Source organism: Ixodes scapularis, unplaced genomic scaffold (assembly GCF_016920785.2).
Source record: "Ixodes scapularis isolate PalLabHiFi unplaced genomic scaffold, ASM1692078v2 PGA_scaffold1__304_contigs__length_218370807, whole genome shotgun sequence".
NCBI classification, from domain to species: domain Eukaryota; kingdom Metazoa; phylum Arthropoda; class Arachnida; order Ixodida; family Ixodidae; genus Ixodes; species Ixodes scapularis.
The window spans coordinates 127,141,794-127,213,882 of record NW_024609846.1 but is presented as its reverse complement, the minus strand read 5'-3'; the positions used below and the strand labels follow the sequence as shown (position 1 = coordinate 127,213,882).

Below are 72,089 nucleotides of genomic sequence, written 5' to 3'. Positions count from 1 at the left end.
TAATAGCACTGGAACCCACTTGAGCGGAACACGTCTAACCGAATCATGGAGGTAGCACAATTTGACAGGAAACACTCAAACAAAACCTCCCGGGAATCGTCAAATGGCAGCTAACATTTTACTATGGAATAAATAATAAGGAGAAAAACGTAGGCAGCCATTTTTAGTACAAAAAGACATGTATTGTACAAAGTTTGCCTATAGCTGTAATTTCCATCTTTCTTGCCCTCTTCGTATGATTTGCTACACTATCCATGCCCACTGTATTCGTTTACTTTTTTTTTACTGGGTACTGATGCGTACTTAGAGCTTTTCATTCTAAGCTGTACGCATACATCCAACATTTACTAAAGTACGTTACTCACCAGAAAGTCTTGCAAGAAGCGTTTTACTTCACCAGAATAGTAACACTTTACTATCCTAGTCCCTATTAGGAATAGAGTAGCTGGAGACCGCACTCAAGCTAGAATACCGAATCACCCCTGCCCAAACAAGCGATGTTGACTTTGATTGTCTTGATGTTTGTGAGTGCCAATCTATGAATAGTAGAGTGCAGTTAAGGAATTCGCTGTAACACGCGACTTTAGTAATTAGCTTTGTGCACGACTTTAATTGCTTGCCCGTTTTACGTTTCTTGCTCACAGTGAAAGTGCAGACCAATCGAGGGGAGTGCACAATCGATGTTGTGCGCGTTCCTAAAAAACTACAACAACAACAACAACAAATACCGTTACTAGTTATTCGAGCCCAAAGTTGCAAGAATATTCTACTCTTTTCTAGTTGTAAGAAAAAGATACAATGTTGTTACTTTTTTACCGGTAAAGTAACGAGTTAGTAAAGTAACGAAATCACTAGCAAAGCGTTACTTAAAAGACTGGTTTCCGTGAAACAGATTCGATACAAAAGTTATCTTTCGCCCAACAGTACGCTACACAATTTTTGAGGCGCAAAGTTTGATGAGATAGCAGGTACAAGTGGCCGCTATTTTGATATCTAATCTCAGGACGAGTAGGAGACCAGTCAAGCCAAGTAGTACTAACTTAGGTGGCTGAACACGGAGAGTCGCCGGTACGATGAGAACGGCAGGGATGTCCTTGAGTGGTCCCGTCTCCAGCATGATCCTCCTGCCTTCGACCATGCTTCGGCGTCTCGTGAGCCTCGAGTGCGCAGGCGCGGCCGAAGTATGACGGAAGGCAACGATCTGTGCGCGTGCTGATGGCCGGGTTTCGGAAAGAGGGGCCCCACTGTTCTCAACCTCTCAGTGACTAAAGTAGCGTTGCCATTCTTAGAAATATTAAATTAGTTTCTTCTTAAAGAAGAAAAAAATGATTATAAAAACTTGCAGGACGCTCAAGCTTCGCCTTTAAGAGTGGAACCCGATAGCGAAACATGTAGACGTTTTCTGTTTCCTGTCGTTCTCAGTCACGTGGGTTCCGTGTCTGGTATGCCGGTCGAAAAATGATAAAACATTTCAACTTGGAATATGCGAGAAAAGATAGGTGAGGCAAAACGAGAATGTGTGACAATCACGCATTTTTCGTCAACAACTTCCAGCGGCGTGGAGAAATCAAAACGATGCATTACTCCATGCCAGAAGTGACGACATTCAAGATAGCTGCGCCCTTCTGGAAAAGGTGTATAAACATATCAACTACCGCCCGTGATGAAGCCGTGCAAGCTTGCCTTGCGTGGACTAGTCAGTAGTGTGTCTGGCTAAAGAGTCGTGGGTTCGAATACCGCCTTAAATTTTTAGAAGCGTTTCTTTAAGGCAGATGAATTGTTGTATAGAGCCATTTGGGACGCACGGCGACCTTTAATTCGCATTACATCTCATGTTTTAGAGCGCAGCTCTTAGACGCACGTTTCCGGCTTGAGCGGCGTCACCGTCGCCGTCGGCGTAACCGCGCGTTGCCTTATGGGACGTTTCCCATAATTATGTCACGTGTGACATCACGAGGGTCAGGAATGACATCATGAGGGTCACGAGGGAGGAAGAGGAGGAAGAGGAGGACATTTTTTCCACTAAATTTAGAGGAAAAAATTTCTACTAAATTTAGCGTGAAAATTTCCCCGCTAAATTTAACGAAAATATTCCCCGCTAAAATTAGCGGGAAAATTTTACCGCTACTTTTAGCCGGAAATTATTCCCGCTAAGTTTAGCGGAAAATCTTTCCCGCTAAATTTAGCGGACAAATGTCCCCGCTATTTTTATCCAAAAAATTTCCCCGTTAAATTTAGCAGAAAAAAATTCCCAGCTAAATTTAGCGAAAAAATTTTCCCACTAATTTATGCGGGAAAGTTTGTCCGCTAAATTTAGCGGAAAAATTACCCCCTAAACTTAAAGGGAAAATTTCCCCACTATATTTTGCCAAAATACTTCCCTGCTAAATTTAGCGTGAAACTTTTTCGCTAAATTTAGCGGACAAAATGTTTTACTAAATTTAGCGGAAAATTTTACCGATAAATGTAGCGAAAAAAAACCCGCTAAATTTAGCGAAACATTTTCCGCTAAATTGAACGGGAGATCTTTTCCGCTGAATTTAGCGGGATATGAAGTGAAAATTTCCCGCTAAATGGGAGGAGGGCAGGAGAGGAGGAGGGGAGGGGAGGAGAGGTGGAGGGGCGTACCCTCCCCTCCGTATTTTTCCCTCTTCCTCCTCAAGAGCTGCGCCCTAATTTCGCATTACAGAGAGTTGCAAGCGTCGTTCATTTTTTAATCACCTTCATTCCACGCGTGATGTCACTTTTCACGTGAGCTTTGTGGGTTGTTTGAAATTCCCGCGCGAGGTCATATGGCCGTGAAGTCATGACCCTATCGACCAATCAGGATTTTCGCGGCACGCTACCGACGCCGGCTTTTATTGTCACGTCACTGAGGCCGGTGCGATACGACCATAGAGTTATTACAATAAACGCTAAAGGCTCAGGTGGCGCTAGTGTATACGGGACTTCCGGTTGCAAATTGAAGCAGACAGCAACCAGTCTACTTTTTCAGTCTTCCTGTGCATTCCTACGGGAAAACGTACGTGATATTTTTCTCTTCGCCAGGGAATAAAAAAAAATCAGCGTAGTTTTTCATTCGTAATGGGTAGTATATATAGCTTTATTCACATTATAAAAGTGAAATTTTAGTTAAGATTTTTTTTTATTACTGAGCGATGTTTAAGTCAGCGAAAATTGAGTTCCAGGTCTAGGTTGTATAGCATATGCCAATACAAGCTATAAATTCAAGCAGAAAGAACAACAATCGTATTTATTTTAGGGCAATAACACTCGGTTACTGCTTCATTTTGATTAATAATGCACAGTTTGTTACAAATCAAGTGCGTGTTCATCGTTTCATAACTCCATGCTTCGTTCTTGTTGTCTGTTTTGATCGTTTGATTTTGGCATATATTGGTATCCTTTTGGTGTTTTGTCAAGCTGATTCACTCTGTGTGCTTCAAATCACTGACTATATTCGTAAATACGTGCCCTGTAATAGGGAGTATTCACTGGCGGCCATAGCTGTGTGCGCGAATGCTGAGCGCGTGCTGACGGCGAGCTTCCACAGTTCTTTTGCAACGTGCATTCCGCACCATCAAGAGCGTCGGTCTTAGCAGCCTATTGATGTGAGCTCGTTCTGAGCATGCGCTCTAGACAGCACCCACAAATACGGCGTCCAGTGAATACTCCCTATAGCAGTCTGCTACGTCAACACAATATATACATGTATATTGGGCTATTTTAGCACAGTGTTCAACGCTATAAATTCTAAAGAAAAACGCTCTAACTGACACGTACTTTTGTACATCTGATTATAAAACGTTCCAAACTTTTTATACTGTCACAGCACTGAGCAATATCTGCTTTTATAATCGAGAACGATGAGAAAACACATTTGCGTTTTCCCATATGAATGCATTACCGGAGGTAAAATTTAGACTGGTTGCTGTTTGCTTCAAAATGCAACAACACACTAGCGCCACCTCAACCTCTACCGTTTATTGTTAATATCGTTAACATTATGCCTTAAAGCCGGGATCACACTACTCATAAATCATACAAAAGACAGTCCGCAAACACGAGTTGCCGTAATAACCGTGGTTCGAGTGCCGCGTGCCAAGTTTTCTCCTTGAACTCATTGCCCTGTGGCATTCGAAGTTCAGATCTCGCGGTGACTCGCGTTTGAATCTTTATACAGAATGTCTCTTGTATGATGCATCAGCAGTGTGATACCGGCTTAACGCTATCGCGTAAAAAATGCCGGAAAACGCAAACTGAACGCAAACAATTAGAAGAGTCGAGTCCATTTGTCGACCTGTACGTGTTTAGACCGTGTTGCGAAACGGCCATTATCGGCATTGCGAAATGCGCAAGGTCGCAGTCGCAGAAAAAAAGAAAAGCGCAATGGCAAAACCGTTTTTGTAAGGTCCCGAGAGCCTTTCATTTTGATTTGTAAGTAGCGTGATGCTTCGTAAAGTGGGCGTCATATTTCCACGCCTTCCCGCGCTCTCTGGCAGAAGCGTTGTCTCATGGCGTTCCCTGTTCTGAGAAAGCGTGAGCTCGCATGAGCGCGCGGCCTAAAGGGATAACAAATGATAGACCAGCTTGGTCTTCTGTCTCTTTCTCTCTCTCTCTCTCTCTCTCTCTTTTTTTTTAGCCGCTGGTGTTCCAGCTAGAATTTTTGGATCTTGTTTCGTCTTAGATGTCTTGGACCGCTCGGCTTCTGCGAATAAACAGATAGGTCACCGAGAGCTCAAGAAACCCAGCGCGTGAACTATTAGGTCTGTTCGATTCGCCTGAACTGGCTGAACTAGTTCAGCAGTGCAGGAACTGATGCATTCGATTCAACCGGAAGTTGCACGGCCGCTGCACTGGCGCGTTCGATTCATCCCAGTTCTGAACGAGTTCAGACCCAGTTCCTCAAAATCTTGCACCGCCTCCAGAGTCAGTTCAGCGTCCGTGCAGAAGCAGACGAAAAGAGCGGAGGGCGATTGCAGACGACACTCCTCGTCCGTCTCTGCTCGCGGTGCCATTTTTCGCAGCTCTTGCTCAAATGTCTGCGATGTTTAACAATAACGCCGATACGGACGTTGCATTTCATCTCATTTATGATAATAACGTACCCGCGGTGGACGCGGAATTGATATCATAACTGGGGCTAGGAATTTGATTGATTATGATATTCTGAAAGCGTTTTAGGCACCTGCTCGTGTAGGTTTGGCTCCCTGTGGTAAGTGTTGAAATACTGGCTCACGTAAATTGTTTATTTTTGATGCTATGTGGGGATCCACAGTGTTGATATTCTTCCTTAGCAACACCGGAAAGGTAGTGCAGTCTTGATAGGCCCCGCCTTCAGTTGCTCTTGGATGCATTCTAACAAATCCGATACACTGCAGAGGTCTGGAATTTAGTATATTGGCCCTCGCATGCAGCTGAGCATAATACCGCATGCTTTGTCCGCTGATATCTGGAAGCCCACTAACGGGTCTGGGAAAAACGGCTTCGAGAATCGGCATTGGCTTGGTAGTTCCATGCAGGTCTTTCTTGAGAATCAGCATAAACGCTTCAGCTTGACGCCAAAGTTACGGTTGATAACTGTATTGGCCAAAATGCTATCGTGAAGCCTTCGTCTTCGAGGTGACCGCTATCGACCGCGCGCTGCCGCCAGTGACTCCCGACGCAAAATCATCCTGATGCCGCGAACCTATCGTCGAAATGCGGAACTTGGGAGACTTGGAATGAATCTACTGTAGCTAAATGAATGTGAAGGACACGAGCGCTTATGAAAACGAGATGAACTGAACAGCCGTTAAAAATGCAGACAGTAACACATTTCGTGCAGAAAACGTTTTTAGTAGCCGCGAATAAAAAAATATTCACAGGGAAGATTCCGTTACTATACTTTAAGACTAAGGAAACACGAATGGTTTCATCAAACCGCGACTCAATAAAGGTCGCATCTAACGTGGCGAGGAGAAACAAGAGCCAACAGATGCAGACGACACCCATGCAGCGCTTCCGCTCGGAAAGCCGATCACAGCGCCAGTCCTAGCGCGGCGGCTGCACTGGTTCTGTGCCGCCGCTGCACGACTCCTGCACTCCTCTGAACTCGGACAGAACTAGTTCAGAACTTCTTGGCCAAATTGAACAGACCTATTATGTTCATTCTTCTTGATTCGTGATTTGTTCTACGGCATTTCCATCTGCCAATTCTCGAACCTCATTGGTTGCGGATCGATAATAATCTGTTCGGGACTTTTCTCGCCCCGCGTTTTTTAGAGGGGTGGCGCGCAGATTTTTGTACTTCGCGCAAATACCCCTTAGAATAAATCCCTTATGTTTGTAACCTACGAACCATACCTTAGTATTTCTACCCATGCAATAATAACCGCAGAAAGAATAAAAAAAAAAAAAAAGAAGTTATCAGCGTTCATTCTCGCTGACAAAGCATACGGTCGCGGGATCTGGAGCATGTTTGTCATGACCTCGCGCTGGGGTTCGCAAAGCACATGACCGGTGCTGAGTTCCAGACATTGTTAAGGCCGGTTCACACATGCAGCGAAGCGCTAATGTAGCGCTTCCCACGTGTCGTCTGCTACTTATTAGAGAGTTTTAGTAGACTGTTTTCGGTTTCCCGCTCCGCTCTATGGAAAGCGGAGTCGCCATCGCGCATGCGCGACCCGCTCTGGGATTTGAGCGTGGAGCGTCAGCTCCGCTATCGTCGCCATTTTAAGAAGTACTAGAATGGAAAGTTGGGCGAGTTGGTATGAATTCATTTTGACAAACAGCGCGAATACCACACGGACAAGAAGGGGGAACACACAGGACGAGGCGCTGACTATCAACTGTCTATAGAGTGCCTTCATACACGCGCGCGCTTTTGCTTGAGTGGTGACATCTCAGCCATTTTTCCACCCAATCGTTCTTTTATGCATTTTGGAGCGCGCGCAATCTGCTGTCACTCAGCTCGAGCGCGTAGCTTTGGCTAATGCCTAGACGCCATTTTACCGCCCAAGTCACGCACCGAGTGCGCGAGAGAGTCACGCGCTGGCAGATTCAGGGCAACAATGGATGTCTTCACCGTGAGACAGACAGGCATGTAGGCACCCTAACTGTCTATTCAGAAAACATACGTAGAAATTCACGCGAGGTCGGCTTCTTCTTTTTCCTCTTCCAGTGATTCACCATTAAGCACGCAACATTGTAAATCATATCAAATTAAAACACACGAGTACATTAAAACACACCAGCACAGGTAGAAGTCATCGTGTCTTCCTCTTTTCTTCTTTCTTAGATCTTCAATCTCGACCTTCAATTCTCAGGTCAACCCACGTCCAAAAAAATTACCTCACTGTCCACTAGGCTAATGGATGGTTGGCTCACGCACCCGGGTTTTCGTTTCGCTATGTGATAAGCTTCTACTAGCTCCCTCGATAGCTGATCTTTATGTTTAAACTGTTTAAAGAGATCGTCAGCGCCTCGTCCTGTGTGTTCCTCCTTCTTGTCCGTGTGGTATTCGCGCTGTTTTTCAAAATTAAGAAGTACATTCCACTCTCAGTAAAGGTTCATTAGATGGTGCTTTTCTGGAAAGGCGGGTGCTCGCTATTTGAAATCATGTTTGGGAGCGCGCTTGACCCTTATGAACCTCGCTGCACTAAGAAGCTGCGCAGACTTTGTTTGAAAAGGCGTCCTCCAGGAAACGTTTCACGGTGGTTAAGAACCTCTGGCTGCTTCGAGAAATCGCTGGCCGCAATCCTTTCACGGCCCCTGAACGGTGGGAACAGGTGCTGCCTTGTCTAAGCCAGCGGGCTCGATTTTTCTATGCGAGATGACGACGACGACGTTGAGAGGATGACACACCGGGCGACGGCGGTGTCTCAATCTGAGCCCTGGGCCTCGGTTCCTCGGAGGCGGCAGCTTCTACTTTGACTGGACTACCTCCTTGGAGCATGATTCTTTGACACCAGTGGACCCCAGTGAGCAATAGCGCCATTATGTTCCTGGATCGCTAGGTTGGACATTTGAGAAAAGGTACATGGAAGTGACGTAATGCAAAGGAGGAGCGTATCCTAGCAACACTCACGTGGCGGCTCTGCCCACTTTGACGCCGTTACGTCATCGCAAACTTGACACCCGTCACCCGTTTCAGCGACGTCCGGAGCCAACCACCGACGAGCGGAAATAGCTACGCATTCCCTGAGGCGTCCCTACGCGCGGGATACGGGGTAGGATTTACTACGACGCGGGGAGCAGTTCCTGCGTTTAGCGAAGGAACGGCAACCAATCCTGTGCGTCGCTGGCCGTCGCATCTGTTCTAGTACAGGTAAAAGTATCGCAAAACAATCAAAACCTTTCGGGCGTTGTTAAAACAAACCGCTTTTTTGTGTCCTTTTGCAATACATTTAAGAATTAATTGGAGAGAAAGTTGTTCCAATATTATGCGGGATGTGCGCTACGCGCCTTCTTCAAACCAAAATGTCGAACCACGAGGAGCCGGGTGTGCCGGGGGCAGCGGAGGGGTCGGCGGAGCGCGCGAGTGACGGCTGCTTTAGTCAGAAACAATTCTTTTATCTTTCGAGAACTTGCTATTGCTGTGCTCAAATAAGAATGTTTGGCGCAACATCTGTGATAATTCTTTCAAAGTGCTCCAGTGTTTATATGGTAATATGCTAGTCAGAGAATATATACAGGGTGTCACAAAAGAAAATTTACACGGTCTTTTTTACCGCAAAAATAAACTAGGCATCGCCGAACGCTCATTCTCCGCCCAAAGGTAGAGCTAGAGGTCACAACCAGATGCCAAAGTTTCAGCCCGATCCGATAACTTAATCAAAAGTTATAAGCGATTTTGTGAAAATTTCAATGGGAAAATGGCGGCCGACGGAGTTTTCAAACACATGGGGTTGTATGGCACCAGAAACCGAAAACTGGCAAAAATGGGCTCCATTTTCCCATTGAACTTTTCAGAAAATCACTTATAACTTTTGATTAAGTTATCGGATCGGGCTGAAACTTTGGCATATGGTTGTGACCTCTAGCTCTACCTTTGGGCGGAGAATGAGCGTTCGGCGATGCCTAGTTTATTTTTACGGTAAAAAAGACCGTGTAAATTTTCTTTTGTGACACCCTGTATATTTCTTTTTTCCTTTCGAAATTTAACTATTGTGCTCAAATAAGACCAGAGTGTTCAAAAAGATATCTGTGATATATACTTAAGATTGCCCAATTGCTTACATGGTTCCAGTCGATGCTCAGTTTTACTTCCAAGAATGAAATATTACATTCCATGTTATCACACTTTTATTCATGAAGTCACAGGTTTTTCTTTAAGAAATAAAGCAATTTTCAAAACAAACTACATGTGCACTGTCTTGAGATAACACAATCACCTAACTTTGATGAAGTACCATAAAAGAGATAATAAAATGGAGCAGAAGGCAAGACGCTTTGAAGCATTTGTAAAATGAAACAATGTCCATGACAACAATATCCCTGTTTCAATCAGCAACTAAGAAAGCAATCTCTGCAAAAGCAAGCATTTCTTTCTAGAGGTAGTCTAAATTAATTCTGAGTTCTTCGCAGGGGCAATCCAGATGACCTGTTGGTCTGGCAACTAAACCTCCGAACCTTTTCTGTCACTGTCGACTGCGTCTCGTGCCTTCTGCTCATAAAAATAAAAAAAAGGCTGTATCGATTTCACCGCGATGCACTCGACACGTATGCGGAGGCAGCACGCTGGCTGTGCGACGAACTTCACAAGGTGAAGGAGCTGAAGAGAGTATGTAGCTTGTGGACGGCCATGACTGTGGAGCAGGAAGCGAAGTGTGCACCTTACGGCTTCCACGGGGAGGGCTTCACTGAGGGCAAGGATGTGACGGGGTCCTTGGTGGTCAGGACCTCAGTCGTGGTGGCGAGATGTTCCCTGTCGCTGGCGGCGTCCGTGCTGGGCACCACCGCAGCAAGGGCGCTGAGGGGCTTCCCGACGGTGTCCCTGGTGGTCGGGACTACCGTCGTGGCGGCGGACCCCTTGCGTGTGGCGCTCCGCACGGGCACGTCTGCGGCGGGTTCCGAACCGGGCGACAAGGCGCTGCCTCAGAGCCTTCCCCCTGTCCGAGAGGCCGACCGGAAGGCCAACCGGAGGGCCGGCAGGAACCAGCCTCTCGAGAGCCGACGCTGACCTCTCCGAGCTCGGCTCAGAACCGTCCGAGCTCGGCTCAGACTCCAGCTCTGACTCTTCAGGGTCGGAGTCTGACTCCGGTTCTGGCTCGCTCAATGCAAGGCAGGTGTTGTGGAGCACTGCACATGCCGAAATAATGGCGGTGGCTGTTGAAGGGTGGTAATACAGAGCCCGGTGCCTTTGCAGACACCGGAATCTGTTTTTCAACAGCCCGATGCAGCGCTCCACAACAGACCTGATCGAGGAATGCGCCTTATTAAACCGGCCGCAAGCGGTGGAGGTCGCGTGGTTCCCGACGACACAGGTGATGAGCCAAGGCTCCAAGGGGTAGCCGCTGTCACCTGCACATGTAGAGGATGGAACATATTACATTCTTTACTTTTTAAAATAAAAGGCAAGAAAACAGCTGTGTGCAACTATGTAAATTATAATGTAACTTAAGTGTGACTTAAAAGTGTGTTAATATTTCTGCACTACAGTATCAGTTTACATTATGATTAATTAGCACCAGCTTGCCTGCAAACTCCCTGTTATTTCATGTAACTATGTGTTTTCCTGGTGGGTTGTATGGGATGTGTGCACGATTCCTTAGGGGTGCTGTGTTGTATGCAAGTGCATTATTAGGCCCTTGCATCCGACAGATAAAAGCTCTGTTGCTTTTGGGAGTGTGGCCATGACCTTAGGCACGGGCAGAGCAGAACACGCTGGCCTTGTCTTTGGCAAGCAAGAGGATAAGGCGCCAGTTCGACGAACCTCTTTCCTAATCCTCGGTGGAGTTGGAGATGGGGAAAAGAGAGGGGGTGGTTAGATTGGAAAGGAGTCAGGTCCTGTTGGGACACGGAGGGTCTAATAGGAGGGGCTATATAGGCAGACCGAAGAAGAACGGTCGGGGAAAGGAATCCAGTGTGTGGGACAGAGACGACCCGAGGACAGATTTGGTGAGCCCCAAGTGGCCAAGGAGGAATTAATCCCATTCCGTACAAACTGACGACCGTCAATGCGACCAGGCGAGCCCCCAGGTATCAGTGAAAGAGCTCCAACTTCATGCAAAAACCAACCACCAAGAGGGTACAGGCAGACAGTAACAGTGAGTGGGCCGAACCGGACAGCGACTCGCACTGCGGTCGCATGCCTTGCATAGTCTATCACTGTCGTGAGATTGGTGTAGTGTGGCTTTCGTAGCCTGCAGAGTGTGAGAGTTATGTGGACATAAATAGAGATTAATGGCCAAACTTTGGGTGTTGTCTCACTTGAAGGAGTTCCAGCAACTGTGTCTGTGTGCCTCACAACAAGCACAGTACGTGTGGTACTGTGGCTTTCAAGCAGTGGGAGCCACCGTGTGCGTAAGGAATGAATTTAGTATCCTCACCAAGCAGGAACCGGCCGTCGCGTGGCAGCTGCCCTTGCTCGAGTTGGTTTCGGAGCCAGGAAAATTGCCACACCAAGGAGTCGTGCACCGACCCGGGATACCGTGGGTCGATGCACATTATCCGGCAGTCGGCGTCACACGCCTGAAAGTGAGAGAGATATTGACATGTAATTACCTGAATCCACAAGTAGTAGATTGTACTTATGGTTCACAAAGCAGTCGCAATTTCAGAACCTTTTAAGCTATTTTGTCGGACACATGCATGTCAACACACCTTCCTGGATGCAAGGTACAACTAACGACCTTAAAACAAAAATATTGTTGTTTTTTTTTGTTTTTTTTTTACGGAAGCTTGCACGTTTTAACAGACAAGTATTATTTTTGGGAGAAGAGTCTCACGGCTCACATGCTACGTAGAGCACACGCTCGCGCAGTCGTGAGACCCCACAGCCCGCAGTCATAAAACGGCATACTTAAACCATATCGGCAATACTTTTTTTTTTCTACAGATTTGGGGCGCGTTTCGACAACGTAACATGAGTGTACTTACCACCATCACGTTGAGGGCGTAGAAGTACTTGCGGCACCAGTACGCCGCCTTCGTGACGGTGGGGTCGTTCTTGGACGGGCCGACGATGGAGACCATGGTCCCGTCCACGCAACCGATGACGCCGGGTATCCTGCCGAGCAGCCTGAAGCCCTTCTCCGCGTCGAACCTCTCGCTCGGCGTCTCGGGGAAGTGGATCCAGCCACGCTGGACCCCGAGACGACGCACGATAGCGACGGACACGGCGCGGACCGCAACGCTGACTGTCTTTTGGTCCCGCGCTACGTGTTCGTCGCTCGCCACCATGCCTTGGAAGCTCCCCGTGCCGTAGAAGCGCAGTGCACACAAGACTTGAAGCTCCACAGTCATGACCGTCCACGAGGTACGCACTCTCCTCACCTCCGGTTCCTCGCGAAGTTCGTCGCACAACCACCGCACCACGATCTTGGGCAGGCGGTATTGCTTCCGAAAAATCTCCTCCGGGAGCTCGAATGCATCGCGGTGTTCCCGATACAGCCTTTCGGGCGAAAAAAAAAGCTCTATTAAAGAAAAAGTCGAATTGACGAGACGACGACGCCTCGCCGCCGAAAACATGCTGCCAATGACACCTAGTTCCGAGCAAGTACCTTTTGAAACGTACTCGGTACAAAACGAAACGTCATTTTGTTGTCACGTCCGGTAGCCGACTCCGCCCAGTTTTGCCGACTCCGCCCACATTTTTCTAAGGAAATTACGTCACTTTTGTTTCCAACCAATCAGACGTGATGACGTCACTTCCGTGTACTAAAAAAAGGTACATGTACAATGTCGAACCTAGCTATCCTGGTGCTCCTTCATGCACTGATCGAACGGCGTGCAAGATCCTCATAGCTCGCTGCTCACCCGCCCAAGCCGCCTCCACTTCTGCGAATCGGACTGCCACCCTCCCCAATACCAACAACCCATGTCGTCGTCATCTTGCACGTATATACTCATCACATTACCATGTTCCCTAGACGCGGCACCGCGGGCCTCGGTGGTACGGGCTGCTGCTTTCCGCGGTGCCGCGGCTCTCCAGAGCCAAAAATTAAAGGTTAAAGACCAAAGACTGAAGCAGTCGGCAAACGGACAGATATTTTGTTTGGTTACTTCAGGCAGCAAGACAATGAAAATTAGCGAAAGTGAGTGCTCTATTTATATCTCTACTTTTTTTTCCCTATAAAATTAGTCTTTTCTTCTTCTTATGCTTCGGTTTGTGATATGGTGCCTTGGTGTTTATGTACACTGCGCGACACTGTTAGCGGGAGCATTCAATATCCTGTTTTCATTTTTCACTGTAAATTCGAGCGGCTGACATTTGCCTATTGGTGTGGAATAAAGCGCTCGTTTGGGGCACTAATCTGAGCGACAAATTTTCAGCTTTTTCAATAGCTGTCAAAGAAATAAACTGCAAATAAAAGCGATTTTTTTCGTGATCGTATTAACAGTGGAGCGCAGTGTATGTATCTGCCTTGAGGGGGGGGGGGGGGGGGTGACATGAAACCATTTTGCTTGACTATACACTTTTTTTTTTATTTCTTTTGTGTGTTTATGAAAGTGCGTTTTTCAGCTTAAGCTCCTGCCCAGTTTCTGCCTCACTTGTGCTACGGTCTTTTCTTGCAATAGAAGGCCACGCAACATAGTCTACTCTTACAATGCTGAATTCAACAGTAACAATGTAATTTGGTTAGATGCAATATTCACACGCACATCTGAGAAGTAAAATGGGAGTCGTTAGTAAACGTTTTTTATTAAAATATTTCTAGATGCCTTTCAGCCCAGTTGGACAGGTATTTCGCTCAGTACAAAAGCTTGAACATGATTTACTGTGATAAGTTTATGCATTCTAATATTAAACAAACAAAAAAATGCCCATGGTCTTTGTAAGTTTCGTCCAGCCGTCATATTATGCCGTCTGCGCACATCACTGCCTGGTGCTTCACGACGAGCACCCTCTTGTGGTCTTCTTCTAATTTTTTTGATGGACGGCATATGGGTATGCTGTGCGGTCAACAAAACCCCAACAGTTGTTCAGGGGTGTTCCCTTGTCCTTGACGGCCTAATAAAAAAGACAAAGAAAAACACTCTTACAACACGGCAGTATTTAAACACTACCAAAACATGTGATATGGGACTTGTTACTCCTCTAAGATAAAGCGTATTTCCATTGTAGGGTTGTAAAAAACTGGGTATCGTAAATTATTATACATATATATATATATATATATATATATATATATATATATATATATATATATATATATATATATATATATATATATATATATATATAGTTCTTCCTTAATTCTGCTAAGGTTTGAGGCCGTCAAACTGTGCATGCGAGGCCCGCTACGCCGGACATGCACACTTTTTGATAAAATAGAATCTAAAAATGTTCACGTCGAATAGCTTCCCAGGAGACTTCTCGGGTCCGGATGCACTGTTACTCCACAACAAGCAGGCTCTGTTGGGATGACAAGAAAAAACCCAGCGCCCTGAACGCTGTTCGAACCAGCACTCGGGAGAGTTGAAAAGCCTGTCAAGCGCTCGCTATCGGGACAGGCCGCTTACTTACGGTGGCTTCATACCTGTCTGCTCGATGCATCATCCAGTCACCCATAGTAGAGATCAGTGGACGGACGTCACTTTTACTCCTGTGATGCAGGTCCCTGCAGGTTCCCATAGGTTGCAAGCTGCTAGCCCAACTAAGTCAGGCCTGCAGCCCTGCGGGGAATGTCAATTACACTTTTTTAGATGTAGACACCCACCTTTTGCGTGTACCTGAAAGAAGCTCTAACACAGAGCAAACGAAATGATTGGCCTTTTTTTAATGCCTCCTTTTCTTTTGCTGAGAAGACACATACAAGTCATACGCTATTACACATTCAGTGGTGCGGCTTAACTTATTATAAGCACTTTTTTATATAACTTCGAGCTTTTAGAGAAAAGGTTCAATATAATGGGTCGGACATAAATGGTTGCTATGAACTATCCTATATATTTACACATTATATGATATCATAAAAGCACTAGAGCAGGGTAGGGCTGTACTGCATCAATTATAAATTTGTAAACAATTAAAAGTTGGAATTTATTTAATTTATTAGTATTGGCTATTATTCTTTGACAAAGAATAGCTGGGCGAGTTGGTACGTTGGTAGTCTTTCAACTCCACCAAATATTCAGGTCCTTTTAATATTTTTTCATGCTTTTGCTTTTTCTAACTGCTCTGCCTTTTGTAGCGGCTTTCGCCGCCACTAAAAAACGTGACATCCAAACTCACTTTATTCACAACACACAATCGCAAACTTGGAAAGCGTGCCGCTTCGGCATACGCAAGGAGATCGTCCGTGTCTACGGCACAGGCATCAGCACGGGCAAGAAATCATGCTGCTTGCTCTTGGATCGTTTTTCTTGCTCCCACCTTATGAAACAGATCGTTGGCGAGCGACTGTTGGGACCACACGTCAGAACTAGCATGACCTGTGATTGCTTGAACTGCCGTCAGACTGTACTTGAACGCTCCGCAAAAGCGTCGTCGGGCGACCGTCGTAGGTAGGGCGCCCAGGACAGGCCCTCGACATCCTCGGCTGGCCCTCGGTTCCTCCGCACGCGAATCTTTCTCACTTTGCGGAGAGAGCCATAAATTTTGAAGATACGCTCATTTCAAATAACGAAATAAAACCGGGTAGAGCATAGTGAGAGTCAAGCATAGCTTAGCAAGCACACGGTACAAGGCAAAGTTTGAAACAGCGGCGCACTTCGCAGAAACAAAAGGAACTTCCTCACCTTCGCTTGCACCAGTCGGCCATGACTGTCCGCCACTTGCGACGCTGCGTCTCACAGCTCTCAGTAATCGCTTGCTATTATTGAACACGGTATTCGTAAGTAAGCTATCTAAAATATCCGCTAAAACGGCTAAAACGAAAAAAGGAAGCGATGCTCGAACCCTCCGGAACTCCAACGGCGGCCGAATGGAAGCTGATTGCAATAGCGATGGTCTTCCGCAGTTTTCAAAAGTCTCTTCTTTTTGTTCTTTTTTTTAAGACAAAACTAAGCAAATCAATATATTAATAATAATAATGTCACTTTATTATATTCGTAAGCAATTAACAAAACGTTTAGTCTGTCTTAGGTTTTATCTAAACTTTCGGTTTTCTTTTTCAGTGTAAAACCGAAACTATCTCAAGCAATTTCTCCCTTGTCGCCAAGGCTATTTTGATTCATCAGCGCATGCTTGCACGCTGGGATTTCGGCGTTTCTGGAAGGATCGGCTCTCGCGGCGCATAAATAATGAGGGCAATATCGTGTTTTGAAACAATGAGCGTGACCGTCTTTTTTGACGAGGGAAGACACGTTAAATTTACGTCGATTTTTTACAGTGTGGAACTCTCGATTGACGGTGTTGTTCGTTGCAGCAATTGTCAATCTATTTTCACGTGAATTGAGATGTCTTAGAGTTTTGCAAGATAAATCTACACCATGAAACACTTTCGGTGAAAGCTTGAGGCTGTTACATGAAGGCGGCGATTTCTCCAGCCAATTTCAGAGCGAGCTTCCATTCATAACACCACTCCACTTACGCGGTTCAGAAGTTGATTTGCGCTGCATGCGACTATGCAAGGTAGAGCATCTTCCGTCCCCATTATTAGCCGTGGTTTCCTTTGCCTCCTGTCCTTTTGCTTGCTGTGGATGCAGATATCTGAAACAGCGTATAGTGCGCTGAAACCTGCATTGCAAAAACACTGGATAATCCTGCAAACGTAATTTGTCTACTAGCCTATGAGGCAGCACGCAAGTGGCGGTGCACTTTGAAAACAAAGCCATGTGCAGGATCTTGCATTAGCAGCATCAAACACTTGGTGTAATTGCGATCGTCTATAGCTTCCGAATAATGCTAACAGTTTTAGAGCGCAGCTCTTAGGGGCCCGTTTCCAGCCTGAGCGGCGTCGCCGTCGGCGTCGGCGTAACCGGGGGGGGGGGGGGTCACGTGACCCCCGAGGTCACGTGACTCCCCCCCCGAGGTCACGGGACCCCCCCCCCCCCCCCCCCCCCGAGGTCACGCGACCCCCCTCCCCCGAGATCACGTGACCCCCCGGGGTCACGTGACTACCCGCATGTGACGTGACCCCCCTCAGTACCCTTCCCTACTCCTCCTCAAGAGCTGCGCTCCAATTCGGCGTTACAGGGATTTGTAAACGGCTTTTTTTACAGTAAACTTTTATTCTTCAATAAAGGTAACAAATACAGTTCAGGGAAAATAAAAGCTATTTTTGCACTAAAAGTAGACTTTTCAATTGATAAATATAGTAGAGATGACTAGCTAAAATAATTATTGACAAGTTAGGTAACGCTACTTTCCGTGGCGTACAATGTAGCTAATTTTTCTATTTGTGTTTTTTTAAGGCGTATAGTTCATGTTGCATTTGCGACGTAAGTATGCTCTGACAGTGCCGGTCGTTCCCCCGGGAAACTTTTGGACCACGTGGTCTGCACTGAAATGAGAAATGAAGCATCCCTTTGTCACATTATGTCAGCTATACCCGGCGATATTTTTTAATCACCAGATTTTTTGAAAAAGGGGGCTCACTGCCACGTTGATTCAGTCTTCACTGTGTCGTGCTACTCGGCCAACATTACATGGGTGAATAACCGTGGCAACATTTTTATTAATTAACTAAAATCCGTAATTTACCTTTTTCACTATTGCTGTGTTAGAGGCAGTCATTATTAAAGCCTAACCCAATCAAAACTGTTCACGAAAGAGCAAGGTGCTTTGAGATACTTATTTATCAAATTTTGCACTTTCTTCCCCCGATTCAAGAACCACGCGCGGCATAGGCGGGGAAAGTGGAGAGTGACTTAGCAGTTTTGACATGGCATGTCGGTGAGGGCATGTTTGTTTGTGTTAGCGAGAACTTCTCATATTGGAGTTCCATGCATTATTTAATTTCCTAGTGAAGTTACAAACCTCATAAAGTGCTGTCGCATTGAGCATGAACAAACTTGCACACTTTTGACAGCGTGCCTTTGGTGGATGCTCCAGCATCACACCTCCAACGGTGCGTCCGAAGCGACTTCGTAAGCATAACATCCTGCACTCTGTCCAGTGCGCTGTTTTTAATCAGGCGACGAAAGGCAGAGTTTTAGCTATGAATAACCCAAAACTCGTTGCCTTTTGGCAAATTGTTTCAGATGGGCTTGAGTTTATTCATAGCCCCTTCAAAATTGAATGTTCAACATGGTCAATTACACTGTAAATTAAAAAAAAGTTAATTAGACAACGTACTGTGACGTTTATTTACTCATCTAATGTTCGCCGAGCCCCGCAAATATTCTGGGTAAACGGCATCGGCCTATCTATCGCGTTTTCAATGTGTAGATGTTAACAATCGCACTGTATATATATATATATATATATATATATATATATATATATATACATATACCCGTTACTATTATTTGAGTACGCCGACTGCAAGCACTGAAAGTAGGCTTTTAGTACACTTGAGTGTACTTCTTGTATACTGATTTTGAACTACTTTTTACCATGGGCACTACGATTCTACTACATCTACTAGTTTTGTACGGACGAGTATACTTTCAGTCCACCGCCATTTCTACTGGAAGTATACTTCAAGTACACTTAAAATATACAATCAGTAAAAAGACCGCTCTGAAAGCATACTTTTAGTATACTTCAGTACACTTCGAGTGTGCTGATTTTGAACGACTTTTCGCTTAGGGGCAGGCTGCGCAGTAGCACACTGCAACAGGTGGCATCGCCGGCATCACCCTCATGTTTGTATCGAAAGAGTGCGTTTCTCAGGCACGGAAGCACTCGACCGTTTTTTAGCCTCGACTTCTCTCGTGTCGTCATCGTAATAAGGCGCGTTCTCGAATCACCCATAAATATCCACTGAGCTAGCAGCCGGCACCTCTAGTGACGAATCAGTCATGCGCCCACTGACTGACGAGATCCAGTAAGAAGGGCAGGTCAGGACCATATGTCACCGCCGCGCTTTGCGCGCTTTCGATTGATATAAGGACACCATACCAAACAAAAATACCATAGTGTGGCGCCGCGAAGTCATAGCGTGACGAAACGCTGCGGCCTCGGCCGGTACTACAAGGTGCGCGCTGGCAGTCTTCCGTAGCCATGTTTTCTTCCCCATCTTAACGCCGTGGAAAATGCGCCTCTGTATTCACCACAATTTTTAAGACTTTATTTACTTATGATATTTATTTTATGATATTACTACAGTGGGAAAATTCTTACCTAACTTTGCTAATCTCACGCACCCACTTCGTCTTCTCACCAAAAATAATGCAAAGTGGGAATGGGGCCCAACAAAGCAAGCTGCCTTGGAGGTCCTGAAAGAAAACATATCTGGAGTTCATAACCTCGCTTTTTTTGACGGCACAAAAGAAATAATCCTTACGGTTGGCGCGTCTCCTATTAGCCTCGGCGCCATCCTAGCTCAGAAAAAAGGCGGAGGTACTGAGATCGTCGCCTATGCGAGTCGCGCTTTGACTCCCACTGAATCCCGATACTTAAAAATCGAACGTGAACTGCTTGCAGTAGTGGGGGGAACAGTACATTTTCATCTCTAACTTTATGGCAACGTATTCCTCCTTCGCACAGACAACAAATCACTTGCGTTCATTCTCACCAATCCACGAGCTCCTCCATCAGCACGAATGGAGCGTCTCGCGTTAAGGATACAGCAGTTAAATTTTAGAGTGGAACACACACGTGGAATTAGCGATCCTTCAGACTACCTCTCTCGCCACCCCTTGCCGAAGCGCCCTGCTGATGCTAATCTGGCTCGCACCACAGATGCAATGTCAACTTAAATTGCCGAACACTTCCCTCAGTGCGCACAGGTAGTCGAGATCCTCCTCGGCTACCCCTATTAGCCCCGACAGCGAACACAAGCGTCGCTGCAGTCGCAGCGCCCTGGTTGGGTGAGGTGTACCGTGACGTCAGGGGGAGTACTCCGCTCCGCGACCTCGCATCGGCTCGCTTCCCAGCACCGGTTTCACGGTTTGATGTTGTGTCCCGGAAGCTCTTCGAGGAGCTGGACTTCGTGTACCCGGTGTACAAGACGTTGAGTTAGGCCGATATTGACGTGCTTCCGTATATTTTATAAGCCTGCTTGCCCCTTTTACCTTTAAAATTGGGTTACAAATCCCGAAAGCTACCGGAGGAGGCAATTCCACCGATGAACCTCCCCGTCCGTCCACACGACACAAGGCAATCTTGCGAAGGGTCGGTGAAGCGGTGGCGCAAGTGTTTCAGACGCTGCAATTCTGTTCCTTGCCTGTTCATGATTTAGGACGATATTACATCCCGCTTTCAAGGCATTTGAAGTGGCATTTATATCAAGGGCCCTTCGGTGGTCGGCCAATTAGCTCGCGACCCCGACTCTGCGCTTCCACTCTGCATGCGCTGGTTCGCAGATGTTTTAAAGGCCCCGCGTCTGATGATCTTTGAAGTGCTCGTGGAACAGGGCTGTTTTAAGTAAACGTAGCTTCTTCGTGAATTAATTATATAGTTTATACACGTATGCAGGCATATTTCTTAAAGATGCAACATTACTGAAAATTAGTTTGTATGGTAGCAGCAGAAACGGCCGAAGTGCCCCCAGTTGCCTGTATGATATGTATTGAACTGCTCAAAATATGCACAGCAATGGTGCCGTAATTTGGAATGTTTATACTTTTTTCTGACATTCTTTATTCCAGCCTTGGATATTTAAAAAAATACACCGTTTAGTCTCAATTGTCATTTCCAATTAAAAGAGGCACTGCTGCAGGTCCCCAAAAGCTTCCTCAGCCTCCAAACTTCCTACAGCTGGACTCTCTGACAACAGAGGAAAACAGGAGTAAAAGCAAGCATTCGAACGTCTGTCCAGCGGTAGATGCAGCACTAGTAGCAGAAAATGTGAAACCTGTGAAGGGCGACAGTCTGCATGAGAAAGCTTCTGGTATTTTAGCTTCAGGGCAGTTCGATTTAAGTAAAGTCTCAATTTTAGGGCTTAAGGGACTAATAACGAGCTAGACATCTTCGCTTACGTTTGTTATACATTTCTTGAGGGTTGATATAAACAAGTCTACAAAGACCACCCGTGTAGTCCTTTGAAATACTATCCGAATCCAGCGAAGGTTAAATGCGAGCACTGTATATAAAAAATGTTCCTTGTTTTTTTACTTTGCTCCTGCACTTGGGCTGTCTTACTTGTGATTCTCTCCCCATGGCCCAGACTGTATTTAGCATTTTGCTCGAGGAGTATGCAGCTTTTCTGCTTCGGCGATCTTGTTTAAAAGCAAAGATACAAAAAAATAGTACACATAACCTGCCAATTCATTCAGACCATCAACAGAATTTATTGTGCGAGATGTAAATCTATAATGATGCTCCTGCAATTGTGGCCATATTTCTTTATATTCATATACCAGCTGTGATTCATGCGTTGCCTGCCCTGTCAAGCATGCTTAAAATGTTGGTTGAAGTTTCACCTCTAGCTACAGGCCATACCTCAATAAAGGCACATATAAAAATTTGCACTTCCTACGAAAGACATGCCAAAAAAAAATGAAATAGAAACGAGCGCGCCGACAGCTAGCATCGTCGCAACCTCCAAGGGCTGAGCGGGGCGAGTCGGGGAAAAATTCTCTCCTCGCCGTGACGTCACCCCGGTTCGCCGTAAGGGGGCGCCACGCGAACTTCTCGGGGCTAATGGTCACTTGACCCCCCCCGTTAATCAATCGGCGTCGAGCATCTTGCTTTTTCACTCCTACCCGTCAACCAATCAGTGTTGAACCTCGCGGCCACACTTTTATCCAGGCTTTACTTTTGCATTTCACGAAAAGCCTAAGGAACGACTCACGTTAAAGCTGCTGCTTTGGGTGCGCTTTCATTTTTGGGGAGTGCTTCCCTTCAATGATGGTGCACAGAAAAGAAAATGCGTTATTTATATCCTTTGTTAAATAATTATTATATAGAAATGCATAAATTGGGCTGCAAAAATACAGATAATTAAACCCGGCTCATAGAAACGTGAGGTGGTGATCAGATCTTAAAAAAATATGTCGTACACTTTTTTTTTTACTTTTACAGTTTTTACGCTCCTAAATAATGTTAGTTTAAATTGTTAAGTACCGAATACAAGCACCTGGTGGCTGCAGAAATACGTATATTGAAACTAAAGTGGTTTCTCTAAAAATACTTGTAAACAAGACCTGCTCCAGGGCTGGTTCAAAATTTTGATTTGGCATGGCCACACAATATCCAGATCGCATACAACTGCCTAGGGTTTTGCCCTGGTAGTTTGCGACGGGGCAGACGTGATGGCCGATAAAAGATTATAGCCATTCCAATGGGCAGTACAGTCTATTTTTGAAGAAGGCTCAATTTGAACATCACGTGGTACGGCAGACGTTTTACAAAAGAAATTATATCACATCGTGCTTCACGAATGTAGACCTAAAAACAAAACAAATTGAAACATAAAACAATTAGGAGCTGAACAAGGTCTGGGTCCTTCCAAATGCGTCACACATCAAGACTATACCAAATATCTTGGTGCTTTACTCCCGACGTTTAATATAAAAAATAATAATAATGTTGCGCTTAAAGAGAAGGAAACATTTCGAAAACTAAGTTAGAAAAAAAGTACATGAATAAAGAAAAAATGTCTGCTTTTAGTGTGGTTTTTACAAGTTGCGATTTGAATCCGTCTCGGGTTTCCTTTTTTTAATTAATAATACTGTTTATCCACGGTAAAGCCTGTATATATTTTAAGGTGCTAAATACAAGCTTACTGAGATTACATCGGAGGGTTATCTCTTTGCTTGAAGCCTAAATTTAGAGAAAACGCCATTTGACACATTCTTTGATAAACTATTTCTCTCTTTGTTTCAGCTAGGACTTTACGGAATGTGTGCGTATGGGGGAATGTTTGCATCAGTGGTTTGTTCTGTTCCGCCCATAGGAATGTCGACACTGCCGTTTTTTTTTGTTTTTTTTTTGTGGCTGTTTTTTGACAATAGTTTTTCGCGGTGTCTACATTGTTCTCTTGTTACTCCGGGATACCGTTTGTTTATTACATCCAGCTAACACGTACTCAAAACTTGACAATAATATTGCGCCCTATTTTTGAACGTATGTTTACTTGTCACGAGATGCCGGTGCGCATCAGAGCGTGCCGTCAAAAATTTTAAAGTACGTTTGCTCCCAACCTTTGTCACGAGCCGACCATGCAGTGTAGTAGTGCGATGGGAGGTTTCCAAACAGACATTTAAGATTATCGTTAATGTATTTCAAGCAAATCGAAGTTACTGATGTGCTCGACATGCACATCGGTATGTGCATGTCGAGCACATTAGTGCTGAACATGCACTATTTCAGAAAAAAAAGAACCACAAATGCTTCGACTTCTTCTATGCAAAAGATAAGCTCGTTTCGAAATCGCTCCTCGCTCCCATTGAGTCTCACAATGTAAATATGGCGCAAAAAAAAATGTTTCTCGGGGAAAGTTTTTTTGTTTTTTTTTTCGTACGAGTGCATTTTTGGCACATGAAATATATTTTATTTGTTCAGTTTCCGTTTTAGGATTATAAACCATTATAAAGATCGGGGTTTTTGGAAATTAGAGTAAAGATGCAGGCGAGCTGGTGAGGAATCATGGTATAAAAACCCAGAGACGGTGTTGGTCTTGTCCTTTTCGCTCCTTTTCTTTGAGTTTTTCTATTATGAAGAGCTTTTTGGGGCTGGCCAATTTGCGATCTTGTTAGACATCCAATTATGTAAGCAGATGCTCGTGCCGCATAACCCGCCATCCTCTAAAGCGAGCCTCAAACGCCAGGCAAAAGTTGCGAGAAGGCACTCCACTCCTTTCATTATCGACACTAGGTACAAAGAAGAAACAAGTAACAACTTCAAAACCTCGAATCGTCGCTCTATTACGTCAACACGCGATCCCTCCATTTGATACTTGCCTTTCCGCCCGAAGCGGTCGCATCAGGCGCCGCAAATTTGTTCGCATGCCTGGCGGAGGTATCGGCGTAAACACCCTCGCCACACACACACGCACGCAGACACATAATCCCCAATAAAAGAAGAAGCTTCGGCAGTTAGCCGCGGGGTCAACCGGCTCGCGGACTTGTTCGAAGCAGTGGCAATACCGCCGCGTGGTCTTTCCTGCCGTGTCCTTGACCGTCCCTGTCGGTGTGGCAGCCGTGAAGCGGCAGGTTTTCCCACCCATAGACCGGATTAATGAGGAGCGGACCCGCCGCAAACAGAGGTTGCGACATCGCTTTTGTGTACCTCACGTTCCCCGGTGACCGGACGTTGCGCAAGGGGACGATAATAGGACTGAATCGTTCAACGAGGTCCTTAGACCGCAGGGAAAGCCCCGGCAGCGGAAACATTTTGAAGGTAGACGCTGCTCCCTGGCATCTCTTTTCATGGGCATAGGATGTACGGATAGAAATTGAGGGAGAGGAAGAGGCGAGAGCGTGAGGACGTCCGAACACCGCGGTCTAACTGGAATAATTAGTGGGCAAGCGCAAAGCTAAGCTGCTGCCTTTGTCTCTAGTCACTCTTCGAACGCATTCAAACGCCGAACGGCGGCGTTCGGTGTTCGGCGTTCGCGTTTGAACGCATTCGATCGGTGAGTACGGATAATAACAGCTAGCTTTGCATGTATACCATTTTTTATTTCAGTCAGAGATCGGCGCTGGGGCGTTGCCTCGTGCTCGCATTTCCTCCTCCTCCCTCTAACCCAGAACATCAGTATATATATATATATATATATATATATCGATAACTAGAAAGAAGAATGTTTTGAGTTGTGATTGATGCCTAGATGGTAACGAGCTTACCGGGGTCAAAGCGCACGAATATTTAGGTCTAATATATATTCCCTATCCGCCATGGAATACCCGCATTCATCGTGATTTCGGCAAAGTTAACAAAACGTTGTGGTGCCTTAGGCGATACTTAGCTAGCTACACACCGGAACTAAGAATACGCCCTCATAAAACTCTAGCTACACAAAATATTTCAATACACAAAAAAACGATTATGTTGACTTATACCAATATATGTATATATATATTTCTGAAATGGATAGAATCCAACTACTTGCCTCCCGGTTGGTTCATCATTAGCAAATTTCACCGCATTCATTCTTAAAAAGAAATAAAAAAGAAACAAACATGTAAACTTGCCCAGCTTCTTTCTGTCTCTTAAACGAAAAACTCAGCATAAGAAAGGAAGGTTTTTGAAGTTATTCATAATTACCTCAATATGAGCTAACCAATATACCTTTAAATCCTCTTAAGCAAGTCCTCAAGGCTTCGCCATAGTAAGTAATTACCAGGGTTGTAAAAGTTACCTCAAAAATGTACCTAAGAGACAGTTACAGCTACTCATACGAAAAGGTACCAAGGTGCGTACCTAGGTACTTGCTTAAAAAAGTACCTGGGTACAGGGTCAGTTACTTTAAAGCTACTTTATTTTCCCCGAATTTGTGAATATATATTGGAAGTAAAGCTTTTTATACTAAGGATGAACACAAGATTAATGAGAAAAGAGTCAAAGTACAGGCTAGCTGGTGGAAGTCAACCATTTCGTCGTTTTACCCTGAGACTGGGTTTTTTTTTAGAAGAGCAGAAGTAACAGAAACCTGTCTGTTTTTTCTGTTCCTTCTGCTCTTCTAAAAAAAAAAACCCCAGTCTCAGGGTAAAACGACGAAATGGTTGACAAAAACGAGTTCGATAAAAGTGCTTTATGGGTGTTAATGGGAGAAATAAGCAAAACCGTATTCACGTGAGCCGGTGCCGGCGTCGAAGGGCCCAGAACACGTCGGCCGCATGAAGAAACGCATGAGTCGAGAGCACATGCACCTAACCCTTGCGACATCGAGCAAAAGGCTTCAAGCTTCCTCGCTTTTTTTCTTCTTTCGCTAGTTTAAAGAAAAATAAGCATTTTTTTTTCTTTTTCAACTTTTTTAGTTTTGATAACCGCCAAATTTGAGTCCGATTTATTGAGTGGAAACTGTGTTACATCCGCGATGTTACATTTCTTTATGGTTGTAATTATAATTCATTTTCAATTATATTTTATATTGTATTTATGGCAGAAGAGAGCCACCATCAGGACAAGATACAGGCAACAGAAACTGTGCACAACTTTCAAGTTATCTCTTTCTTGTATAGCTGCCAGAGGAGCTTCAAACACGCAATGAAGTCGATTTCGGTTTGAGATGAAGGAAGCAGGTCGCTATTTTCCCTAAACTTAGTTCCGAAGCAATTCCGTAAATCGGCATCGCTAATCCACCGCTCGCTCAAATGAACACCGCCATTCGCTAAAGCGTGGTTCGTTGAAACATCATTATCAAGGAAGGCATCGTTCGCTAAAAAAAAAAAAAAAATGGGTTGTATGTGTGTTTATACAGCCTAGAACTTGGTCTGCCTCACAGGGGCGACGAGTCTCCCAGCTGTAGATGAGAAATTTAGCCAGTGCGGTACAGCCGCTAGCCTGGGGTCTTTAACGTGCATCACGCTCGTTCGCTAAAACGTCGTTCGATCAAGTCAGTGCCTCCCACCCAGGTCGTACCCAACTCAACGTTAATCACGGCACATGATAGTGTGTTGATACTTCAAGATTTATAGTTTCTACAATTTTGATGAAGTGAGTAAAAAAGTACCTGTAAAAAGTAACTTTACTTAGTTACAAGTTACTGGAAAATGTACCTAAGACACAGATACAGATACCGAGAAATGAAAGCACCATAGGTTTGTACCTCAGGTACAACAAAAGTACCTAGACACCGATTTTCAGTTACTTGTACCTAGGTACTTTACAACCCTGGTAATCACACACCATATTAAGATGTGATTCTAGGGCTAGGCGTCGATCAAAAATTGTAACCCGGTTAATCGCCACTCTTTCATCGATTAATTAATCGACTTGGGTTTTCTACATTCCCATTAATGATAGGCTTAAAAAAGACAAAATGAAATGTTTTGTCTGTGTTGAATATGCGAAAAACGGCGCAGTACAATTTGGGATTTTAAATGGACTTCGACGTGTGGTTGAGAACAGTCGAAAGGCACCCACGCTCACAAGTTCTTACTTCAGCCGCAGAGGCATATAGAGGTTCGTTGATATTCACCGGCAATAGCGAGCTGCTTTGGTTGTTCAGAATAGTCTATGCTGTGCTAAACGGACACTCGCACAGTCCGTTGAAGTGGCGGCACGTATAACCTTAACAACTTCTTTGGAGTCACAAATCTGCCTCCTACAGTCTACTTTAGGTCAAAATTTTTTTAAATGTTTGCTTTCATACCGGTGAACTCGTCCGCGTCTGCGTAATAAAAACGTCGAATTTGTACTTTTTTTTTTTTTGGGGGGGGGGGGGGGGGAGGGGGGGGGAGGGGGGGGTTTGTAGAATTTAACTCAAAACCGGTCAAAAAATCAATCGCAATGATAGCATTAATTTATTAATCGGTAGGTTTATCGAGCAAATGCCCAGGACTAATAATTACATATCGCAACACTTTTTTTAATTCCGTTTTTTCCCAGAGTAATTTAGGAATGACATGCGCTCTCCGACAATGCTGTGTCATTTACATTGCTCATTGATTATCTGAAGTGCATTGAACATACAGTTTGAGATCAGTGAAATCTTTATATTTGAATTAACACGATAGCGTTAAGGAGCTCGTGTCACGCGGGCTTCGGTGGCGTGGCAGAAAAGCTGGCGTCGGTGGCGTGCCGCGAAAATGTTGATTGGTCGATAGGGTCATGACGTCAGAGCCACAGGACCTCGCGCGGGAATTTCACGGAACCCACAACGCTGACGTGGGACGTGAGGTCACGCATGAAATGAAAGTGATTAAAACGTTACATGTAATGCAAATTACAGGTCGCCGCATGTCTCAAATGGTTTCACTTTATAGAGTAATTAATTTGCCTTAAAAACATTTGAAAATTTAGGCGGGCTTTGAACCCCCGACCTTTTGTTTGCGAGCTAGACACGCTATTTCCAAGGCAATGTCCGCCGCAGTTCTTGCTCACTGGCAGGAAGAGCATGAAAAGCGATTGAGAAGGCGATGCAAACGGGGCCCGAAATAACGCTATCGTGTTCCACTCTTAAAGGCGAAGCTTAAGAGCCATCCAAGTACATATTTTTTTATTCTTCCTTCGAGGTCCATGCTTTTTTTTTTGCGTTGTGTTTTAGGGCTGGTGTTTATATTGTTTACTATACATTTATGTTACCTGCGTTTTTTTGTTTTATTGATATCTTGGTATTTATTTTCATAAAATGTTTTTCATCCCTGTAATGGCCTTCACGGGCTGCCGGTAGGAACAAACAAATGAGGTATCAGACGCTCATTGGAGCTAACTAACTTCCGGCTGTCTAAACACGCACATAACACAATGGCTTCATGGATTGGGTTAAAACAATCTGGTTTTGTGAGCGGGAGGCTCGCAGGTGACCGGATTTAGCGCTGTGACAAATTCTGCGTTTTGATAAGCGACTCGCTGCTTATTGAATTAATTTAACGCAAAAATTTAGTTCTCATTAGGTCTGCCATTATATCGGATTACTTGCTTCTGTAGAGTTAATACCGAAAAGCTTCTATGTAATAGTTTAATATTTATATATATTTTTGTTCCTCACTTTTTTGCTACTCCTTCACATATCTACAAAAAAAAATAAAATAAACCACTTTGCTTTGGAGCATTATAGCTCGGAAAAAAAAAAAAAAGGGTTATACGCCTTCTCCACAACGTTGAATCATTGTTCCCATTTCTCAAACACAGAACCCATTTCTCGCTGTATAAATGCCCACAGCGTCCAATTTTAGTTGCTCTTTTTCCGTCTAGACCGAAGCACGTCTAAGGAAATAAACATGAGCATTGCACCTACTCGTTTAAAGGTGTCGCCAACGCTGAGGCGGTGCTTCTATTAATAACGTATTAACATGAAATGTGCATTGCGCCCTCAAGGATGCAATTTCCCGGGGGCTAGAATTTCATACAGGATCACGAATCAGCGCGTCACGGACGAAGCGCGAGACTTTGCGATCGAGATCCTGTTACGTCTCCGTCATGCCTGTTCCCTCTTTCCTCGAAAAGAAGACAACGCCCCGAGGGATTTGAGCGGCGTGTTCGTATCTCGTCTTTTTCAGTCAGAACTGAGCGTAAATATACTGAAGCCGCAATAATATGGTGTATTGAAGCGCGTTGGACGGCACGTAAACCTGGAATCAAGATGCGTCACGTTGGTAATCCAGCCAGGAAGCTTTAACGTGCCTACACTTGGAAATATGTTTTTATAAATGATTCTCCGGTACAATGTCGTTTGAAGTAATATTAAATAGCATTTAAAGCGTAAGCAAGTGTACAATATAACTTTATATGCTTACGCCAATTGTAAACCGTACTTGGTTTATTTTAAACTGTGGCGTCTCGCATGGGATATATATATATATATATATATATATATATATATATATATGTAAGGAATGTTTATAATGTTCAATTCTCCGTAGTTGCCTTTTTGATATCTGCGTATCAAAAAAGATGATTTAGCATGCATACTAGTATATTAATTTGATTTCGAGTCACTTGGAAAGTTTAATACATTAAAAAAAAAAATGAATACAGGCAAATGAATTAAAGATGTTCTTCAGGATTGTTGCGCTCAACGGAAGGCAGTTTGTTACTTGGAAATTTGCAGCAGGACAATTTGTCATTCTGGCATTCGTCGCTATCCCAATTCGTTGAGCTACTTTTGGTTGAAATCCGGTTAAGTGGAATAGAAATGTGTGTATGTATTTGGTTAAACTGGCGCTGCGAATAATTACAAATGACGACACTGAGACGAGAAAGACAACACGACAAACAGAAATAGGCGCAGACTAATAACTGCATACTTTTCCTTCCCCGCACGAGTGAAACATAAATAAAATAAAATCGCATTAAAACGAGAGGAAAAACGGAGGAGAGAAGCGATAAACATAGATAAGAATTGAACTGTTTTGCGATTTTTGCAATCAAAAACACACAAACCTACGCCGTTGTCTCATAGGTACGTGTATGCGATCCGTTTTGCGGTAATTTTGTATTTGTGGGAAAAAAACAAATTGTTTTCATTTGGCCTCCAGAATAACTATTTCAGATTGATGTGCCAAGTAGCCACAACAGCGCTTTAAAAATACCGCCGAAGTCCCTCCTTCCCGGCGTGTTCGGTGGAGGAAAAAAAAAAAAAACTCTGCCGTATTATACAAAGATTTCACAATTTGGGCGCATTTCGCATCCTGAACAAAGAAGTAAAAAAGACTGCACACGTTCCCTCACAAGCAACACGCGCACGGCAGTTGAAACCTCCGAGTATGACGTCACACCGAGAAGTTAGTTTATCGGTTTTTCAGTGGTCTATTGATACGTTTCGGTCAAATACTTGTGATACGACATTCAAATTCACGGAGCAAAATACGCTATAATTTTTTCAAGAACCGCTTCAGTACCTCCATTTCTTTTTTGTTTGAGCAATATGTAAAGCAGCGCGCAAAACAGTGAAGACGGGAGAGAAGAAGTACACAGGACGAGCGTTCTCTCCCGTCTTCGTCGCTTTGCGCGCTGCTTTACACATTGATTAAACATGAGCCAACTCGCCCACATCGCCACTCTTTTCTTTTTTTTTTTTGGTGAGGGTAATTAAAGGCTCACTGACACACGTACTATGCGTTCCTGACGTCATAAAATACGCCTCCATCACTGCACGTGTTCGCCTTTCCTGTGATCTAGCCAAATTGATGGTTCTTTCCTTGGAACACCGCCTCACAATTGCATTTTGCACAGTGCGCTGCCGAATTCCCTGGGGCTTGTAACAGCTTGCAAGCGATTTTTTGCTATCGTTGCTTCTTTCATAATATATCAGAATTTATTGAACGCGTTGCTCCAGCATGATACATCACCGACAGGCTTTCTCTACAGTGATAGGCACTTTTGGAGCTAGTGTTAAAAGTTGACTGGAATTCTGTAACGTGCTGAGTAATCACTGATGAATTTCATGCAGCAACAGCAGTTAGGGTTTTACTGGCTCAACTAACTAATAAATAATATTTAATGAGCTCGTGTAGCCAAATTATTAATGACTAACAAAGAGGCTCACAGCAGGTGTGACTAAGCGGCTAGATCTACGTAAAGAGACATTAAAATGAATGATTTCAGTTAACTGGTTGATGCCTATGATGAAAAGCATAAAGCTGATGAAACCAAACGGACAACGAAGAAATGTCTAAAAAAATTTGTTTTAAGTTTCTAAGGCTGCCTTCACTTCTTTACTTGTACGTGGTCAAAACAACTTTTTTTTTTTTTTAAGAATTCAGAGCATAAGACAACATTGTAATAATACAGTCTAGAATTTTAGACCACATGTTACATTTTTATATTTTGAACCCTTGGATTGCTCTCGTGCTTTCACATCCACAAAAATACACACTCGTGCTCGGTGTTACGTCCTCGCCATATTTTAAGGACTGGATTGTCCTTGTGACAAATTACCGTATTACAAATTGCCCTGCCACAAGTTGCTCTGTTTCAAGTAAAATTTCGACGAGCGACCAGTATACCTTGTCATGCAGATGTGTCGCTCTCTCAAATTCTAATAAACGCAAAGCGCGCGCGCGCACACACACACACACACTCACTCACACACACACACACACACACAGAAACATAGAAACACACACAAACACACACACACACACACACACACGCGCGCGCGCGCGCGCACGCACGCACGCACGCACACATACACACACATACGCGCGCGCGCACACAAAGACGATGAATATCATCCCGCAGCACACTATGACCTTTAAACGACTGCAAAGCTCAGACGTGAGAAGCGAAAGCCGACCGTTTTGCACAGAAGTTTGTCTTCCGCGTTGCACCGACCCCGTGACCTAAATGCAAATAATTCGCGGGACTTCCCAACCGTCCGGGAAACACCCCCTGAGTATGCCGCCGCTCCGAGGTTGCTGTGCGGGGAGAAACGGACTGGGTTTTATGCCCGGCTCCATTCACTCTTGGCCCCTCTGGAGTTCGGTGAGGCACGACGCCCGAAAACCCCGTTAGTGGATGCGACCTCATTCGGAGTTTCGCTGGTGAAAAACCTGGCGAAAAGCGCAACTATGACAATTCGAAAAGTTTTAAAATAAATAAAATCTAACTTATCGATTTAACTACTTGTACAACTTAAATATTATTTTATTTTTGCGGAATTTTTTAAAATTAACGTGTAAATTGCACAGGGATATGTGCAGGGATGGGCAGTATTTCAAATACAAGTATTTGAAATACGTATTTCAAATACTTTGTGTATTTTTCATTTTTATTTAATTAAAAATTGGGTAATGTATTTGACGTGTGTATTTAAATACTAAAACGTGAGTATTTCAAATACAATTGTAATGAAATACAATTTCTGGGCGAAAATACATCTTGTTTTTATGCATGTGGTTGTCAGATATAGTCTCCATCCTTTATTTGGCCATGGGGCTTTTTTCTTTTTCTTCTCCAGCTTTAATTTAAAGGCACTGTCCAGAGCAGGAAGAAAACTACGTTCTGCACCGAATGCAGCGTCTCTCAATCAAGCACAAGCGTTTAGTGACTTTGTGATTACGGTGCTAGTCCAGGGCAAGAATAGTGACGAAATCGACGTTCACAGGCTGACTGGCTAAATGAGTGCCTGTGACAATTTGTGATGCTTTCCAGCCTGATTTCCATCCATAATTTTGCCTGGAACATTCTAAATGCGTGGGTCGTTCAGATTTTCGTAACTGGTGCGAGTTGCAACAATAAAAAATTCTCTAGCTAGTGCTCCGCGTCTTGGTCGTCTCGGTTCTTTGTTTGTCTATACCAAAATGTAATCGATAAAAAAAGCTGCTTGTAGCTCTATACTTTTTTTCACCTATTACGTCCAAGCTGATTACATTTTTTGTGATTATATTTCTATTACGTTACTAGAGCCTCGCACACTAGCTCCCGAGTGTGCGATGCAAAATTAAAATGAGATACCCAGAAACCCGTTGCAGGTGCCCTGAAGTCGCTGACGCACATTTTGAGGAATGTAATTGGAAAAGTATTTGGAGGAGACCAAATACATTAGGTTGTATTTGTATCTTGTACTTAAATGCTTTTTTGGAAATGTAATTAGATTTGTAATTAAATACATTTTTGACGAAGTATTTTGTATTTGTATTTCGATACATATTTGCATGTATTTTGCCCATCCCTGGATATGTGCAAATTTTTCATAAATTGATTGCAAGCCAAATGGATTGAAAATATTTATTTGAATTCTTGCTTCGTAGTAATGTAATTGCTGTGTATGTCCTATCCTACAAATGAATACATGACCTTCAGCGTGTGAAATTTGTGCATGTGCATATCATTGGGCATAGTGCAAGGAACCTGTTAAACGTGCGGAAACTGGAGGGACGTCAGCTTGCCCCACAACGGAAAGCTTGACTCCCCCCCCCCCCCCCCCCCCCCCCCCTCCGTTAATAACGTGAATTTTACCAACGCACGTACCTCACTCATTTGGGAAGTTGAGAACATCCCTGCGGTGTATCCGATCTGCTTCGCGGATACTGTTTTGTGATACCATTACCGTGCAGAAGACTATAACTATTTTAAATATTTGCCTTTGGTTCTATATATTTATAGTTAGTCCCCGTGAAAAACAAAACCTCAGACCTAAAGACGCTTTCAGCGCGCGCCATATTGAGCCGCCATTGCCGACCTTCTCTTTTCTTTCCGAGATGCCGGGCCACTGAAGCGGGTATTGCCGAGTCTCCACAAGGGCCTATGCTGGGAAAAAGGACATGGTAACACCTAAAATGGCAATAACCTGTCCTGATGTGACAATAATAAAGGGGAGCGGACGGAATAAGACGAAACAAAAACTGAAGGTCGGTCATGGCGGCGCCCATGCACAGCTGCCTGAAAGCGTTTATACGCTTAACTGCAAGCGTTACAGGAATGACGTCGATCCGGAAACGTCCCGACCGTCACTTCCGCCGCTCCTTTCATCGCTCTTCCTGAGGGATGTGCGACACACCGGTGTTCGATTAGAGACGCCCCGACGCTTTTTTCCGCAATATTTTCTTTTTCTAATTTCCTTTCTTTGCAATTTCTTTTCGTAAAACATAAAAAAAAAAGAAATATATAACCGGTCGCGTGCACGTCACGATGTCGTCGCGTGGAGCGTCTACTTGCGTCTAAAACAACTTTGCTTAGCCGCTCCCACGCGTGCAACCAACTGAACTATCTCTCAGACGCCACCTCTTTCCTGCCGTCGTTGAAATCAAACGGCGCTCTACGGCACCGCGGTGCGTCCCTTCCTCCAAACCGGAATCGCCATCGAATCCACGCACGTATGCGCATCCTTGCCGTGGAGGTGCGCAAGGAGAAGATTCACGCGCGACCTCGTCCGTATCTCCGTGAGATCACGAAATTTCCTTTCTTGCGTGCGTATGTGTTCGTGTGTGCGTGCGTGTGTGTGCGTAGGATTTCTAGAACTGTAATATTTGCGTCTTAAGCCTGACTGACAGTCTGCACGGGTTAACAGTTTTTCGTTGATTCAGGGGAAATGATGTACGAGTAGAACGTGCTCGTAGGGAACCGACTCCCGCGTGCGCATGTTTTTACTTTTCATTTATTACTTATGTGACCTATCGTGGTCCAGGGTTTCCTTATTTCAAAGGGTTTTGGAATAGCTTTGTTTGCTGTTCAAAGAGTCTTTTTATTTTTCAAAATGTACGCAATTTGTTGTTTCAATTTCAGGCAAAAAGCGCATTTTGTTGTTTTTCTATGCGGTGCGCAAGTTCGTCTGTTTCTTGCTCAGGGGTTGTGATAATGTCAGAAGGCCAAGTTTTCATCGGATGATCGAAAACAAAAAATAGTGAGTAGACCAGAATGCATCTAGCCTCTACCGATATTCCTTCAATCAAAGCCAACCAGAGCTAGGGGTCGCTGTGACGCCACTGCCACCCCTGCGCAAGAAGCAGACCACTTGGTCTCCGCATAGTCATTGAAAAGGCTTAGCAACGCAGGGATATGCCAGACACAAGCATCTTATTATGAATAATTACTAATATATAAAGTAAGATAATCGAAAAAATACCAACTCGCACGTCACAGTTAGAGACTGGGAAGGCCACTAGAATTCCCCTGGAAGAAGAAAAACCTAAGCAACCTCTTAAAAAGTTAGACTTCCCAAAATTGAAACATTAAACAAATAGTCATTTTTAAAGCTGGCGAATTAATTGTTCGCGAGTGTTTATCATATCTTGTTTTGATAAATCCCAACACTCGGAACACTACATGTGTACATGATACGGGTTGCGGCGAACCTCGGACCGGTTGCCCTTCCCTGTCCCCAAGAAAATTGTTAGCGAGGTTTTACCAATGATTGCCGAAAGTAGACGCGTTCGAAATAATTCAGAGCCACTTTTCATTGGTCTAGATCGTGAGCCGTTTCCACCCATATGCAACGTTGGACGGAAGCTCCGTGCTCCCGGACGACGAACCGCAGGTAGCATGTACATCTGTTAACCTAGAATACGTTTTTCGCGAGGGTAATCAGGTGAAAACTGTAGACGAGAAATCAAGACGCAAAAGCGTTGCGAACAAGAGAGAACACTAAACAAAATGTCAGTGCCACAGATGGACTTCCTCGCGGGTGGCGCCTCACTCTCATCGGCTGGCGTAAGCGAACCTGCGACTATAGCGACAACCAATTCCGTTCCCGTAATAAGCCGTAGTAAACGTTGCGGACACAAAAATAAGAGCACCGAGACTGACCGACAAATGAACCCATTCTGCGTATACACGATGATTTTGTCAGGTGTATCACCTACGTACCACCGGAAATGCTGGATAGAATCGTTTTCCGTGTTTATCACACGGTGATGCACCACGGCTGCCGTCAGTGCCAGCAAATTGCCCGGCATGGAGGAGGCTGAGCCGCTCCACGAGCATCGCATGGAGTGCTACCCCTTTCTTCGGAAACGATTGCTTACGGAGAGAAGGCGCGAGACGATTGGCGAGGAACGCCACTTGACGTGTTCTCCCTACACTGCCGTCATCAATGGAGAGGGGCAGCAGGAAGGAGAGTGACTGCACCGCTTCCGCACACCTCTGCTCCTTCTCCTGCGTTATCCTCCCCTACCCTATACGCATTCGCCTTTCTTTTTTTCCTATATAGCAGCCCGCACTCGTGCTCCTGATAACTCAGAACCTGGCAATTGCCGAGCGCACCGACTAACGCTCTGAGGTCCCGTCGCTTTCGTCCTACCGCCAGTCACCACCGCGGTTCCCTTCTCTCCAGTGCGCGTCCGATATACCTGTTGACCTTCAGTTCAAAAGGCTCCTAGTCAGTGGCGGCCTGTGTGTGTTTTAGTGCTGCCGCAAACGGTCATTCGAAGTCGCGGCTGGTGTTTGAATTCGGGCACGTGCACCTGTTCGCGTTTCGTGAGGAAAGAATACTTGGAGCGGTGGTTGTGAACGGAAGAAGCGGCGAGTGTGCCTGGTGAGGTGTGTGAAGTGGTGACCAGCAAGTGTCATGACGGAGCCGGCGGCCAAAAGTGGTGCTGTTTTCACCACGGTCAACCTTGAAGCATGGGACATTGTGGTGGTGGTGGCCTACTTCGTGGCGGTGATTGCCGTTGGAGTTTGGGTGAGGCTCTCGTAAACTTGTTATTTGTTTGGTTAGGCAGCGTAATGTATGTCCGTATATCGAATATAGGAAAATTAAATATTGTTTCATATATTTAATATTAATGTTGGCGTAATAACTAATTGACAGATATGGTTTACAACTGGCTCTAGAGAACTCGGTGATCTACCGAGAGCTCGAACAACATGATGTTAAATGGGTTCGGTGTTGATATGGGCTCTTTGATGTCAGATTAAAACGAGAGCACTAATGTGATTTATTTATTAGTACTAGTAAAAATATTAAATAAAATAGTCCGTCTTCTAGGTAATACAAAACTGCAAAGAAAGAGGCCCACGAAGATTGATTTTAAAAATTACGCCTTCGTAGGTGATATTATTTGTTAACTAAACCGGAGTAGTTTTTTCCCGCCTTTTTGTAGGCACGTGAAATTGCATTTTTTACAAACTCAAGCCGTGGTTTGGTTGAATGATATTATCCAGCTGTCGTAATACTTTTTGTCGCATCTGCAGGGCGGTTGTTGGTGTTATAGAACATTCAATTCCATAAAAGCATACATTTTTATTTCGTTGTTGTTAAGCAAACTTTTTTATTAGCAATTTGAAAATCAATGCACGTGTTTTCTTTTGTTCTTTCTGATTGTTATGCAGCACACCAACAGCTTTTCACGAGAGGTACTTACAAGCACCTGACAGTTCCCACGTTTCTGACCAATACGGGCTAGATAACGTGCTTTATGGACATTGTTTTTTTTTTTGTTTTTTTTTTTCCTGAATGATTTGGTGCTCAATTATTCTTCACAGTCTGTCAACTTTACGGATAGGAATCCTAATTAGGGTAGTATTTCTTGTGTACTCAGGGTAGCAATTTTTTCCTTCAAAGTTTGGAAGAAAAATAATTTAACAAACAAACAAGTGAGCACGTTCTTTTTCGATGAGGCGCTAGTGCAGGACTCAACGCTTTAGCCTTAGAACACAGCTTATCAGGACGCAAATGATTGGCAGTCACGGCAAGTTGCTGCAAAACACACCAAAAGTATTGCGTTTCTTTTTTTTCTTTATGCATATGGTTGCAGTAATAAAATGATAAGCTGTTCGAGTACGAACAACTTGGCACTCGAGGGGAGGTTAATGAACGACGTATAATAAAAGCGTCATAGCATTAGGAAACTCAAACATCGCGTCGACGTTCCACCACTATGCTGTATTCTGGAAACGTGACAAGTCCGACAGGCTCGGAAAGCGTGCCACCGCGCTTTTGATTGTGCAGCTGATTTACACGATGGCATTATTGTGGCTTTTGTTCTCTCGGACATGCGCTTTAAAATCTGAATGGCTGAAACTTCGAGGGACATTGCGGTTTACTCCCACCGGGAAACGTAGTTCAAGGCGGAGCACTTTTAACGGCTAGTCCTAGATTTCTTAAATGACAATGTCCGAAGCTGCGTTTGTTTTCGATGCTCGAAGGTCGGCTAGTGGCCCTTCCCTCGAATCCACTTCGGTCGTTGAGTGGCAAGACATTGCAGGAACGAAATGGCTTCTAAAATGCACGTATGAGAGGCTCACTGCAAGAATGCCGTATTTCGCATACAATAAAGAAGATTGATCTGAACATCATTTACTCTTATATTATAATGAGCTCCGCATCTACGTTTCGGTAGGAACCACGGTGAAAGATTTTTTTTTTTGGAACATGGGTGATTTGTCTTGGATTCAAAGTCCAAGATTCTTTACGCACCAAGCTTGAGCTTTTGCTGTGGTAGAAAACTAGTTTGAGACTTTGATCGTATCGGGTTTCTTTGGAACTTCCCCTTTAATGAATTAGACATTATTGCCGAAAACAACAAGTCTGGTTTTGCTGTTTTTAGTACAGAACAGATAGCTTGCGGACTACTTTTTAGGCATTCTCGTTCTTTGCTGTCGACTACATCAGATAGCTAGAGAATCCTGCGACAGAAAACGTATTTCGCGTGAGAATGTAACAGCCATGGGGTATATAAATTGCTCCCTGGCTATATTTACATTCGGTAAACATTACTTTTACCATTCGATCAAAAATAGCTATCTAACAAATATATTGAATTTTTTTGCTATCTCTCCTTAGGAACACCTATAACAATACAGTGACGCTTGGCAAAAAAAAAAAAAAAAAAAGTATCCACGAAATAAAATTTTGTTTTGTTTTCCTTAACGTACTATTGATTTGTGCTTTTCAACCGTGAATTCCCCAAGAACGACGAATGAAAAGGACAAGGGCAAATTTTAGGTATTTTGTTCGTTCTTGATCTCTAAACGTATTATACGCGGTGAGCGTAAATAAGTCACTTCCGTACAAAGTGTAAAGACGAAGGGTATTAAAAAAAGAAAAAGGAACCTACCATAAGTTGTGATTCATAACGTGCTCTCCGCAGATTGTTTTCCTTTTTTTACTTATAAGATAATTTTAAAATTCGCTTCGGACATAGAAGGACGAAGAGGTAAACCGAGCGCTTCTGACAGAAAGGCTTGCTGTTAATGCGTCAATGTGCTCTATTATCTATACGTATAAATTAAAATAAAGGAAAACTCAAGTAATGAGAAGCAGCGACTCAACTCAATTGAACTCTCTTGCCGTGCATGCGTGAGCCGTCAAATGCACGACAATCTTTGGTGTTTGGCACCTATTCAGTTGTTTATGTCTACAGGGTCTAACGCGGCATGTAAGGTATATCTATTGTCCGTGGGAATGGGTCCCATGAAGGGTTGCTGCATCATCAGTCATTCTTGTGTGCGCTGTACTGTAAAGTTGAGTGACTACAGCGCCGAGAGTGTTCCTTCTTTTATTTAAACCAGTAGGTATTAGAAACTTTATCTAAAACGAGTCATATTAGAACTGAAATGAGTGTGCTTATTACGGTTGCAAGAACTACTTTTGGGAAGTGTTTTTTATTGTCTGCGTAATTGAGGGAACGTTTGTATATATTTCATTTTGTACCATTGGTTTCAACGGACAGATGCAATTTCACGTTGTGTTATGGCGATCACATATTATTGAATAGCATATTGCTAAATCGCGAAATGTTTTGTAACTACTTCGCAGTATTCACGAGGAATAGTTCTTTTTTCGTGTCTTTTAAACTAGATAGATCTGGTATTTTAAGTGCCTTCTTTTGTTCGGCGCAAGTACGGCGCTTGAACGAAATTACATATCTTTGCTGTTGTCGCGCCACGTACAAGCCCCACTGGTTTTGACGGGCTCAATCATTTGAATTAAACATTAACACAAGTAATTTATAATCGAAATAATTGCTCGTTAAAAAAAATATCAGTCTGGCATTTCGATTTGCATCTCTAAGAAACAACATCAAAAACAAAACGTTTGCTGATTCCACGTAAAGGGAGCTCATGTTTACCGTCCCCACGGTGATCCTATTTATTTACGTGCGGAAATATCCTTATCGTGAACTGCCGCCCCTTTTGTGAGGCAATGCAGCCGGTTGCCGAGGTGGAGGAATATGTTTGTCTGAATTCGTTCGGCGCCGTCTGACGGGTTCGCTGCACAGCACTCAACAACTTCCGATGAAGTTTTTAGTGTACTGCTTACGGAAGTTTCTGATAGCTCGTATCTATAATAGTGCAGAATTAATGAAACTGGTATGATAAATAGAACCGAGGGGTTAAGCTGGGCCCAGGATCCTAAAGACGGAAAAAGAACTTGATTGTAATGTAAAGGGGGGGGGAAAAATGGGCACTAAGTTACATTTTACTTTCGCCATTCAAAGTTTATATTTATTTGTGGTTCTTAGGTGCGTCTAACATAAAACAGGTTGAACAATACATTTAAATTTGCGAAACCCCGCGTATGCGGGTATTTTGTCAAAAGTACGAAGACGAGAATATAGCTGCATGTACAGTGATTAAGGAATTGCTGTAGGTAAGCCGGTGGTAGCTTTTGCTTTTGCGAATGATGGTGGTAATGTTCCCGAATCGTGTTGATGTGTGGTAACCTAGACCACTTGAATAAAAAAAAAGGATGCTCTAAAAGGGGAATTTTATACGGACGAGAGAATGGATACTTAGTCATTTAATTCCCTTTCACGATGACGCTAGTACATTTCGAAATCTTGTGAGCAAAACACCAACTAAAATGTGAAAACTAACGCAATAGCCAAGGAGCGTTATTTCTTAGTGGGCGAATTTGATAATCAACTTGCCAAACTCGTTTCCTTACAGCGCGAAACAACAATAACAACAACAAAATAAAGAACGGACACAATTGCTAACACGCCATTCGCTGAAAGTTTCATTTATCAAGCGGAGTTCGCTATGACACTATCGGGCGGTGGCCGGTCATAGAAATACGCTGATCCCTTTAACAAAGGATTTTGGTCATTTGGGGAACAATATCGAGCCCTACATGACCTATCACTTTGGTGATGGCAGTTGATTTGGATTCCTCACTTATAGCGATTCAATTTAACGGTGTTAGCTGCACAAGGTTCGAGTGATTCGCTTAGAATCCCTGCTACGTCGGGAACGTCATTCCGCAATATCCTTGACGGCGTAGCTAGGGTGGCTGCAAGCGCGGTTTCTATACGTTGCAAATATTGACCGGGTCGCTGATAACGTGATATCAGGAGACGACAATGAAATCACAAGTTTTTTTTTATTTTTTTTTTTTAATTCATTTGGGGTTTATACGCGTCGCTGACAGATAACAGAGGCGGACTTATGATTTTTTCATGCCTCTTGAGGGCGTTCTTCCTAGAAGGTTACCTACTACACATCTTTTTAATTCTTCTATCGCTCGTTGACTTCTGTATAAAAAGCCACATGAGTGCGCAGCCGAGGGCTTCGGCACCTACTTCTTCATGCAATGATTCGCTGGATGTTTAATATTTCGAAAATATCATTAATATTTCGGATGATATTTTGGTGGTTTAAGACATTATGCTCTTCCTTTTTGATAGTGTACCTAATGTCTATTTAATTTGTTCCAAACATTTGAAATTGTTATTGCGATGTTGACTGTACTAACTAAATAAGACCGGCGAACCCCAACTCGCGTCTAAGTTGACGCGCTAATTGAGTGAACTATTTTAATGATATTTCTGATGTCTAATGACGTTCCGGATCCGTCACTGGGCATAGTATTATGCAATAATCCTATTTCTGTCTTGAAGGCATTACGTCAGGATAGTTGGAGGGATTTAAAAACACGAACATCTCGGTGTCATTAGTGCACCGTCAATATCTGTTTGCTACAAAAAGTCGTATGGGAATAAAGTGAGCAGGGGTGGTTCCTACATTTCTACATCTCAGTATACCTAGAAAAACGTCTAATTGACTTGTCTTGTCAAGGGCTACCGAGACTGAGGTTTCTTTTATGCGTAACCGTTTGTTATCGTCGCAGCCTTCCACAACCGTTGGTTTTTGTTGGAAATTTCGTCGTCACAGTTCGGCGAAGGCATCTGGCTTTCACTCATTCCGAACGCGGCTTCCGTGTCGGCACCGTCTGAGCGTCCCCTCACGCCAGGCGAACACGAGGTGCCACCCCGTCACTTTAGAGGAGCGTTGCACGCACGAATGATTTTTGTTCATTTTCTTTTAAAAGGCGCAGCTTTGGAATTCCAGTGAACCGCCTGACCAAGGCCACCAGAGAGGGCGAAAAAAAATCTGCTAAACACCCGTATCTGAGTGTTTAGAATCTGTCATGCAGGCAGAGCATGAATAGTGCTCATGTCCGATGACTTTAGATTTATGTTATTTGTGCGCGGGTGTGTATGGCACGTATAGTGACGAGAATAATATTGTACATCGTTCCGATAAGAACCCTCTATAGCATTCGCTCTGATGCGTAAATGCTCTTTGAGCCCGACTTGTCCGCGTGAAAAAGAGACAGTTTCGTGCCTGCTGGGCTGTCACATTATGGCTATGCAGGTATAAACCGAGAGAAGAGTCTCCTTCTCTCCCGAGCAAGAGACTCGACTCTTTCTCGGGAGCCGGAAACGCCGAAAGCCCGAAACCAGCGCTTGGCGTTCAAACGCGTCCGAAGAGTGAGTATACAAGCAAAGGCGGCTAGTTTTGCGTCTGTCCACTAATCCCTCCAGCCGGAGCTCAACTCTCAATGGCGTCCCCTTTCGCTTAGACCTATTAAAACATAAGCCGTAATAAAAAAAAAAAGGCGATTTAAATTTACCGGTGTGCTCTTTTCGGGTTTCCTGCATTTTCAGAAATGCAGTCAGAGTTAGGTTAGGTTAGAGTTCGGTCAGAGTCAGGGTTAGCGAGTATTCTAAAGTGCATCTTTGGAGCCTCGAAACTCAAGTAGAGAAATGCCAATCAAGGGGCAACGCAGAGAACGCGTAGAGAATGGGCGCTGAAGAGGCAACCAAGTTCGCGTCATCATAGGTCGAGGTTGGGGGTAATCAAACGCACGTGGGCGAGTTTTGGGGTAAACAAACGCACGAGGTGGTACGCAAGGAACAAAAGAACTTGCACGCCGTATAGTCGCTGCCATCTCACTAAACGTAGGAAGGGACTTCATATGCGCACGCTTCGCGTTTGGCTCTTCGGATTCCTTATCGGCGAATGTCGCAGTCCCATTGGCCACGGAGTGTTGATAATTGAATCAAAACTTGCTACGCTCCCACGTTTTTTTTAGCTGTCAGTAACTTTAGGGGCTGGGACATTCGACAAAAAGATAAGAGTTTTCAACGAGCTCAAATCGCAAAGCCTAAAAACACAACAAAAAAGAAAAATTCGCGCAAGAAAGTAGACGGGCTATAAACGGACGCGAGACCTTCGCTCAAGCCAGATCGCCTCGAGCCAAACATCGACCGGTTTGGCGCCGTAGACATTATAACTTTCGAAAGAATTGCAAACTATCTTCGCACGCACGTCGGTATACCGCTACGCAATACCGATTAGTCGCGTCTTACTATCCAAGGACAAAGACACAACCGAGAGGAGAAGGAAAAAACAGATCGCTTTTCCGATCGTCTTAGAAAAAATAAACCACCGGTAGGGTCTCTGTCCGCGCGCCATTCGTCCGGGAAAAAAATATTCTGGTCTTGGAAGGGTTATTTTGTGCCCTTCCGCTATCATCCTCTCCGGTTCAAAGAGAAAAAAAAAAAGCTGCAGCAGCACGTGTCGAGGCCTCGGACACGCTGCGTTGTCCCGCTCAAGGCGGTCGCCGCCAACAGGAATTTCAAGTCACTGACAGCACGGCGACTTCGAAAGTGGGGCCCGCAGGGCGCGATTATGGGTTCACGACGCTGCTGCACCAATAAGAAATAGTAAAAAAAAAAAAAAAAAGGAAAACAGAGGCAAGGACAACGTTCGTCGGCATTGCAGTCGAAGGTACGGGCGAGCATGCCCTCTCCCATTTTGATCTCTGGCTAAAGCTGTGTGCACGCGCGCACTCCTCCATTTGCTCGGAAATGCCACGAAGTGCTGTTCCCGACTATGAAACAAACACATACAGTAAAAGACGTACTCCAACGACTTCACAAGTTACTTTTCTGCAATGCAAAAGGACGCGGGGAGCGTGCGTCCACTTCTTGGGACGCTCGAAAATCGAGATCAGCGTTGCACGTATACACAAATTCTGCCCCTTTAGGAACGCCTTGCTTTTTCTTCGGGGATGTAACCTTGATTCGAGGTTTGGGATATAATGAACTATGCGACAGAGAAAAAGAAGTAAGACGTTCACGATTATATTTAGCCTTGTCACGGCGTGCCCGCGTTCCTTTGTAACAATAATTAGGTTCTCCCCGTTGGCCTTTGTTCGCGTGTGGATTTCGAAATCTGCGACGATGACGGTGTCTAGTGGGTTCACGGCGGCCTTGGGCGATTTTTAGCCTGATCGCGTAGCGTTTAGAACGGTGAGAATTGACGAAAAACAGACGTGACTGACTCCCATTTATCCGAGAACCCGCGGTATTGCAGCGTCGTTCGAAGACGTTCTGTCAGGGCCTAATGAATGCGCTAAGGCATGTTATTACCGCTTCCTATCCAATGAAACTGCAGCAGAAGTATGAGCCTATTAAGTTAAAGCTGCTTTTGAGAGGTGTGAGCTTATTAAGTCCTTAAACTGCTTTTGTCGTGTGTCACACTGGACCATTTTCTTACGCTGCGTTCCGTTACGGGAACTTACGTCTGCTTACCTGGTGAATCACCGGGACATTCGTGCTTTGTACGAAGCGTGATGATCGATGCAAGAAGTATATCTTTGCGCGCGACATTCCAAGCAATGTATTGGTCACTCATAAAGTAACGTGTACAAAAACGTAAGTGAATGCTGCTATGTCAATGAGCCTTAAGTTAGGACCGACTCGTGGAGCAGCCGTATGCTCATGCCATTCAGTTACGAATTTAGACGAACGAGAAAAAGAAGTTGGTTGATTGGAAAAAGAACAACAACAAAGACGAAGAAGTTAACCGATAGAAGAACGAAATCGCCTTACACTTAAGCCTTAATTTGATAACCTACTTTTCTTAAAAGCAAAAAAAAAAGAAAAAGAAAACAAATTTTTGTTTTTAATATTTCTTACTATATCTGCAGCCATCCGAGTGAATAGAATCCAGTTTACGATTATATGATTTCCTTCGAATGAAGATTAGAAAACACTAGAAAACTAAAACCTATAGGGCTTCCTAAGCAAGCTTGAATTTCGATCATGGTGCTGTCATTCGACTCTGCTTTTCTTGAGAAACCCTACTACCTCAGGCAGGCAGTCATGCTTTCCGAAACTTGTTACATTGTAGTTCTTGTTGGAATAGAAATACACGCCCCAGCTTCAGGTTGGGCCTGATTCAGATTGACTGAGCAGTGGCTTGGTTATTAAGCATACATATCGAGCACAATCCTTATGTCGGCAAAAATGTTTTCTTTTAATATGGTTAAACATTCTTGAAAAGTTTCAAGATAATTAATATTGTCTTTTAGGTTTTGTAGGATGAATATGCTTTTTAAAGAACGCAATATATTTTTTAGATAATTCCTTTTTTAGAATGTCGTATAGACTCTGGTTTTTAAATCGCGGATTGCCCAATGTTATGAAGTGTAACATGTGGCGTAGGAGAATCTGTCCAACGTTACCTAATGTACGAGCCCTTCCAACCATCCTGCGAGGAAACTGAACTACAGTTTATGCTCTCTTCTTTTCTAATTGATGTGATCATTACGTAACTTAATTGAGAAGGAACAACTTTCTCGACTGTTATGACGGAACTTCCGTCATATTGCATGCTGGTCAGGCAACCATCTTTTAATTTGCAGGTAGACGAGCCTTTTTACATTCATTTCCTATAAAACAATACAAAAGAACGGCGAACAGAATAACAGTAATAATGAGAAAATTATAATTTATTTCCTCATACTTAGTCTCTCGTTTTGTATCTCTCACTCTGGTCTCTCCAGCCACTTTCCTCGAAGCCAACTACAGATCATTGCGCCACTTAACGGGCTTATTACGCTCTTGCGCTGGCCATGACGAAAAACATTCTCTCAAAACGGACGCGCACACATCTCGCCACAACCGCGAAATCCTGGCGTCGTCGCGGCAGCGGCCGACTGTTGATGGATTTATCTACTTTTTTGTGCAAGCATGGAGTTGTGCAGATCAGATGCGCAGCCCACGCGCTTCTAACGAGCGATTGCGGTGCACGCTCGCGGGGCTTGGCGATAAAGACTGAGGCATCGCAAACAAGAGAGCTTGCCAGATTGCTGACCTCGCACCTCGCGTGCTCACCTGCGCGATTCCTACACCCTTGCATCGACGCATGAAACACGCGCAACCAGGAAAATATACCAAGTCTGGAAAACACGGTTAGGTGTTTCTATGGGAATGCGCATTGTGCGGATATTTGCGTGAGGTGAGGCCTCTGCCTCGACGCGCAAACTGGATAGTTGCCGACGTCTGTGAAAGTGTCTCAGTTGCTGACAGTAAAAATAAAGGGAAATCGAGTCAGTCGCTTTGTTGTCGCGGAAACAAGAGGACAAAGCTAACGTTGAAAGACCTCGGACTCTCATCCGGTGGACCTTTCCTTCTTTCGGTGTCTGTAAGATGGCGAGAGGGAGCGAGCTACCTTTGAAGTGTGTCTGAAGCTATGTATGACTCATGGACTCGTGAAGCTTTTGTGATGCACATATCCGTGCAGCCATTTACGCATAATGGGACTGGAGATCGCGATTACCGGCTAACTTAATATATGCGTGTGAAAGCTTCAGTCTAGAGTCAAACGGTGTGCCGCTCTAAATGTGCGTCCATGGCGCTCAAAAGTTTTAAAAAGGGATGTTGATCGCTTGAAGCCTTTTCGACGCACTCCGGGCTACACAGCAATACAATTAAAGAAATCATGCCATGCACCATCTTGTACAGCAGCATCATAGACAATAAAAATATAGAAACGCAAAAACTAGTGAGCGACGTATTTTAGAAGTATTTTTTTCCCAAGCTAAAGTAGGTTCTAAGACACGAAGTTTTACCGTGTACGTTGGTGCCACTAAGACGTTGTGGATATTAACCATGAGCGTGCGTGATAATATTAGTGTATTTCATTCCTCTCATTTCAGTCGTCATGGAGGAGCAGCCGCGGTTCCATGAGTGGCTACTTCTTGGCGAGCAGAAGCATGCACTGGATTCCTGTGAGTCATGCAGTTCCACAACGTCATGTTTTACACTGTTTCAAGCGCATTTCAGATTTCCGGGTGCAACGCGTATTATTTAAAGCAAAATTTCAAGCGCATAGCTCTCCAACACATGGTCCGGCTCCTTTCGATTTCTTTGAATGCAAAGCAAAACCGAAATTTTGGAAAAGTTTCTCTAAACCTTTATTTTGAGTGAAGTGCATACTTTTCCTTTAACTTAACTGGTAAGAATTTAAAAAGAAATACTGTTTTTTTTTATTCAGATAAAAAAAAATTGTCGAATTTGGATGATTTCGTTTAAAACTGGACAATTTAAAATGACAAGGTCGAGCATTGAACCGTGAGCATCAATGCGGCGCCTCTAAAGATTCATGTGAATTTGTTTGAGTACAGCCCTTTACGGGAAAGGTTACGTGCCACTTCGAAGGAACAAGTTTTGAGCGGACGGCCCGTGATCTGGAGCTCTACATTCTAAAAAATGCCTGTGCGTCTACTTACCCGCAAAACACACGAAGAGCCAATCTCTACGATCTACGAAATCAGCTAAGCGAATCATGAGGCGGAACATCTTTTTAGACCTCAAAATGTACTCTGCGCTGTGGCATTACGCAATGCAAGCATGACGCTTTGCATTGCGTAATGCCACAGCGCAGACTTCATTTTTAGGTCTAAACGAATGTTCCGCTTCATCATTCGCTGAGCTGATTTCCTAAATCGCAGAGATTGGCTCTTCAAGTGTTTTGCGGGTAAGAAGGCGCGCAGGCATTTCTTAGAGTGTAGTTCAAGGGAAGTGTAAACGATGTATTGTCATGAAAACCGTAATACAGGTCAGTATAGCCAGTCACGATTTACGTTTGACGTTCTTGCTCGTGACGTCGTCAGGTTCAGCACAAAAAGGACAAGTGAGACAACTTCACTGTTCTAACGACGCTAACATGAATATCCTGGTCTTGCCAGCATTCTCAGAAAAAAAAAATTCCAAACGAAAGACAAAATGAAGAGAAAAACAGGTGCGTGCTGACAACGGTTCAGCCAGCTGAAAATTGGATTGATTTGGTCAAGTTATACAAAGCACTCAGAGTACAGCACTGGCAGACAGACTTTGTCATCACTCTTTTATTGACAGTGTGTCATGCTCTGGATGCCTTGGTTTATGCAGAATTTTCGCAGTAGGTGTATTTAATATTTTATAATATTTCTGTTTTCTCATAGAAACGCTAAAGACTCCGCCAAGATCACAAACGAAGGGGTAATAGAGACTGACATGGTGTATTTTTCTGTTTTTTTTTTTTTTTTAGGTCGGGGCGTCATTATTTGCCAGCAATATTGGCAGCGGCCACTTCGTCGGGCTTGCTGGATCAGGCGCCGCCTCGGGAATAGGCATCGCCGGCTTTGAACTCAACGTGAGTATTAATAGGCCATGGAAGCATTGTGAGCGAACTTTCCAGTAAGAAAGATGCGAATAAGAGTACCGACGACGTTTTCGTACACGATGCAGCAAGAAGAGAAGGAATGTGCAACACAGAAAAGTAAACGTTTCGATTCGGTGAATGACTTAGCCAAAGACACGCAAAAATGTAAATACTAGGTACATATATACTGGTGATTACGAAAACACCAACTCTTCGCGCTGAATGTTACGAACCGCATCTATAGACCTTTCAAATAATCGCCTCCTGCACGCTGACATCTCCGTCTGCTGGGCTCAGCAACGCGTTTTATGCACGCGCAGTTGCTCTCTTTCATGCAATATTTGACGTCGCACACCCCATACACCGATAAATAATGTGGCACTTTTATGGGCGATAATTGCTCTACTCCGTTTCACTCTAGGTTCAACACCGACGCCAACGCTTCGACACAATGCAGTCGATCAAACAGCGTCAAAAGTGCATAGTGAAGATATGTGGTGCCTTTGGGAGTGTCTCCGGCTAAATCAATCGCGCACAAAAAAACAAAGAACAGGATCGTGTCGCATACTCTGGTCCGGGATTGATTTATTCGGCGATAACAAGTGGCCCAAAGGCGATCAGCGCCGTGACGGTGCACTTTTCGCGCTGCCTAAACGTGTGTAAGATCGCTTCGAGTTCATGAACAAACAATCATCAATATTATACACAGTAAGAAAAGACGCCTTGAGGAACGCTTATATTACTTACATTTGTAATTAAGACACTGTGTCGAGCCTTTTATTTGCTTCTCTATTACCGAGAGTTCACACCGTTTTGGTATATATGGAAACAACAAAGTTCGACTAAACCTCCCTTTTATTTTGGTCCAGGCCGTGTTCATTCTGATTCTCCTTGGCTGGTTCTTCGTTCCAGTGTACGTCGCCTCTGGGGTAAGTGCAAAGTAATAAAATGAAGACTGTAGTGCGTAGCGGAATGCTTAATACCGAAAACCCGGCCCCCAAATTGTAACCATTTAGGCCTAGTTAGTAGTATAGCTACAAGTCAGACCAGCTGTGAGGTTTTAAATGAACTCTAAAACGTTGACTAATAGGGACACATCTTTGTTTTTATCAGATGGTAAGGCATTACAATTGCTCAATGTCGGACGACACGCACGTGCGCACTACTCCTCTAGTAGCGTTCTTGCTGGGAGCCCAAGGTGTCGACTGATACGTCCTCGCCGTACGTCGCGGAAAAAAGACAGATGCCGAGGTGTGATCTGTCGAGCAAATAACATTTATTGGAACATCGCATTATCAAAGTCTTTTTTAGCAAAGTGTAACACGACGTCGTGCAGGATTACCACCCAATGCTCTAAAGACTGCTCATTTGTTAGGCTTCTGTTATGTATTATTGCAGCAAGTGCAGTCTGTGATATTGATTGTGACTCACTTCTTAACGATCTCGAAAGTTATTAACAGTGTCATTAAAGAAATTAAAAAAAGTGAACAAAATACACCGAGGAGGGAAGACTCCCGTACGAAAGAAAGCAAGCCACAAATCTGCGTTGCTGAATCGTGGGAAACTTCTCATAACGTAACTCCAAGGGTCAAAGAGAGGCCAAATATAAACGGAGGTAAAATAAGATAGAGATTTTAGAAGTACTTTTTATATCTCGTATATGTTCAAATTAAGTTTATTTTTGTACATTGTAGCTAGCTTTTCTCCGCAAGAGTAAACATTTCCCATAATTCGGCATGCAACACAGGGCTCCACCGGTCTTGTTGAGAAGATCGATCAGTGCAATTCACCCATTGAATGGAAGCTCGGCATTGTTGTAGCGACAGTATATGACATCAGCGAAGTAAGCTACTTCCCCAGCTACAATTTCATCCGCCATTTATGGTAGGCTATGATGCAGTGTTTGTTTAGCTCAGGGGAGAAGCAGGGCTACCGCTATGCGCGATCCAATGTCATTGACGACGGCGTTTGTAGGGTGCATCTATACGGCTACTCGTATGAGTAGCAATGCAAATACCTATTTAGCGCGACACTTTTGTGACTAATAATAAGATAACAACAGCTTAGACAATGAAAACAACAAAAGTAGAACACTAATATACCGCACTTCTCGTGCGCTTACCGAGACAAGTTACACGCTGGTTGATTTGTGGAATGCATTGTTCAATAAGGCACGCAGCGTGATGATTGTTTCAAAATTGCTTCTGCAGCGATGCTCGCACTGAAACAAACAATAGGCCCAAGGCGATATTTTACCGTGCATTTTGAAGGTAGCATGCTTATATTGTTTCGAATATATGTGATGTTTATTTCTTTTGTGTGTGTGTTGCAGGTGTACACTATGCCCGAATATCTACGAAAGAGGTTCGGGGGTCAAAGGATACGAGTGTACCTTTCGGTGTTGGCCCTACTCCTTTCAATATTCACAAAGATCTCGGTAAGTCCTTTTTACTTACATTTTGCTCCCTGACTCAAATAGTCGATTATTTCACGTTTCATTTTTATTTTAAGCAAGCGTTCCGAATTTATAAATAAAAACATTTAATAAAAAATGTATATACAAAATTGAGTTCATATTTATAGGCTCGGAATACAAAATATGCAAAAACAGGTTTATATTATTGACGAAATAGAATTGGTTCGCCAGCTATATTGCATTCGGACTCATTCATAGTAATGAAGGGGACTAAGACCAATACGTAAGCTATTCTATTTTTATTATATTATTCAAATTGTAGTACTAATTCATCGGTTAGTGCCGTATTGTCACTGACAGCCCTAAAAAGTTCTTGTCATTTTCTTTTAGCTCCATAGCCAATGACGTTGTGGCATTATCAAATGAAACACGTTAAAAAACGAATCACGAAAAAAAAGAAAAGCTGAAGATAATAAGCCTCGCCCTAAGTTCCTTAGGCTGTCAGTCACTACGCACCGACTCGACTCACGGATGTCGCGCCACTGTGGTGGCGCTGCTGTCTGCACTGCGCCAGAGTCGTATATTGGGAGAGTTTGGCCAGTGGGTGTGGCGACGAAGGCGCCGGAGAGGGGAAAAGTAAATGAAAGGGAGGAGAGCGCCGAAGGAGCGAGAGAGAAAGAAGGGAGGAGGGAGGAGACGACCGCCATTTTTTAGCAACGCTGTCGGAGACTGGTCGGAGAAGAGCACAGCTGAGGCTACGCGTCGTCTCTTACGGGCCGACTTCTTTTTCGCCTGAATAAAAGTTTGTGGCCATACGCCGAAAAATCCTCATTTATTAGCTTTTTTACCCACCGAGGAATAACAGAATGTCATTTTCTTCCCAGAGCCAGCGATATAAAAGGCAATAATCGAGATTTTGATGCCGATCCCACGCATTCCGCCGGGAGAATGATCGAAGATGGCGGCCCTCCGCACTCAGCTGGGAGCAGCCGGGAGTTCACGCGCATGCGCTCATGCCTCTCGCTCTACGCCGCGTGCTGATTGGCTCACTTGGGAGGAGAGCGTTACGGCGGCGAGATCATAGACTGACCAAACTCTCCCCATATACGGCTCTGCACTGCGCATGCGCAGATGCATTGCCTCACGCGAATCTGGTCTCTGCGCACGCGCAATGCCCATACCCAGTGTAGGCAAACGCGGGCTTGTTTGCAAACAGTGTATTGGTGTATAGTAATCCGTCATTCCACCATGGCATCTGCCGTCCCGTAATGACAAATCAATGTTGCGATTCCAGGCTGACCTTTTTGCCGGCGCCATTTTCATCAAACAAGCACTGGGATGGAACCTTTACTTGTCCGTCTGTGTCCTTCTGGTGATTGCGTGCCTCTTCACTGTCGCGGGTGAGTACTTTTAGTGGTCAAACATAAACTATGATACTCAATTAACTATCGTCTGCTTATCCGTACTAAGCGAGATGTTTTGCCGATTGTTTTTGTAGGTGGTCTCAGTGCTGTGATATGGACCGACTTCGTACAAACAATCCTCATCGTTGTTGGAGCCTTCGTGCTTATGGTGCTGAGTAAGTGTCGTTTGGTTACAGCATTTTAGAACGTACTAAGACAAGCTTGATGGCATCATTGTAAACATGAACCGGGAAATATTTGAGTCAACTAAACAAGGATCGAAACCTTGATTTCCTTGTCAAAACACAGAAGACGTGTCTGCTCGTACTTGCCCCTAACCATGCACCAATCTATGTGTGAAAAGACGCTTTACGTGCCTGTTATAAAATAATGACATAAAAATCGGCATTGCTCCTGACAGGTCTCGTGGAGGTTGGTGGCTACGACAACCTGATGAAGGCGTTCGCAACTGCCGAGCCAACGAACACCAGCTATGCACGCTACACAACGAACAACGAGTCCTGTTCTAGAGTCCCCGACAACTACAACCACCTTCTGCGATCGCCCTCGGACTCTGAGCTGCCTTGGACCGGAATGGTCTTCGGCCTCACGATCTCGGCTATCTGGTACTGGTGTTCCGATCAGGTAGATACACCGATATGCCGGAATGTTTTCTATTTGCTCGGTGGGACCGATACATTTTATCAACTGCCATTGAAGTTCTGCCAAAAGATTCCCGATTTACGGATACCTTTTTGGTATACGCTGCGTAGTATACCACGGATACAAACGCCAAACTAGCCTTGGTGCATTTTAGCCAGACTAATGAGCTGTAGGAGGCACATTTTGGTGGATTCAAATATCCGCCGACATTCCCGCAGTTTAAGAAGGCTTGTAGGATAGTCGTAATTAAGGTGACAGCTTTTAGAATGATCCGCGGCTGGTGGAAAATAATTCCAACTTATTCACTCCAGAGTACCAGACGGCAATCTTTGGGTAATAATATAAACCTTCTGATATTAATTCATTTTCTGGTGGTGTTGCCGTGCTTTTGTGTCAATCGCGAACCGTTTCGCGCTCATCTTGGCTTTATTTTTTATTATCAACGACATCAGTTACGGCAGGGGTTGACAATGGCGGTGATGATTTTTACAAGTTTTATACACGATATTTAAAAAAAAATATTCGAGGCAAAAATGCAAGCAGCCTCTACCCTGTCCGCAAGTGTGTGCTTGGTGTTTGTAGTAGGTCGCAATCCCCTTTTCCTGAGACTCGGATTTCTCAGTGACGCTATTTCATTTGCACTGAATTCAGTGCACACGAGACATTTGTGACTCATGCAAGAATGTTATTTCAGGTTATTGTACAGCGGGCTCTTTCTGCCAAAAACATGGTGCACGCAAAAGCCGGCTGCGTGATGGCCGGATACTTGAAGCTCCTTCCCTTGTACCTCCTAGTCCTTCCCGGAATGGCTGCTCGTGTCTTGTTCCCAGGTAATGAAAACACGATAGCCGCATTTTAAAGCATTCTAGCCAACATTTCTTTCTGTCCTTAAACATTTCACTTTTTTTAATAATTGAGTTGTGCCATGGGAACTGCAATATTAACAGATATCGTTTCCTCTGACAGATCTGGTTGCCTGCTCCAGTCCAGAGCGCTGCCGTGATGTCTGCGACAACGACAAGGGTTGCACGAATATTGCATATCCCCTACTGGTCGTCAAGCTTATGCCTGTTGGTGAGCCAATTCACCTGATTCAATGTAAAAAAAATTGTTTTAGGATGACCATTTTACTTCTCTACGTATATTTGTTGAGCCCTCAAAAAGGAGGCCACGTTTGCTCTCTCGTCCCGCTGAAAGTTTCTAGGTTACAATATTTTGCAGGATTAACGTACTCATTTTCAAATGTTATTTGAGATATTTTATGAAGATGTCTAGAAACTCGGAAGGCTTTACAAATAACATATTATTAGTAAATGACAACTTAAGAAGCACAGAAAATGGCATATTACGTTCACGGCTCTTGCTTTTTGACTGGTTTATTGGCCGAATTGTAATAATACGATTCCGGAGACTTCCCTCGCCCTATGTTGCCTAAGCTGTCGAAGACTGCTTGACGGGAATTAGGGGTCTAATCATTCGTCGAACCCGCCAAAACATAGTAGGATAAATATGAGCAAGATAATTCATGCACTTCTTTCGTTAACCTCAACAGGGGCCCGCGGAATGATGCTGTCCGTGATGTTGGCAGCGCTGATGTCGTCACTGACGTCCATCTTCAACAGTTCCTCTACCATTTTCACCATTGACATCTGGAAGAAGTTCCGCAAGAGCGCGTCTGAGGTCGAGCTTCTCATCGTTGGACGGACATTTGTGGTAGTTCTGGTGGCCGTCAGTATCGTCTGGATCCCGATCATCGAGGCGTTCCCCGGCAGTCAGCTCTTCCACTACATCCAGAGCGTGACCAGTTTCCTGGCGCCCCCAGTGTGCGCTGTCTACGTCCTTGCCGTATCCTGGAAGCGAATCAACGAGCCAGTAAGCTTGCCCGTTATGTCAACAGAGCCCTTCCGGAACACCATCGTTTTGCTAAACGCGTCGCTGAGTGCGCTGCGCACAGTAAGAAGAAACTGCCCGAAAAACTGCTTTATTATAATTAGTGGCGGCCTTACAATAAGAGGAAGATCTCCTATTGGTGCGATGCTGATGTGACCACTAATATCCGTTTGACTTCACCGTTGTGAAGATAACGAGCAGGTTCCGTCCCACGGAAGATTACATCATTATAATAGTACTATGTCTTCGTTGTGTTGAACATAACTATGATCTGGCGATATTGCTCCGGCTGACCTACATTCTAAAAAAAGTATGTGCGTCTACTTTCACGCACTACACTCGGAGAGCCAATCAGCGCAACTTACGGAGGCAGCTCAGGGAAGGACAATGCCGAAACATATGTTTAGACCAAAAAACGCAGTCTGAGTTGTGACATTAAGCAATGCAAAACGTCACCCTTGCATTGCTTAATGTCACAACTTAGACTGCGTGTTTTGGCTTAAACATACGTTTCGCCATCGTCATTCGCTGAGCTACCTGCGTAAGTTGCGCTGATTGGCTCTCCGAGTGTTGAGCGTGAAAGTAGACGCACAGACTTTTTTTAGAGTGCAGTCAGTTTTTTTTGCATTGGACATTTGTACTTACTTCGGTGAGTGGTGTAGGGAACGTTGTTACGATATCCATTTTCTATCTTGTGAAACAATTTAACGCAAGTGTAAATAGGTCTCACCAGAAGGAGTAGTGTAGAATGGCCAGAGCAAATTATGTACTCGAGGAAGTTGTCGTCTAATTATTTATAGACATAATATATCAACTTGAAACAGGGTATGCACACTGTACGACACGGTTAGAACTAGCAAGCAATACCTAGTTTTTTTTTTATTACAACTAAAAGGCTATATTCAAAACTAATTTTGTATTAAAATGTAATAGGCTGGGGTACTGAATTCGACGGTTTATTTAGTGTTCTTAGATTCCGTGGTGTCTCACTACAAAGTAAAAATACGGTGGCGTTGCGTAGCATTGAGTTATACAGTTTTAAAAAAAATGTAAAACCTCTAGCGAATGGTTGCTATAATAATAATAGAAAAAAATATTGTACTCGCGGAAGTAAGCGCTATCGCCGCGTGAAGGCCTCGTGTTCGACACCTATACACTCTAAAAAAAAGCCCGTGCGTCTACTTTCCTGCTTAACACTTGGAGAGCCAATCACCGCAACTTACGGAGGCATCTCAGCAAATGACAACACCGAGACGCACGCGCTTTTTTTGAGAGTGTAGCTTCGTGATATGTTAATGTTGACTCATTGTACCGCGCTAGAGGAGGCCATCTGGTAGATATGACTTACGCTCGTTGTTTTTTTTTTTTCCGCTCTAGGGTGCATTCTGGGGCCTCATGGTCGGGCTGGTCGTCGGAATGTGCCGCTTCGGCTGGGAGATCTCGTACTCGGTGCCCGGCTGCGGAAGCACGGACCCCGATCCGCGGCCCCCCATCATCTCCAGCGTGCACTACCTGCACTTCGCCGTGCTCCTCTTCTTCATCTCCGTCATCACCACCGTTGTCATCAGTCTGCTGACGCCGCCCATTGATGAGAAGCAGGCAAGTCCGAGTTGCTTCGGAATGGTCTTACTGTCGCGTCGCGATAATCAACGGGTATTATTACATTCGGATTAAATCCTGGACATCTAAAATATATGTAGGTTGGGTGTCGCTCGCCGAAAAAAAGTGGCGTAACAAAATGTATTCCTTTTTAAAGTAAAATTTGCTCATCACACTGATGCCACACTGGCATCTTAAGAAACGCAGTGCATTTTTTTTAAAGTATTATGATAACGATTCTTGGTTCATAATTTGTTTTCCAGTGTTCTTGTCAGCTAATGCCGCAATATGATTGGCGTCGGGTCGATAAGTAGATGCTCCGAAATCGGCACGCTCTGCGGTGCTTAAGCTGCCTAACCTTCGTTTTCGTCCCAGTGTGCCTAACCTTGGTTTTCGTCCCAGTGTGCCTAACCTTCGTTTTCGTCTCAGTATGCCTAACCTTCGTTTTCGTCTCAGTGTGCCTAACCTTCGTTTTCGTCCCAGTGTGCCTAACCTTGGTTTTCGTCCCAGTGTGCCTAACCTTGGTTTTCGTCTCAGTGTGCCTAACCTTCGTTTTCGTCCCAGTGTGCCTAACCTTGGTTTTCGTCCCAGTGTGCCTAACCTTGGTTTTCGTCTCAGTGTGCCTAACCTTCGTTTTCGTCTCGGTGTGCCTAACCTTGGTCTTCGTGATGTGCAGCTGTACCGGCTGACGTACTCCACACGGAACAGCACCGAAATCCGCGAGGACCTCGAGAAACCGCGCAAGAAATCTGTGTACGAGATTACCGCCGTCTCCGGAGGCGTAGAAAACAAGGCGTTCTCCAAGAGTTCGGACAACCTGACGTCGCCGAACGAGATTGCAATGACGACCAGGGGTCCCGCGTCACCCCACCAAGCCATACCCACTCCTCCTAGAGGTTAGTAGGAGCTCTGAATCTACTCCGTCGATCGTTGCAGAAAATTGCTTCAATTCCGAAAGCAAGTCGTCTGCTCCTTGTGTAGGAGTTACGGTGACGTCAGATCGACGCCGAGCTCTGATTGGCTCTGATAGTGGGTAGACCTCAATGTCTTGAGGTCTATCCACTTTTTTTTTTTTTTTTTCAATCAGTCGATAATAGCTCGGCGTGCTGATATTATCGAAACCGGTGTGCAAGATGCAGATGAACTTACGCTCCACATAGAACGCATGCAGATCTGCTTTCGTGATATTTTAGTGGCTCGGTCTAGTGCGTAGAAACACTAAACTACAAAGAATTTGGCATTCGATGTGGATGATATTATCAGTCTGATGCTAGAGGTTGCAACTGATTCGGAGCAAAAATGCATTAAAGACTCGCGCTAAAACTGGCAGCTTTCAAAATTTTAAGTACCAAGAATACGTAAGACCGGGGTAGATATATATAAAAAAAAAAAAAATAAAGTCCCTTCGGTATCGCACCGCAGCTTTGTCTCGGAAGTTGCAAAAAAAAAAAAAAGTAAACTTGAATAAATCACTAGTGAAACATATGTGCAGCTCTAAAGGGTTCTTTCTGGCCGTTTGTGTGACGAAGGAGTTCGGGGTTTAAGCCCTGTATCCCGCCTACTACCTGTAGTCCATTCATTTAATTTATAATATAAACCTGCGGTTAATGAAGATCTGTCGGCCCAAGAGAAATAGAGGTCTCCCGAATATTGATTCCATTTTTTTAGCTGCGATTTCCTTTGTTTTTGAGAAGGCTGAACATTTTGCGTTATACCAATACCCAATATACCAATAATATTTCAAGTACTATTCTAGACTAGCTCACACGCTGAGCTACGAATCACAGTTAAAATATTAACATCCTGAGTGATATACGAAACTATAAATTATAGACACATATTTTTGGATTACCGTAAACATATCGCGCAGTGCACTCTAAAAAAAAAACCTGCGTCTACTTTCTCTCACAACAATTGGAGAGCCAATCACCGCAACTTAGAGAGGCAGCTCAGCGAATGGCAATGCCAAAACATATCTTTAGAAAAAAAAACAAAAAAACGCAGTCTGAGTTTTGATATTACACAATGCAAATGTCAGGCTTGCATTGCTTAATGTCCCAGCTCAGACTGCGTTTTTTGGTCTAAACATACGTTTCGGCATTGTCATTCACTGAGCTGCCTCCCTTTTTAAGTTGCGGTGATTGGCTCTCCGAGTGTTGTGCTGGAAAGTAGACGCACGTGCTTTTTTTTGATAGTGTAGAAGTTTGTAAATAAATACTTAATTTAGAGCTCGCGTAGAAATATAAAGTACTATCTGCGCACACCATTGCCCGAACACACGCCTTCGCACGGTGCACCCGAATCCACGAAATTCAGGCTCATCGAACGTTGCCGCGCGTTTTTCCTCCCGTTCTCCAGAGATGTCCGGCATCAAGAGAGCGTTCTTCTGCATCTGTGGCGTCACGTCAACGCACGAAAGGGCCGAAGCGGACGACGCCAACCCGATGCCGGCGCTGTCTCCGGCGGAAGAGGCGCACCAGGCAGCGGAGTCGCTCCAAGAGCACCCAGTCTGGGGCAAAGTCTGCAACGTGAACGCCGTTGTACTCATGGTGGTAGTCGCCTTCGTCTGGGGCTTCTACGCGTAGGCATCCGGACGGCGGACCACGTGAAATTAGCTGCTCACATTTGCTTGCTGTCAGATTACAGCGATGGCTGTTGTGATGGGCTCTGACCACCACCGGAAATCACGTAATTCGTTGGTGCTGTAGTTAGCGTAGTAGGGCGCAGGGTGTCCGTCATCGACGTTGCCAAATCCTTAAAAAAGATTGCCCGCCGCCCGCAGGAGTCGATCCCGGGCCCTCTGCGTGCCAAGAGAAGGCGTTAGCACAGAGAGCGACGCCACGGCGGCGTAAACGACTCGCTTTGTACTTAGGGTTTTGGTGCAGTACCCGATGCCCGCTGCATGCGCTCTCTAAAAAACAATTAACAGAAATAGCCGATAACAAAAATGCCGTTGTTGCCCTGTCAATACCAAAAGCTCGTTTCTGGAAACGCGCTTTCACGCGCTCTCAAAAAAAAAAAAAAAAAAAAATATTAGCGTTCGGAACAAAATGGTCAGACTCTATTTGGTTCCGAACGCTTTTCTTCAGGCACCACTGTGTGCGTGAACGAGACGACAAAGCCCAACAAATTCGCCGTGACGTGTCACAGCTGTCGCAGTAACTGTACTGTAGATTTTTTGTTTTGTTAGCCATGTTATGGTTTTGACAGCTTTAGAAACTCAGGGCACGGCGAGTTCCGATCACGTTATTATCGTACCACACGCTCAATCAGATTGGGGCATTAGACGACAAGGACGCCGAAGAACGAATCACGCGAGGCAAGAAGTATGAAGATAATAAGCCGCTCCATGTGTTTTTCAAGTTGTCAGTGGGTATACCCACTGACAACTTGACAACACGAGCAACCGTCGCGTTTGCGGACCTTATATACAAGGTCCGCTCACGCGACGGTTGCTCGTGTCGGCCTCAAAAGTGCACGACTCTAAAACATTAGGTCACATGGGAACGAATCGCCGAAGGCAGTTTGACGTGTCATGCCGTTTCATCCTCATTTCATTCCCCATTTTGTGCCCGTGTTCAATCCTTCCGAATGGGACTCTTCAGAAACTTCGCCAGCCTTTGGATGATTACAAGGCGTGACTGCCAGACTTCATCTGCTATTGCGTTTCTAGGGACCCCCTCCAAGTGCGCCATCCGGACCAAACATCGTATTTGTCCTTCCTTTTCATGCGAGTCTACGAACATAAAAGTACGAAACGAGGCGATCGTGTTTTGAATTACGTGTTTTCTATTTAAATCAAGTCTTCCGGCGTCAATAGTTTGTAGCTATAATCGGTTAGAGACCAGAGGGTTTTAATCCGTATGCAGAGAAATGGTTGCGGATAACCGGTTTGTGATATTAGGTCTCATGAATGACGATCATGAAGTATTGTAGCAAGGAATACGTTCGTACACATTTTTATTTTGGGTATTGGTCGCCGAATTGTATGCATAACCCTCATTCTTATGAAGCAAAAGTGCCGGCCTCGCTTTTAGTATAAGTATAACCTCATTTTCAAATTGTTTCAACAAAGCTTTTTAAAAGCCAGTAAAAATTCTTAGTTCATCGAAGCTGTGAGCGCCTGGCGTAAATTCGGCGAAAATTACGCAGTGGGAATTTTAATAACACAGATATAATAAAGTGCGCTGAATGTCATCTCTCTCCACATCGATTATAACTTTTTTTAAGTTTCCCATATTCAAAGACTCATGCAGAATGTATGAGCCGTGTACTCAGGAGTCAGGACTTAGCAATTTTGTGTTACATCAATGTTTACAGGGTGCTTTTAGGTTGCTATTTGTTATATTATAGAAATTTCTAAACTACTTTATATGTATATATATATAAATATATATATATGGGTGGTTTCATCTCAAATCGTGCAGGCAAAAAGGGTCGAATTTTTAATTTCGATGAAAAAAATATATGTTATGGCGCCGTTTTTAAAAACGCAGTCGCCGCAGACCGCAAGTTCGTCGGATTTTTTGTTCGCGACTTATGAATTTTTAAAGAGGCCGCGGCGAAAAGCAGTGTTTTTCACACCCGTCGTGGGTCGGATGTTTCGCTTGATCTCCCGCCGTGGATTTTCAGTCCACATTATATTATCTTTTTTAAAGCACTCTGTGGACACATTTAAAAGGCTCCAATACCATAAAATAATTTTAGGCGTTTTGCTTTTTTTCTGTAAAAATGTCAAAAACGCCCCCTTGGTCAATTGTTGACGAACTTTGACAATTAATTACTGGCGATCTACTTGGGTTACATCAATACTTTTTATGTCCACGGAGAGCCCAAAACACGTTCTTTATATGTATTATAAAATAACTTGGCTGTATAAAATATTCTTTGCGGTACGTTTACGTTAATGTTATGTGAAAACCAAAAAGTACCATTTTTGAAATTGATTTTCTCAAAAAACCCATTTTTTATTTTTTTTATTTTTTGTTAAAATGTAGATGTGATAGTTTTCTACGCGAAAATCAAGTCTAGAAAGTGTATATTTTGTTTGTATGTTTTATATTTAGGCCTCAATATCGGAAAAAAAACGTCTTTGTTTTGCAAGACCCAAGTCAGACATTCCGACCCATCCGTCTCTATGAATTGTGAAAAAGTTTTCTTGAATTTTCTTCTGCATTTTGTAATCAATTATAAACGAATTTTGTGGTATTGAATATTTATGTATGTTTTGATAAGAGCGGGAACCACGAGATACATATCTAACCAAATCAGCAGGCCTTGTAGACTTTGAATAACCAAAAGGCACAGACGTTGTATTGTTTCGATTTATAAATCTTTCACAGTAAACTAGCACGACTAGCTAATAGCTGTCATATTACTGAGACAAAGAAAGTCACCACATCCGTCGATATGTTATATACAATTCTTTCCGAAACCAAACACTGGGGGTTTGTTCACCGCACATCGCACAGGTCACCAGGGAATGTCCTTTCACTTCCGTAATACACAAAAGTGGTGACACAGAAACGGTCCGCAACACACAGAGAGTGTGTCATGGAGAGGGGTAGGAAATAAAAATAAATAAATAGGAATTAAATTGCCCAACTGCGATCTTAACGAAAATTGCGTTAAAAAAATAAAGTATTTAGGTTGGAGTGGTGGCAAGACGATAGGTCCATGCCTGGTGGAGAGTCAGACAAAGAAGTCGACGGCACGTAAAGGTAAAAAAAAAAAAAAAAAAAAAAAAAAATCAATAATTTAATAAAGACGGGAAAACTCAGCCGCACATGGCAAGAAGATAAACCAACTCCTCCGGGCATTCCCTAAATGGGACGCAACCAAATGCTTGCGAACACGCTCTCTACATCACCGCCTAGGCCGCTACGCCATGACAAAATAAACCCAACAACTGAACAGTGCTAACAAACAGTTAGTAAGAAAACATTGAAAAAAAAAAAAAAAAACGTTCAAAAACGCACCCGAGAAACAAAGTTCAGCGGGGCGAAGAAACACACACGAGTCGGTCCCACGACACTGAACTCTGGCAGGAGGACGGCGTCCAGATGATGCTCGAATCTGTTTTTCCCTCTGTTACGCACATCCACGACGGCTGTGAGGAACAGTGGCTGTGCGAAAGAAAGTGAAGAATAGATTTGAGCAGGCGATGCGCGAGAAGGTAACCGAGACTATGCCTGAAGCTTCATATCGGGAGAGGAGCTTTCGAGGTAGTTTCTGCAGTTACTCAAACTTTCTCTTTCCCCATCCCTTTTTCAAAAGAGCACATCAGCCGGCGCTGACTTTTCACCTCGGGAGAAGCCCACTCTTCACAAACGGTTATAGTTGACAAGGAGGCTGACTTCGACCCAACTAGTCTCCGGGCAAAATACAAACACAAGTATATTTACCAACACGCTCGTTTTAATGTCAGTCTCCGGGCTTTGCTGTTTCCAAAAGAGATAGCCCTTTATAAGGACAGAATGAGCGGGTTGGTGGGGATAATTAAACTTAAACAGCCCCTTCTCGTTTTCTTCCTCAAGTTTAATAGATAACCCTTCGGTGCTATCGGATCTCCCCGGAGAGAGAGAGACAGCACGACCGTTTCAAGGTAAGGATAGGGCGCTCGAAGCTGGGGCAAACAGGCGGTATCGTTTCACGCATGCACGGATGGCTGGTTTCAAATTTCCCCACATCCCTAACGAAACCGGCCCATCTTCGTGGGTGCGTCTGTGGGATTTCTGTCCCGCGCCGCCGGTTTTAGCGCGCACGCGGCGTTGTTTTGGCTGGCAGAACAGTTGTTGACCGTCGATATTGTAAGGCCATGGTGTCCTCATCCTTTCAGGCAACGATTCCTTTGTTTTCCCTTGTGCAATACTCTGACTGACTCCTCCTGGGTGGCTGTCACTGTTCGCCGCGTCAACGACACAATCGTACCATTTTACTCCTCGTGACACAGGGTGCGCTGCTCGCTTTACTGTCACGGGCCGTCCCATCTAACACAACGAGCGCGAAAGGTCGTGGTCATCTGCTGGCTCCGAAAGGGCGGGACGTTCATGCAGGCCAATGAGGGCCCCGAATCAATACGACGTCTGCCGACTCCTACACGTTAAAAATTTACGACACCTGCTGGTCTGTTAAGAAGTGTTGCTTTCTCTTTTTGGAACTCCTCCCAATGTAGCTTGCCGCCTATAATAAAATTTAAATAATCAATAAATATAACAGGGTGGAAATACTGTATTTCATTTTTATGTGGGAACGTTGAAAAAAATAAAAAAAACTATTTCCAAGCTTGTGAAGACGCGCAATTCGTAAGTCCATTTCGTGCCGTAAAAACATGTTTTTGTACGATATTGATGCTTAAATATAAAACATACAAACAATATATACACTTTCTAGACTTGATTTTCGCATATAAAACGATCACATCTACATTTTAACAAAAAATAAAAAAAATAAAAAATGGGTTTTTTGAGAAAATCAATTTCAAAAATGGTACTTTTTGGTTTTCACATAACATTAACGTAAACGTACCGCAAAGAATATTTTATACAGCCAAGTTATTTTATAATACATATAAAGAACGTGTTTTGGGCTCTCCGTGGACATAAAAAGTATTGATGTAACCCAAGTAGATCGCCAGTAATTAATTGTCAAAGTTCGTCAACAATTGACCAAGGGGGCGTTTTTGACATTTTTACAGAAAAAAAGCAAAACGCCTAAAATTATTTTATGGTATTGGAGCCTTTTAAATGTGTCCACAGATTGCTTTAAAAAAGATAATATAATGTGGACTGAAAATCCACGGCGGGAGATCAAACGAAACATCCGACCAACGACGGGTGTGAAAAACACTGCTTTTCGCCGCGGCCTCTTTAAAAATTCATAAGTCGCGAACAAAAAACCCGACGAACTTGCGGTCTGCGGCGACTGCGTTTTTAAAAACGGCGCCATAACATATATTTTTTTCATCGAAATTAAAAATTCGACCCTTTTTGCCTGCACGATTTGAAATGAAACCACCCATATATATATATATATATATATATATATATGTAGATTAGCTTTCTTCATGATAAAATATGTATGGTTGTCACCCACACCTTAGGAAACCATAACGTTTGTGTTTTTTTTACTTCTGTAGAAATCTAAGGGAATATTTCACCAGTTGCGTGGAAAACATATGTGAAGAAAAATGTAAAATATGCTCGTACAAGGACCTCTTCTTAGCCATTGTTCTTTTGTAATTTATCGTAATTACATTTTATTTTATTGGCAAATCGGAGATCCTTTGTAATTCCACCATCATTTCATCGAACCCAATGTTATAGTTCCTACGATGCGTGTTTGCGTGACTGAACATTAATCTATTTATCATCATTATATGTATTGAGGGGCCACAATTGTTTGTTTTCGCTGGTTTGCTGTATTCTTTTTTTTTCTTTTTTTTTTGAATTGTGCGAACTGTATTCACGTGAAACATGCAGCAAATGAGATTTTGAGGCAGCTGGCGCTCCTCTGTGTGGATTGTTCCAACGATTGAAGCTGTCTTTTGTGCGTGAGTGAATAAATATTATTAAATGTTTATGAACCTTCTACGGCTTTGTCATGAACTTTGAGCCACAGCGAATTCACGCATTTATCTTTCCATTCTGCGGCGGTGAAGTGCTAAAATAAATCGTTAATATTTTATTCACTCGGGACAAATATACCGACGAGTGCTTCGTCACGTACGGGGTGCGTTAAAGGCAGGATTAGTTCGCAACTTGGCTTCATAACCTTAAATTGCAGCGATCGCTGTTATGGGCTCCTCCCACCACCGGAAGTGACGTCCATGGTTGATATTCTAGTTGTTGATGTTGTTGCAGTTTTTGTCGTTGTTGATGCTGTAGCTGGCGCTGTAGTGCGTCCGTCGACGGTGTTGCTAAATCCTCGAAAAAGATCCCCCGCAGCCCACCGAGAATCGAACCTGGGCTCGCTGCGTGCGAAGCGGAGGCAGTACCACTGAGCTCCGCCACAGCGTCAACAACTCGCTCTGTGCTTGTTTCTTTTTTTATTTTGTAGCTATTGAAGCTAAAGCCCCTCTATCCTGGGAAAAGTGGCGCCATTCATTGTTGTAGAAATGCTCTAGGCACGTGCCGCGCTCCAGTTTTGGGAAATTCATGGCGTCTGAAATCTAGCTCAGTGCTGCGCTGTGTCGCCATAATCTTCCCAAGTTCTGCACGTTGCACGCGCCTCGTACATCGACGAATCTTACGCTACTTTTGAAACATGAAGAGGCTTTACATTGGCTTTACCCGAAGCCCGCCGCACGCGCTCTCTGGGGGCAAAAAAATTAGCCCAAAATAAAATGCCGACGTAGCACTGCCAACGCCCAGAACTCGTGCCGAAAACGCGTTTGAACGCGCTTCGAAAAAAGAAAAAAAAATACAAAAGCGTTTGGAACAGAATGATCAGATGTCCATTGCGTTGCGAAGGCTTTTGTTCACGACGCGACGCCGGTGGCCAACGACTTCGGCGTTACGTGTCGCTGCTATCGCTGTGACTGTACTGTGCGTCAACATAGGACCGCAGCTCATTTCTTTTTAGGATTAAGATCTTACTATAAAACGTCGCGTAAATGGCGGGGTCGAAATGAACGAGATATTGAGGAGGAATTTTTTTATATTTTTTTAGAGGCAGAGTGGGAATTAATTTACGGCAGTGATGGGAACTTGGATCTACGAAACTTGCATCGCCCTATTCAGTCCTCAGGAGAGTTTCTGCTTCACACTTTGATCTTACGTTATACTCGACAAACTCGGGATGATAAGTCAGTATGATATGCTTTTTACGTCATGGTTTTTATCATTGTGCACGATGCGAGACGTCCGTTCACATCTAGACGTGCTATCGGGCGAATTCTTCTTTAAAGTGGTTCAGTTAGCTACAAGACCACATTTCAGAAATGAACTTACCGAAAAAGAAAGCCACGTTGTATTAAACAAAAATAATATTCGTAGAAGCATCCCTCTATTTAACGGTGTGGTACCTAAGCTAAACAAGCGAGGGTACTGTGCATTGTCAAATATATAACCGAGGGTACTCTGCAATGTCAAATGTAGATCACTCCTTAGCAGGCAAAACGTTTCTATAGAGTTTTTTTTCCTCTTTCAGTCATGCCTCCTATGCTTATTGTATCCTTGAGTGTCATGGAGCCATCTGAACGCCTCATTTCTTTCGATGATACTCATCTTAGCCACTCTATTTATCTTGCAACTTTGTGAGTGAAATTCATGCTCGCGCTTCCTCCCTGTGAGATCGGGCATCGTTCTAGTGTTTTCTCATCGCGGAATAAATGACCCGTATACTGTAAGAAGGATATAAAGCAACAAAGTTTCAAATCCAGTCCTGGTCATTTTTGGCGGAACTCTCATACATGTTTTTTTATGTGTGTTTTTCTTTGCAAAGTTTCGTTCCATGCTGCTCACGTTTTACGTTAACGGTGCTTGCGTGGGACAAGCGCAGGAATTGCCCGGTGGGTGGCAGCTTCGCTGCACTGCATTCTAACCTAGGTAACCCGGGATTCCTACAAACAAAACATTAAGAAAATCCCGACTTATCTCCTTTAGAGGAAGCTAGTGTCATAGCCAAATGCTTCGTCATCTAATTAATGAAGAGTATGAAGAGATTACCGAGTTTCCCCCCTGTCCCGCACACGGCAATGCTGGTTGGCTCATAAAGGAGTATGTTGCACTCAAGGTTCTAATATTCCACTTGTTGGTTTCGATTGCGGCGGACGCTGTTGTACCGGGGTGCATTGGTGTAGTATATGTATTAGGTGTTGCGTGGTACAGAGCTGTAAGCAATCATAGTGGAGTGGCCAAACTACCCCCTTGAAGGGAAACACCAAATGGGATTTCAAGGCTGTCAGACATCTTGCCGCTTAAACACTCATACAAAAAATGCGAATACTCAAATTCTTAATTCGCTGCATTTAAAAAAAAATCACGTCTTGACTGCGCTTCGCAAAATAAAATAAACAAACAAACAAAAAAGCAATAAACAAATTGAAGTAATATTTACGGTATATTAAAACTTATAATTCTACCATTTACATAAATAACTTAACACGGGTCTCTACAATTTCCATCAGAGATTAAAAAAAATTCAAGAGAGCGCTCAAGCACAAAATAAAGACAAAATTTTCCAGAAAAAGTGGCTCCGGACGAAATTGTCCCATACGCGAGGTCAAACAAAGGGGTTCCAGGTAAATGTGCTCGATTATGTTGGACCTGCCTTTTAAGTATACATAAACGCAATTATGTTGTGTGTATGTCAAGCCAGCGGGAAGTCAGCCAGCTAGCCCAAATCGGCGTCTGGTGTCGCTGCTGTAGATGACAATTTAGCTAGTGTACGCAGTATTACTCTTAGTCTAGGGCAGAGGTTTCCAAGCGTTTTGGCAAAGAGACCGGTTCAGCGGTCTGTCGCAGCCTCGAGGGCCGGAAAATAGAGTAGTTATACAAGGAGAAAAACTAAATGAACACACAAAGATAAGCATTTTAACACTAAGATTACTGATCGAGGAAGTATTAAAAACAGAATCCTAAGGTGGATGAGTCTGCGTACTTCAGTACTTAAATTTAAGATTTAATATTTAGCTAAATATTACCTTACACAAAAATTGGCACAAGTATATTCACCAGGCAAAAATAAAAACGCACGCAAAAGACTAGTGAGAATGATGAAAACCAATGCTGACAATATGCAATAGTTGTGACACAGGAAACTGAACAGAATGTACATGAGATTGCGAAGAAATTTTTACATTGTTACAGAGACATGAATCAACGCGGCTAAGAATGGTGACGATGGTGTCAATGTTCAAAAAATATTATGACGAGAGGACCCCCATTACGATGCGGTTTCTCTCGTTCTTTCTGGTATCTTCGTTTGCGCATTTGGAGCGCGTTGCAACGCCGTTTCTTTATGTGCAATTCATTTTGCTCCGGTAGCGGTGGGTCTCCTGGAAGTGGTCCACGGGCCGGGCTTCATTGGAAGCACCGCGACCAGCCGCGAGTATATCTGTCCGGCGGGCCGGGGTTTGGAGACCCCTGGTCTAGAGTATCTAACGCGCACCCCGCAAACTAAAACGGTCAAGGGTGGGGATGGAACTCAGGATCTCTGGGTACTGCGGGGCAAGCTTTCGATCCACGTGCTCCGAGGTGCAGTGTGTTAACTCACTCAGTGTGTCTGGTACCGATGTTTTGGGCATAGTACGCAGAAGGTTTTTTGTAAAGAAAAAGTGTGTTTGAGTGGGTGCAGAAGTTCAAGGGAGGGTGTACTCGTGTCAGGTCCGAAGGAGGAACCGGACGCCTGTTCACGTCCATGACTGATTACAATATTGAGTTTAGCGTACACGTGAACTGGCTAATCTGAACTGGCAAATCTGAACTGGAAAACCATGTTCAGATCAGCCAAGGTTGTGCCTATGGAATCATTCACGATAAACTTGGTTTTCGAAAAGTTTGGACGAGAGAGATGCTGAAACGTTTGCGCGGACATCGGCCACATTACCTGACAATTTTTTTTTTCCTCGTCGAGCGCTGGAGCCGCATGAAACAAATAGGGGGCTTTAACAAACTCGTAAGAAAATTGGAATACGCTACTACTTGTTGGGTACAAAGGATTGTATTAGAAATACACTTATCGCCCTCTTAATATACCAGGGGTGGCCAAACCGCGGCTCGCGAGCCGCATGCGGCTCTTTACTGGTCACGGTGCGGCTCGCAAATCCCTCGTAAGGGGACCCCCCCCCCCCCCCCCCTCACCCCTTTCCGCGTTTCCCCAGGAAAATGGAAAGGATTTCAGAATAAAGAACAGCTTGCGGTTTGGCAGCCTTGTGCCCACAGACGTGCAGTGGAACCGCTTTTCACTCCTATGTTTCCACAGATCCTGTTTCTTTCATTGTTCGAGAGAGTTTGCCAGGATCCTAGGGGGAAAGGCATCAAGAACAGGGACTGTGAAAACATGCATGCACTTTACCTTGGGGTCGAGAAAATGTTTTTTTCTCGTGGCCTTTGCCACTCGCCGGTGATACTTGTCCCCTTTAGGTAACGGATGTTCCCCCTATTTGTTTCTTTTTGAAGGTCGCGGAAGCCCGGGTTGACCTCATTCATAGCTTCCACTAGTCGCAAACGTTTGTTCAAGTTCACAAAGAACCAGGAACATTCTCATTGTTATTTTTAACGGCTTGCAGTTGTGACCCGCAAGCTGCTTTTTTTATGCTTTCGGGGAGGGGGGGGGGGGGGATAACCAGGCAGCGGTGTTTGTTTTGCCCCCCCCCCCCCCCCCTCCAGCCTTTCGGCGGCTCTTAGAAGTTTCATGGTTTCCTTTGCGGCTCTAGGCCGGGTCAGCCTGGCCACCCCTGTAATATACCCTTGAAGTCGCGATTCAATAAATAAAAAAAAAAAGAGAGTGTAGAGTTTTAAAAGCTTTCCTTATGCCATTATGTTTGGGACCGTTTTGTGCGGAGTTATTTTGTAATACACACCTCAAACACACTTAGCTCTTAGATTCAAAGGACATGTGAACATAAGTTATATAATTTTACACCTGCGTGTTGCGATGGGCTTGGAAAGTTTGTGGCGCTATAGGTTTACGACACGACTTACCATTTTCACTCCAGCAACGCGTTAACGCTGCAGTCACAATGTACATATCAGTATTTTGGTGAACAATTAAGGTAATCAGTTGTAAGAATGAGCAAATTATGCAAGGGAGAATTCTTATTAAGATGCCTGGCTCTATATGCAATGCTTGACTGCTTAGATGATGTTTAATTATAGTAGTTAAGATACATGGCATCTCTTCCAAATTACTCAACACGATTATGCCATGTTTGAACTTTCGTACTTCAAATTTGTTCGTGCTAGACGGAGTCGTTGTGCATCTGTACTAAGAGAACTTTTGGCATTAACATTTAACGTGTGTTTTTTTGTTTTCCGAATTTGACCAAACATCATACATTGACACATGAATGTACTCGCATCCTACTTGCGTTGAATACGCTCATTTTTTTACATTTTACGGAATAAGCGTGCTTTGCTACTCGTAGCGCTGGAATTGCGTGTAACTGTAGCTCGCCTGCGCAATAATCTTTCAATTCTACATTTCACATCTTTGCTGTCTACAACGTTTTACTAAACATCACAGAAAGGCCAGCAGTTTGATATATAAATACATAAACAAAACTAAAAATGTGGGGAAGGCTTTTCTCCGAGTCAGCTTTGAGTGGTTAGCCCACACAATGCTTCCTGTGACGTGGGATTGTCGACAAAGTGGGCTCAACTCCAACGGAAGACGACCGTGTACGAGGGCGAAATAACTAAAAGTCGCGGACTCAAGATTAATGTTGACGGCATTAAAAAGCCTTATATTGAGTAACTTAAGCTTTGTGCATCAGAAGTGCTTCTTAACCTTATATACTCTGAGAAACTGAGAACCGAACCTTAAATAATCTGCGAACCGTACCTTTCAAGAATCAATAGCACGTCGTTTTGACGTCAAAGGATTGCAATATAAGCCTTTGTTAAACATTTATCAGTTTTTTTTCTGCAGGTATTTATCAATATTCCTGGGCTCCTGAGGATATTCAGAGCCCTAGTCACAGGTTCTATCATCAAGCCAGATGTCATCCTCTTTGAGGTTCAGTTCAAATAATCTGTATTCCTTTTTTTTTTCAAAAGAAATGCGTGTGTGACGTGGTACAAGCCTAACAATTATTCGTTGTACTCAAAACCAAGAACAATACGGCGTCACATAAAACTATCTTCAGAAAAATTTGCTTAATGTGGGAAGATCACCTTGGCCGTCTTTAAAGGCGACCTGAGTTTCTTGCTGCGGAGTGCATCTTCCATGCCTTTTGAAATTCTCGGTGTTATATACTTTGTTTTTGTGAATTTTCTTGGGGACCTTTTTGAGACGTGGGGGTCATTAAATTCTCAACACTTTTTCACTATATTCCGATGTTTAGGAACAGCGTACAAACGAGAGTAAAAAAAATTCAACACGAGTGATATCAAAATTTTTTATTGGCGTTGTTATTTTGAGGTGCCTCAAAGCTCCCTTTTGCCTTTCGAGGTTAACTTTGCTAAACCTACACGACATACGATGCGCCATACGGAGAAATAAATCTTCTTCCGGAATGTAGGGCAAGATATGCGGAACATAAATTTCT

At 44.0% G+C, this 72,089-nt stretch overlaps 1 protein-coding gene across 1 annotated transcript; it reads left to right on the top strand.

Moving 5' to 3' along the window:
- Positions 1-36,741: 36,741 nt before the first annotated feature.
- Positions 36,742-59,914, top strand: LOC120846748 (sodium/glucose cotransporter 5-like). The gene is made up of 14 exons (XM_040218618.2): positions 36,742-36,866; positions 47,421-47,492; positions 48,794-48,898; positions 49,777-49,836; positions 51,240-51,344; positions 52,618-52,723; positions 52,822-52,902; positions 53,148-53,371; positions 54,084-54,219; positions 54,356-54,463; positions 54,942-55,261; positions 56,657-56,878; positions 57,555-57,774; positions 59,237-59,914. Exons 1-14 carry the CDS (start codon positions 36,753-36,755, stop codon positions 59,461-59,463), a joined length of 2,100 nt encoding a protein of 699 aa, XP_040074552.1. The 5' UTR covers positions 36,742-36,752; the 3' UTR covers positions 59,464-59,914.
- The last annotated feature ends 12,175 nt before the right edge of the window (positions 59,915-72,089 follow it).

Coding starts and splice junctions, on each gene's coding strand:
- LOC120846748 (XM_040218618.2), top strand. CDS start 36,753: ATGACGGAGCCGGCGGCCAAAAGTGGTGCTGTTTTCACCACGGTCAAC. Junction 36,867..47,420: donor TGATTGCCGTTGGAGTTTGG/GTGAGGCTCTCG, acceptor CTCTCATTTCAG/TCGTCATGGAGGAGCAGCCG. Junction 53,372..54,083: donor GGTACTGGTGTTCCGATCAG/GTAGATACACCG, acceptor ATGTTATTTCAG/GTTATTGTACAGCGGGCTCT.